The sequence below is a fragment of the Serinus canaria genome, chromosome 6 (assembly GCF_022539315.1).
Source record: "Serinus canaria isolate serCan28SL12 chromosome 6, serCan2020, whole genome shotgun sequence".
Taxonomy (NCBI): domain Eukaryota; kingdom Metazoa; phylum Chordata; class Aves; order Passeriformes; family Fringillidae; genus Serinus; species Serinus canaria.
In genome coordinates this window covers 18,845,886-18,917,974 of record NC_066320.1, presented here as the reverse complement: position 1 = coordinate 18,917,974, position 72,089 = coordinate 18,845,886, and the positions used below count along the sequence as shown (strand labels likewise).

The window sequence follows — 72,089 nt, the reverse complement described above, 5'->3', positions numbered from 1 at the left end:
CACATCCATCAGAAAGGAAACAGGCTCCTGGAGAAAAGTATTAGCAACACAGGTATATTAACTGAGAAAAATACTAGTCTTACAAATCTTTTTATCACTCAAAAAAAAATCACCATTGGAAAATTGTCTTAGCATCTTAGATGCTGCCTTTTCAGTTCCAAAACCTGAAGGTATAAAGCAGATGTAGTCCTTGTAAAAAAACCTTGTAACCTGTGGCATTGTCTCATTCTCTTAGGAAGCCACTTTTTCAGCTGCACTGCAGGTCTGTATTTCCACCACTAATGAGACAGCAGTGAGTAACTGGATTCACTCCTTTACCTTTGCAGTGTCTGACTTCCAGTTATAGTCTATGGGTGGCACAGTGCTTGCAGATTTTATTCTTCAAACACAAGTGTTTAAGTTGGGTTCCTAATAGCTGTGCTCACTTTTGAGAAGCTAGATGTAATTTTGCCATGCAAGATTAAATTAAAATTCGCTGGTGTTTTATATTAACAAAGATCTATCACCCTGGAAGATCAGTGTCTGAACATTTCCTGAGAACATAATTAGAATTTTTATGGGCAATTAGTGAATGTCTTTTTCTGTAGTTAAATATAGCTAAGCAAATCACCACAATTTATATGGTAAATCTGGTATATTAGTGGTAACGTGGTAGATTTTACAGTATTAAATATGCATAAAGCAACAACTCCCATCTCTCTCAGACACTTCTGAGATTTAAAATGAAATGTAATCAAGAATAAAATATTTCTGTGAGGCTAAAATAAAGGAGAGTAAGAATGTGCTAAATCCTCTTGGGAGGTCTCTGCTCCTGTTTCAAGAACCACCTGCACTTCAGCTTGTCCTGGCTGGCATTCCCTTCACCAATTCTTACAGCCCTTCAGTGATGGTGGCTTCCAAATATTTTTTCCTCATTTTAAGAGTCTCCTCAGGTTCTAGCCTGATTAAAACAAAGCTCTTAGCTTCTTGTTTTATTCTGCACAGGCAAGTAGAAACACCTATTTCTTTCTTTTTACAATAACCTGTAATGGCTTGAGAGCAAAGAACAGCTCTCTCCCCTCTCACCACATCCCTTCTCTAGGCTATGTAAAACTTCATTTCATTAAAATCAACATTTTGACTTTCTGTCCTTGTTTGGGAAGAACCTGTTAACAGCTTTGAATTTTCCTTAAAGCAGAAATATCACTCTTGATTAGTCTGGCAAAAGCCTCATGGTGTGGTCTTCAACTTCACCAGTGAAAACTTAGCACAGCTCAGGACCCATTTTTCATTGCTCAACTGGCTCCATCCATCTCATTCAGAAAGGCCTGGGGAATGTACAGCTCATTTCAGTGCTCTAGAGCTGTCTGTGAAGATCATGCCAGCTGGGCAGATTGAATCACTGATGCACTTCACTGACCATTTGTCCTAACAATGGCATTTCCTCCATTAAAACCATTAGTCTTTTCCCTCCTCCCTATATTGCAAGGGTGACAGACAAAGAAATTGGTCTACAATTTACTATATTGTAAAAAGAAATAAATAGGGAAGAATTAAATAAAATTATTTGCCTCAAAGGTGTTATTGGGGAAAACATCTGCTATCTCTCATATTTCAGGTCATTGTAACGTTTTATATGCTTCAATCCTTACTTTCAGGAACAACATGGAACTGGCTGTTGCTACAAACTTAGTGGCAATTAGAGTGTAAGGGCAATTCCCCTTGCTTGCAAAAATAGCTAAACAAAACAAAAACCTTCACACAGCAAAACTCCTGCCCTAAATAGTCCCCTCATCCCTGAATCACACACACAACAGTAGTTAACCATGAAGTCAAATCTGTGAAATTGTTATACCAAAAGCAACTATCTCTTTTTTTTTTTTTTTAAAAAAATGTTCCTTACTGATAATCCCTTTGAGAAAGCAACATTTTAGCAGATGAATTCAGAGTACGCAGCAAGCACCATTACCTGAAATCAGCAGAAGGTCAGGGTGACGGGTTTTTTGTGTGTGTGTTCTTTTGGTTTTGTTTGTTTGTATTTTTTTAAGTGCTTTTCTTCACAAAGCTTCGTCTTTTTTCCTGCCTTTCCACTCACAATTCCCCTCCACTTTTCCTTGCCTGGAGCTAAATCAATATTGAACCATGAGACACATAAATTCTCAAAGCATCCAGCCTTACTTTGGCCTAAAAGTGAATGGAATTTATAGAGATATAACAACCCCCAAATACAAACCCATGCCAACAAAGCAAAAAACCAAACTCCCAGTTCTTGTTCTGAGTTTATAGCTAATTACACACTACAGGTCTATCAGGTGAGGCACCAACAATGTTAGTGTACAGCACAGACATCTTTGACTTGGCTTGGAGCACCACAGCAAATCTACTGACCCTAGGAAAATAGACCTGTCCATAAATTCAGAGTTCAGCCACAGCCATCAGCAGCCACCCCTCTTCTACTCATCAGAAACTCAGGTCACACACTGATAGAGCACAGAAACCCACAGGGCCTGCAGACTTGGATGGGGAGAGTTAAAGGTGACTTTTGTGTTCAGGTGACACAGTTATACATCAAATATTGATACCCTTCAAACTCTCCATCTAGCAAAGGCAAGTAATGGAAGACTTCCTGATATCTTCTGCTCCACTTTTTTCTTTTCTTGGAACAGTCACATTCCTCCATAGCCCAAATCAGCTCATGATCTCTGTGTCTGTAACTATCACTTCAGCAGCTGCACCACCAAAAGCATTTCCCTTTGCTCTGCATTGGGAAGTCAGGAAAAGTTACCTTCCAAACCACACTCTCCAGCCCTAGAGTTTCTTTACCTTTTTATCAGGCTGTAAAATCCTCCTTTTCTTACTGCTGTAATCTTCTGAAAGACCACGGTTTTCTGAATTTCTGGAAAATTCCACTTTCAGAGGTCTGTCATCACCTTTGTTCAGGAAGGACACCAGGCAGGATAAAATCCCAGTGCAAAGGAACTGTCTGCTGGTGCAAAGGCGACCCCAGCAACTGAGATGGGCTGAGTTAGGATCAGTCATAGCTCCAAAGGACAGGAACTAAGAGCCACTTCCAGTGGCAGGAGATGGAAATGATGCTTTAGGGATAGCTACTATTGCTGAAGCAAATTTCCTGCAAGCTTGATGTCATCCTGGGGGTGGTAGGTGAGCATTGCATTGGCAGCACCTGGGAAAATAGGCAGAGCAGGTGCTGCTTGTATGGCACACATGGTAGTTAATTGTTAAATAACAGAATTACATTCCTCCTCTTCCCAATCAAACCTTTATCATGCTGAAGAAAATCAAAAGGAGTGTTTCCCAGGCCCCTGTCTCTGCATCCTAGGTGTACTGGGACCAGTTGCCCAACTTTGTGCATGGAATCATAGTGAAAGCATGAAGTCAAATCAGCAACAGAGAAGCAGCTGAATGCAGTGCAGACCCTGCTGGAGTAACAGCTGTGGTACTGAGCATCTCTACTCAGCTGGAAGAGAGCAAGCAGGCACTACCACTACATCATAAGAATCTACTCCTCTATTTTAAAATCCATGAGCAGCTGAATACTGAAGAACTCAACTCTGATATTCATTTTGGCTAGTAATTAGAAAAAACCCAGTATTTTTTATTTTGGTGAACTGCAAATGTCAATTATTGTATTATTATTCACAAGATCAGTAACATAAATAACATTGCATTTTATTCTATACAGTGAAAAAATATGCTACCTCAAATATAAAATGTCATACAAATGCTACAGGTGTGCATCCTGGGCACGTGCAAGTTAAGGTGTCATGTAGCTACTCATGCATTGTACTATGTATTATTTATTTTGTTTTGACCCAGGAAAAGCAAATGCTACAGCCTCAAGCAGCTGACTGACAGAGAAGGTTGTGCTGGATTTCTCCAATCACGTTTCAGTCATTTTTCAGAAGGGGGGAAAAAAAAGAGGGATGAAAAGTGTTTTTGAGATCACATCCTGCTGGCTGTTTATTAGAACTCTCACCTTTACTCCTACCAGCTCTAGGAGAATGCCCAGGGCAGGGTCATGGTGGCTGTGAAGTCATTCACTCTGCAGTCTTTCTTCTCTCTTGTGGTAGTGAGGGAAAGAGTTACTTTCTGTCAGCATGGCAGTGATGAAGAATCACAGAATCAAAGAGAGATGGTTCTGTCACAGAATCAAAAAGAGAAGTCTGTGAAGTCATTTTATATAGTCAGTCACCTTTCCTGGACTAAAAGCTCCTTAGAGAAGGAAAATTTTACCCCTTAGGACCTATGGTTCAGAGGTGTATACTAATGCCTTCTTCAGCCACTGGTGAACATATTGCAATGCCTTTACAAGGAATAATTAGGCAGAGACATATATTTAGAGTTAATTATCTTGTTAGGGCAGCAAGAGCAGAGTGAATTCCAAATGAAAAATAAATGCCCCCCCTTTCCTTCCATATGGATTATATTAGCCTCTCTGGTGTTTGCTTATTCCTCTTGGGAGCCTTTTCAAAGACTTCTCAGCTCTGAGATTTAATGCCTGGCATTGCTGATGTGCAGAATTAAAAATGTAAAGCATATTTGCTGCCTTCTGTTTTTAGATTGGCAATAGAAAAAATGGCCCTTGACCTGCCCATAAAGCCAGAAGGGCCCAAGGGACACAGCTGCAGGGTGAGCAGAGTGGGGAGAGGAAAGCCCACTGCAGGCAGCCTGGAGGGGCACAAGTCCCCCTGGAGCTACAGGAGCAACTGGAGGAGAGGGAAGTTGTGGCAAAAAGCCCTATCAGATGTTCATTGCTGGCATGGAGATCTGTTGAAGTGTTATTTCAGGAGACAAGAGAAAAGTGGTTTTGTCTGTAGGCCAGGGAAAGGACTGCGTTGCAGCTTTGCTCATATCTGCAGTTGGCCATCAAGTGGTTTGAGGAAAGAGTAAAACCCCATGATTTTCACTGGATGTACAAAACTAAAAATCTTTAATTAAAACAATAAAGAGAATAAAATGAGTGATTTTTTTTTCCACTGTCAGTGGAAAATTATTAACTGCTCTAAGAAGAGTGTTTTTTCCACTTTCAGTGGAACATTATTAACAGCTCTAGTGTTTGCTTTTTGAAGTGGCCTACAGATAGTTTCCAGACATCAGTCTACCTATTTTCCAATTTGTCTTGTTTACAGAATATTTTTTAAACCCTGAAGGCATAACTATTAAATCAGTACTTACAAAAAAGTTTCTCATTACATTTTTGAAGGATTTTCTCAGAAAACAGGGTTACCACATCACCCTTGCATGACTAGAAACCAGAATAAATTCCTAGTATTTTAACTCTATTTTTACACCCTTCTTTTGATAAATAGAGCAGTGTCATTCACAGGTACATAACCTGAGACTTAGGTGCCAGAGGCTTATTTGCCACAGGTTTAAAATAATCTTGGGACAGTGGTGGGATTTTTTCATCTATGGTTTCAATTTTTGTCAGAGCAATTTTCTGCCATTCCTGGTCTGAGTCACAAGTTTGTGAGAACAGAAAGCAACTCCTGAAGTAAATTTACATAAGGGTTCATTTGTGTGCCTTTCTAGAGACAAATCTTCACAGTGCTTTGGGATGTGTTCTTTCTCAGCTGAAGTTCTGCCCTCCCCCCCCCTCCCCCAAGTAACCTTTCATGTTACTATGAATTTGCTGGGTTTGTGACTACCCTGGTGAGGGAGAAGTGTCAGTAGGGCAGTTCCTCTGAAACTCATGCCAGTCCTGCTGGAAGTGACTTTGGCTCCTTATGTTCAAGCACCTTTTGTCCTCCAAAGGGCATTCCTTTTCAACACCATCAGCCCACATGATTTCTTGGACAGTTTGAATTTTCCTTCACATAATGGTGCAAATTAAGTGCCTCTGGCCTTCAGTAAAATTGGGATACGTGTGACTGCCTCTCAAACTGGCAAGAAGCACAAAAGTGAAGAAGGACAGCTCGTGGACTGAAGTCCCTGGATGTTTTCCACCATCCGGCCATAGCTCCTCACTTCCCACACTGCCTGCCAAGCAGAGCCAAGTCAGCTCCAGACACAGGGGGAAGGGGAAGGCTCAGCAACTGAGGGCTGCAGTTCAGTGCTGCTAGAGGAAATATTCCTCTGCTCTAAGGAGATGCTGAAATAGTTGTACTGCCAGCATCTGCTTCCTCTTAGACACCTATTTTACTCCTACATTTGACAGATGGACCAGTGAAGGGGAGATGAGTGCTGAGAGCCTCCTGCTAATTTCACTGATTTGGAAACAAAACTGAGAAATACATGTATTTTTATCTCTCACTTCTTTCAAAGGCCTTCTACTCCTTCATTCAGCAAGGCCAGAGCTACAAATCAAACGTGGATTTTGTTTAGCAAGGAGTGGAGTAGAAGATGGAGGGGTGGCTGATCTAAACCATTTCACCTGTTTTCATGTTTCTGCTGGCCTGAATATTTAAAACACAATTTAAAAATATATTCTTGGTGCAAAGACTCCTTCTGAAGCAGAAGGATCTATTTTTCAATATCCAGCTGAATTTCCAACTCTATTCTGAACATGCAGTAAACAGTTAAGATTTTTCTTGGATAGCTCTCAGTTCTGTAGGTCAGGTGACACAATAGTTCTATTGTGCTTGCCCCTGTTCTTGGGCTTCCTGAAGTTTTTCCTGTCATACACCCTCGATTCCCAAACTTGCTGTGGATCTATTCTCATTCCTGCCCTGCCTGAAATTCACAGGCTGTATGTGCTAGAGTGAGTCAGCAGTAATTGCACTTCATCTGTAGGAAAGAAAGTGGAGAAGGAGTTGGAGGTGATTCAGCAGAACACTTTATTGGCAATATCACTCTGGAAATCACCACACCTGAATCCTCAGGTTGAGGGCTTCACAGTCATAGATCATTGTGTAATAGACAGCCATCCTAAAGGCTTTCTGCAGCAGTGTGAAATTTGCTTTCCCATTATACTTAGACTGCCAATCGAAGCACCATGGCAGGGCAGGGATAGTGCCTAAGTGCTGTGAGCAATTTCCCATTTGTTCTCCATGTCAAACGCTCTCTCGATTCTCACAAATACAGCCCTGGAGCTGGAAGTCATTTGAGTCTGATGAGTCAGAGCACACAGCATTATTCTGGCACAATGGAGGCACTAGCAATTAAACCTTATTCTCCAGTTGTTCTGCCCTTTTAATCACTGCCAGTTCTCATGTATTTCTGGCTTATTGGTTGCTTTGAAGGAGATGGAGGCAGACAGCTGATCAGGTATCACAGAGATGTGCCATACTGATGTCAGTCTAACTGCAGAGTGAAAATCTACAGTCTGATCAAAAATGATTGGATTTTTATAATGAATCCACCATGGGATTATGTTGCCACACTCATTAAAACGAGAGCAAACCAGCACTGCATACCAATATTATAAAAGGAACCAGCAGTTAATTGTGTGATTGGCTTAGTTAATTTTTGTTATAGATACACCAATTACCTGTGTAAACCAAAGTCAAAGTAATTTCTTCCAAAATGTAACTATTTCTATTTTTTTTAACACTGTATGGCTGGGAATAGCTCATTAAGAGGCTGAGGGTGAACCCTCCCTGGACTGGGCTGCACAGAGCAGGCTGTTCTGTGGGACGTGTAAGTCTGCAGGTTCCTCTCCAGCCCTGCCAGCACTCTAACCCTGGGTGTGGTGTTTTCCTTTCTGGTCTCCCTTTCCAACCAGAGCCTAGGAATTACATGATAATTTGTACAAGACAAGTCAATAAAGGATCAACACAAGAACAAGAAACTCCTAGTTTGTGGCTTAAGAAATGCAGTGCTTAGCATATTTTTCCTGTAAGTATTTTGCAGCAATGACATGCTGTCCTTGCAGTGCTTTATAAGGCCAAGGCAAGATTATCTTTCCTTATCTCCTAAATATGTGTAATACCCTGAACAGCATTTGCAGATGCTAATAAAGACAGTGTATTTTATGGATGTTCTAATTTTACAAAACCACGTTTCATTATTTGTTTATTTAATATATTCTCCAAATATTCTCCTTAAGACTGGCAGTATTTTAAACACATCTTAGAACTTAAGTACTGGATGTTTAATGTCAACAGAAGAGACTGTGTGAAGGCCAAGTAGGGAAAGATGTGAGTGGAATGAGAGCACAGTGGCCATGCAGGGGGAGGGTCACATTCAAGAGCAGATGTGAAAGCTGCTAAGCCTATTACTGAATCTTAAACATGCAACTATTTTTCCTTAAATTCCGAACTGAGACTTCTCTTCCTAAGGGGAATAAACACATTTCAGGAATAATTCTGCAAAAGCTACAAGGTTATGGAAACCATTGAAGTTAGCCAATACGAAAGTGTGTGTTAATTCTTGCTCCTCTCAATAACTTACTTCACATTTTACTAAACTGTACTTCAAAATTTTTTCTTAATTCACTGCTGCCAAATACTTTGATGCTTTTGGTTTTCCCTTTTTCTTAAAAGCCTGAATTAAAACCTACCCATCTCCTTTCAAGATTCCCATTTCTGTCAAATAAAAGAAACAGAAAGAGGGATATAAAGATAGCAGAGACACTAAGATTAAATGGAAATAGGATTTTGGTAGCTTGGCTCTGATAGCTCCATCATTTCCTCCCTCTTGACAGGCACTGAACCACAAATGAGTCCTTCTGCAGGCGTGGGGCTACTGAGTTTTTGCTCAGCACTTTTCCTTCCTGCAAGACCCTGACAGCACTGCAGGCACCCAGTGTGTAAGGAGCATCCACAGGCACAGAGCCAGTCAATGCCCTCATCACCAGCTCAGTGTTGGCCCTTCACTGAGACCACATGGAATTCAGATGGCAATAATAATTCAGATGGCAAACTTGCCTTGTGGAGCTCAGGGAGCTCCTGCAGCCACTAATGTCTAAAACTCTTATTTTTGTATTGTCATTAGCTACCTTAACACCAGTACAGGACATCAGGTTTGATTCAATTTCAAATCTGAGAAAACTAATAAATATTTTCAAGAGGCATCTCCTGTTCACAAGCTAATGTTCCCTTTGGATCTAAGTGAAAATGTTTGGAAACAGCATTTTTAGGGTATTGCACTATATGTTATAGTAAAAAAGTTTCCTTGCATGCAATAGAAAAAATTATTATATCTTAACTAACTTATTTAGTCTACTGTTTAAAGTATTAGCCAGACTTGCCTTCCCTATGAATTCTTAAGTATTTTTAAATTGCAATTGGATAAAATGCACAAGCAATTCCTGAAGCTGTCCAGGGGAAATTTATTCCTCCACTTATACACAACAGGAGAAAAATGGTAGAATCCCTCTCCAAATTCATACAGAATTTGCCTTTTCCAGAAAAAAAAAACAGACCAAATTTCTTTATATGGTTTTGCAGATTCCCTATACAGTTCTTAGCTGTGAAAAGTTACATTTTTTCCAAGTATGTATAGATCAATTGAGCACTTAAAAATGGCTAGAAACAGTCAACACTGAAGCATGCATCTGAGCTGTTGATAAATCCCTTGCTTAAATGTAGTCGAGATACCACAAAATATTTTCCCTAATAGGAAATAAAACATAATCATCAATTCTAATTTCAGTGATGCTGATGTAGCAAAACATGTATTCATCAATTCACTTTATCAGAGAGTACCATCAAGACATGACTACCACATTTCCAAGGAGATCCCACAACAGATCACATTTAAACAATGTTTCAGCTTCATTTTCAATGAACAGGATTTTCTTTTTAACTTAAAAATGAGACATGATCTGAAAAGTACATATCCTTACTCAAGCTGTGGATTAATGAGGCCCTGTCTCCAGCTGATGCCTCTGTTATGGACCTCACAAGAGAAAGTGTTTTATGCTCACCTGAAGCTCAGCTTTGCCTACTTTTGGCTAAAGCTCTTCTTTTTTAGAGAGCTGATGGCAAAGGTGAGCACACTCAGTATGTTCTTATAGCCTCATTTACATATTTTTTATATCACGATTCTTTATCTAGGTTATCCCACCTCACCCTTTTTCTGAATAATTGAGCAGTGAGTATACAGCCAAATTGGGTAATGAAGGAAGGAATATCTCAGGAAGAGACTGTACCCTCAGTAGCTTCCCAGGGACCTCCAGGGAGGCTGCAGGGAGCTCAAAGTGCACTAAGTCAGGTTTGCACCTTCTGGTTCTGGCCACAGGGTAAGAAGAGCTCAGCTCAGCGAGGAGCTGCTCTCCTTCATCGTGGCTTTGAGCAGCAGGGTGGAATGCCCTAATATACAAGCTGTTGGTCCAAAGAGCACTTTGGCCTGATTACATTCCTGACTCTCCAGCTTGTCCTCCAGACCTTTCCTGAGGTCAGTCTGACTCAGGGACTTCCATGTGGGACTGCAGGGGCAATGCAGACCAGCAGGCTCTCGGGCACCACAGCCACACAAGTCTTCACAAACAGAGGAGGAAAAGGGGGTGTGTATCTTCTGCCAGGCCACTTCATTGCACAAAGACTATTAAGTCCCAAAAATATGCAGGGTCAGGTTGTGGGTTTAAAAGCATAGATATGAAGAGTAGGAGAAGGACCCACAATTTTAACTTACTGCTGAGTCAGAAGACAGATGTATTTATAGCCTTAAATATCTCAAAAATGAAGGGTATGAGGCCTCTTTGTCTGCCCTCTGGACTCTGTGTACTTTTGGGATCTAGCAGTCATATAACATCTCTCAGAACCTGGAACTAAGTGAACCTTAAAAAAAAATACAAGAGCAATTTAAGAGGTGAGGAGAAATGCTAGAAGTGTCAGTGGTAGGCATCCTATCCTACCCCCAGCCCACCTGCCATGCTCAGTGGGAGGTTTTCCTTGCTGGAGCTGCATTAAAAACACTTTGTCCTGGACCTGATTTCTGTGAGAAGTATTCCACATGCCCATGCCAGAGCTTGGCCCCAAGCTTACATTCCTACTGTCAGAAGGTACTCTTATGCTCAACACAACTTGATTTCAAACCACAGACAGTTTTAAACTAAACCAGGGTAGATTTTGACTAAGTAGAAAGAAGGAATTTTTATGGTGAGAGTTGTGAAACACTGGATCAGGTTCCACGGATGGGGTGGTTGTCACTCTCCCCAGAGATATTAAAGAGATGTGTAGACATGTTGTTCAGGGACATGGTATAGTGGGGGACTAGACAGTGTCATGGTTATGATTGGACTCAATGACGTTAATGGTAATTTCCAACCTAAAGGATTCTGTGATTACTCCTGAAATCCATAGACAGTGAGTTCTGATTGCTCATTATGCTTCCCTCCCCTTCTAAAAAATTCCCCTGCATATACCTCAGCTCAGTCCAAACTCTTCCTTCACTCCTTTAGAGGCTAGAAAACAAACAAACAAACAAAGAATTCCAAAACCAGTGTTTCTTTTAATAAGGGAGAGAGGTCATGTGAAGGCAATATGCTATGCTGTAAGAAACTCATTCTTTCTACAGAAAATGAAGAAAGGACCAGTGAGACAGTAGCACTCAAGAAGTGCTTTTTTACAACCCTGTCCTGGCCTCATTGCTTCCTGAGAAACATCTTTCTGGGTAGGTCTCTGAAGAATTCATTATTCCACCCAGTGACTTCAATTTATTCCATATAAAGCAGTTATATTTGGAAAAGTTGCAGTCAAAACCATATGATGCCATCACTGATTTATGTGCACAGCAGCAACAATGAGTAATAAAGTTAAAAAGCAGGAAGAGAGGTCTAGCAGATGGGCAAAACATAAAAATAAACGTTCCGTTAAAAATACAGATTCAGCAAACCACCAAGCCAGCAGATTCTTGGGAGTTTGGCTTTATTTGGGTTAACTAAGTAAATTTGCTCAGAATGTTGTTACGCTATCACAATATTAAGGCACAGAGCATAGCCAAGGACAGTGGAACATAGGGTATCAGAGGATGAGGATATCGGAGAGAAAAAGCAGAACATACTGTAGCTCAGTTGCACTTTGCCCCCATCACATAAACTTATAAATCCTTCTAAAAGAGCTGCCCTTTCCCACAATCCATGCTACTAAAACTAGATGCAGCAGTGGTATTTGTGTACACAAAGCTACTGCTCCCCACATCAAGCCTTCTCATTTTGTATGAAATTGCTTTTATTTCAGGAAACTAGGCTCAAACTCAGGGAAAAATGTACAATAACGCAAGTGTATAAAATACTGAACCATCTTAATGGGACAGGTAAATTTGGCAAATAAATTCTCATTAACAAGGTTTTGGGTCAACTGGGTTCCTGTTTCCTGCACCAGGATAGGAAATATTAGTTTAATAATACTTTTGTATTGGGGAATGTGGCTTCATTATCACTGGGGAATCCAGTGCCATTGCCTGTAGCAGCTTGGGAGAAGATTCTGAAACTCAACAACTCCCTTATTTCCCATATCCAAGAGCTTTGAACATGCTCACAGATGGCTAACCTCTCCTTTTGATCAGAAAATGACAGTCACAGGCTTTACTCTGTGATAATGAAAGATGATTTTTAAGTGGACAGCTCTGCTGCACAGTCCATTGCAATCAGGAAATGAAATGGAAAGATTATGAGGAGCATGGTTTTCTTGTATACACAGCTTCTGTACAGAACTAACATTTAATTATATCTTTTTATGCTAAAAAGATCTGAAAGTAGCTTCCAACTGCAATTATAACCTGTGGATGGCAGAACATATTTCCAGAGATAATCATCTGTTCTGGGCAGATAATGAGATTTACATGGCCTGAGACCAAGACAGAAGTTTAGAATCACTTTGAGAAATAATTTTTAGCATGATGATTTCTCAACAACTCTAAATCAATCCAGCAGTAGGGCGCATTTGCCCTGCCATCCTCCACTGCCTTTATGTTTCCTGCCTTCTGCTGGGCCTGTGGAATCAGACAGTGACAGGAGCAGGACACTGAGAAACACAGCTGCAAACCAGGCTCTTTCTCAGCTGTGTCCAGCAGCCCAACAGTTTTGGTTACAGCAGTGCTTTTGAGCCATGAACAGTCCCAGCAGTTCTTTGAATGATGCAAATGAATAACTTGTTTTGTGCTGCAGCAGCAGCAGCTCAGGAGGGTGGGAGCTGCAGTGTGCTCACCCCAGCCCTGTGTGGTCCCTGGTGCCCAGAGCTTGCAGCCTGGAGCCCTGTGCCCACCAAGGGTTTCTGGAGGACCTGCCTGCTTGCTGCCAGCTATAATCTCTGGCCCTGAGCAAACTTCCTAACCTGAAAAGTCACAATGAATAGAGTGCTATAAAAAAATATGCCATGAAACTCATATTAGTAGGTTTAACCAGAAACAAAGGCTGAATACTGTACAAATGAGGAAATTTTGGTCGCAAGAGACTGTAGAGCACTTTTCACAAATATGCATTTGTTGGCTATGGCTGCCTCAGTCTATCAACTCAACATTTTCTAAATTAGGAGGGATTTATATAAACAGAGCATGGTCTCTAAGGTGCTGTTTATGCTCTGTCTGCTATAAATATTTATGGTCATTCTAAAATTAGTGATTTTCCTAAAGAGTGCTTTTGTTTAACACAGCTCCTGAAAGTCTCTCTGGTAAATATGCAGTTTTGTTTTTTATGAGAGAAACAGAGGCAACAGAGAAACCCACCAAAAATACTGCTACAAAGGTGGCTAATCAATGGAGGGTCGTTCTCAGCTGAGAACTGCAGACTCTCTGCTGTCTGAGAAGAATTCCCTCCTACACACTTTTCCCCAGGGCACGCAATCCTTTTCCCACGTGCTGTGCGAACCTACCCATGCCCCGCAGGAATATATATATAGGAACAGGGGGCTGGGAGGAAGTGCTGGAGCTGCTGCCTCCTGCAATAGAACACGTGTGATCACACGGAGTGCATCTGCTTACTCAGATCTGGTGTCAGAATGATAATTCATGTCCTCTCTGCAGAAGTAAAAATAAACTGGGTTCAGGCTGAGTTCAACAACCTAAGGTTGCATATTAGCAGTTACCAATCTTCCTGGGAGGTGAGGCATTTTTCAAGTTCCCACTAAGAGGGAAGAAACCAGATAAAAGCCTGGTGCATGGTGCTCACAGTGACGTGACTCATAGTCATTGGTCGTGACTTCAGTGGGCTTTTGTGAGCCATGACTACAGCATCTTTTAGCAGGATTTCCTTGATTCACTGGCTTGTCTATTACTGATCTATAGATCTGTGGAACCTGAGCAAGCTTATAGAATAGACTGTTCCTGTTCGTGTACTGCATTATGAATTGTAAAGTGCAACTGTGGGCAGACTGTCAATTCATTTCTATCTTAATCTCTCTTTTGAATAACAAAGCTGTATTAAAAAGTTGTAACTATCTCATTGCCAGATCTTGCAAGTAAAGTCTGCTCTTAGTATAGAATCACCAAATGAGATTAATAAATTACTGAAAATTATTATGAACTTCCAAACCCCTCACCAAATTCAGTCATCCAAACAGTGTCCCTTCTTCCTCTGCCTCTTTCCATTCTCACTATTCTCCCTTGTTACACAGCTAGGAACATGGATTTCAGAACAAGAGTTAAGCAAGTTTGCTATGGTCCTCCACTTGAACCACTTCAGCAAATCTCAAACACAGAAAAAATTTGAATTCATTTATGACAATTTACCAGGAAGACAGAAAACAGGCAAACTGTAAAGAGGACAATCCACTGCCATAATTCAATCTGCACAAGCTGACAAGATGAATGATTAATGTACTTTTGCAATTGGGAATGAATTTTTCCAAACTCAAAGAAGACAGGCAGTAGATATTGAAAGCGAAAGAAATGGGTTCTACAAAGAGTTTGAGGTCATAGGGAATAATTAACTGAACATTGTATTGCTGTTGATAAATACCTGATAATTGTGGTGAGAAGAAAAGAAGAATGAGTCAGACTCTTCTCTGCAGTGACAAGACTGTGACAGGACCAGAGGCAATGGACAAAACCTGAAACACAGAAAATTCCCCTTAAACATGAGAGAACACTTTTTCACTGGGGTGTAGTGGAACACTGAAACAGTCTACCCAGGGAGATTCTGGAATCACCCTTGAAGATATTCAAAGCTGGACCAGGCAGAGAGCCCTGGACACCAGCCCTGGCTGCAGTTGCTCTGAGCAGGACTTGGACTTGACAGTTTCCAGAGGTCCCTGCCAACATCCACCTCCTGTGATTCTTCAGTACCTACACAGAGATCAGAAATATGAGAATAGAAAGACCAGAAACATATCCGTGGGACAAGAGTCAAGAAATAGGAGCTGATAATAAATGCTTGAAGTAAATTGCGAAGTTTTGACCATTTGATTTGCTGGAGCAATTTGCTAAGGACTATTCTGGACATTCCAACCATACCAATTTTAAAATTAGATTTTATTCTAAATGTAGTGATGGGACAAGGAGGGATGGCTTTAAACAGGAAGAGGGTCTTTTAGTTAATGATTTATTCTATATAAAGTATATTCTTATACTTCATAAAACACATTCCTGAATGGGACCTATGTTCTGGTGAATTTATGTATCTTGGTGCATCTTTCAGGTCATGATTTTCTTTACATTCTTTTGGTCTCAGAAAATGGAAAACATGCAGAATATATTCTTTTGCATAGCATTGTCACCAGGTAGAAAAAACCTACCGTGAGAAGACCAGTGGATATGCTTTTTGAACTCCATAAATGTATTTTTAAAGAAATAAAAACATTTTTGAAAAAGAAAATATAGCAAAAGAAAGCCCTATATAAACAATATTTCTCTCTGGATTGCCCTGCTGGATTGATCTTTGCAGGGAGAAAGTATTGGTGTATCTCTTAGGCTGAGATTTTAAAAAGTTTTTAAGAAAAACATCTCTCAAGGTACAGTTGTAACCGTGATGCTCAACTTTGGTAATACTTGTAAATTTGCGGAAGATGTGCCTACTTCCTTCTGACTACAGAAGATGGTCAGGATGATGGGCACAGAACTGGAGCTCACAAAGACCTTTTGTATTCCAAGCTAGCTCAGAATATGGGAGCATGTGCACCTGAGCAGCACAATTTCTAGATCACTGTGTCACTGGGACAGCTGCCTGTGCATGCAGTGTGTGGCACATGAACAGAGTGCCTGAAGAGCCTGCCTCAGTTCAAACATTTATCTTGTAGACAGCTCCCTGGTTGGGTCTGTGCAGCCTCTTTTTCCAGCTACAGTGTGCTGGAAATGTTCAGGTTACAGCACCCATTTTGCTGCATGTCCAGCTTCTGTGAAAAGCAGAAAATCCTTCCCATCCTTCCCTTTGACTCTGGCAATTTTCAGAAGTGAAGGTGGTGCAGCTTGTCAGCATCTTCTGCAGAATGACTGGGTAGTGACAGCCTGGGCTCCACACTGGCTTGAGAAAGACCAAGAGAGAGCTGGGGGCTGTTTTTCACAGCCTTCTGTCAGGCAGCCAGACCAAATCCCTTCCGACACAAAGAGGGCATTTTTAGAATAACTAATGTTCAGACAGTGACAATCTAGACAAAGTGATGTGTTCCAGAAAATTGATGCTCAGGAAGGAAGATTGGAGATATCAGGGAAAGAGGATTCTCAGCTTTACAGAGCCATATTAAATATGTGCTAAATCTTTTCAAAACCTAAAGAAGTAAAAGTAAGTTGGCTAAAACCACCAAGTATGTTTGACCTTTCTTTCCCATAAGCAAAATCTTAGAGTTGAGCTGAGGCCTCCTTCATATGAAAAGAAGAGACCTTGCTCCCTCTGATATGTTACTCCTTTCTAGATATGGGGAAGATGCCATTTGTAATCTATGTGATTCCAGCCTTTCACCCTAATCAAGAGACCTGCCCACGAGATGGGACTGCATGGCAGATCCACCTCCCCACAGAAAGCAAAGCTGTGCATTGCCAATGCCTTGGAGCCCTGTGGAACAGACCTCTGCATCTGCAGTAACCAGGGCTCAGAAATGCCCAAGGCATCTCACCAGCCTTTCCCTCTACCCTTCAACTCAACTTTGTTTAACAGAAAACCAAAGATGTCATGGTCACACAAAGAGAAATATGAAGAATGTTTCTCACAGTTACAATAGCAGGGAGTCCCAGATCCCTCCCCTCCCCACCCCCAGACTCCCCAGCCCCCAAGCAGAAGTGTCTGGAGAGGCTGCAGCAGCCCTGACGCAAGAGTGCAGAAAGGGCACAGCTCGCTCTCTCACGTGAGCAAATTTCTAAATACCCACTGTGAGTAAATTAAATACCAACATTATTTGCTGGGACTGGTGCTTTGTTTAAGTAATTAATCCACAGAGTTCATTTTGTAAAAGAAGTGCAAACAAGCACTGCCATTTCTTTTTTAATCTGAATCTGATGATGGGCAGAGTCTGTACCAGTTTCCTGGGCTGCTGAACAGTGGGTCACCTGCCCAGCACAGAGTTAAAAGAGTACCTCACAACTTGTACAAAATGATTGTTGTTGGTGTTCTTCTAAAATTTTTCGTTCCGTCAAGGAGAGGAGAGGAGTGGAGAGGAGATGAAAAACAATTGCTAACTTATAAGGTTTGCTTTTTTATTTTTAAATGCACCAGCATCTTATCATTAATCCATTAAAGATGAAACCATTCAAATTTTGTACTAAAAAGTTGCATTTATGTTCTAGGGGAGATGAAATTTTTGATCAGCTTCCATGTATTTACTAATGAGCAGATGTCTAAAAATATGTATTTACCAATCAGAGGTTACCCAAGTTTAATAGATCACACAGAAACTGTAATGTCTGTTAAAATTTAACAGTCTTCTTCTAACTTGTGTGGCTGCAGACTCTGAAGCCATGGCCAGAATCAAGTAGGAGCTCTCTGGGACTCACCTGATTTGGGCACAGTTAGAGGGTAACCTTTGAAGGACTGCCAATACAAATGATCCTTCCTGATAACATCTGCCTTGAGCATGATGAAATGGCTCTTGGATCCAATTCACTAAAAAATTCTGTCCTCTGAGCACCTTTCAAGTTAAAAAAAACTCCACAAAAATGATCAATAAAAATCCCATGGAATTTCAATGAAAAGTTTACTCTAATGATAGGTCTAGATTAGACCTAAAATAGGATTGCCAAAGCACTTTTCCTGTTTTACTAAATAAAAATATTTACTCTATAAGGATGCTAATTAATAAATGTCTGATGGGCTGATTTGGAGACTTCGTGATGGGACAGAACCATCAACAGTAGAGTTGATGGTTTAGTTTGCAGGTGCTGCTGAAATCAGACCACTGCCTCAGCTCTCCTAGGATGAGTTTAGAGCAAAGAAGGCTGTTTGCCAAAGCAGTTAGTTTTGCTGGCTGGAGCTGGGGTGTAGAGGCACTGGTATCTCATTCCCTTTTCTCCCACATTCTCCAATCCAGTAGTACAATTTCTTAGTATGCAGCTTATGCTGAAAGTGCCACAGAGCCCAGATGTGGACAACTACATCTATGCAATAGAGAATTTTAGTCCACACACCTTCCAAAGTCTCTTTTAGGCAGTACTTTGACAAATGGGAACCTGAATGTGCCCTGTACATACCTTGCTTTGCATCTGGGAAGAAGAGGGGAAACACTAGGTACATCTTTTTGGTCCATTATTCTTATTGTTTCTTCCAATATGCAGATTTAAGAAGGTTTTGTCTGGAAGCTCAGTAAAACCATTTATCTTCAATTGTGGCAGGATTTCCTAGAGTTCTGAAGTCTGATCCTCCTGCTTCAGGAAAAGGAGCAAGGTCAGGCACTTGGCAGTTCTCCTGTGTGCCCTGCGTGCTTACTCCCCATCCCCATCCTGACCTACTTTGGATAACCCTGAGGCACGTCACCACTGCCTTGGGCTTTGTTTTTTCAAAATCACCACCTCAGATTGTCCTTCAAAAAATGACCCCCCTGACAGTGCCAGTATTTTAAGATGTTACTATTTAATGGCAGTATTTTAAGAGGTTACTTGTTGCCACTGTGAATGTCAGTATTCACCCCATCTATACTTTGACACAGATCTCTCCTGCTATCCTATTAGCAAAGTATTATCACATTTAAATCCAATTATCATTAATTCAAAAGACAGTCAGCAGTGCAAGCTCTTCTATGGTTTTAGAGGCTGGAAATAAGTGTCACTAGTTCAAGTTTATGTTTATTTTTTTATAATTAGATGCTGACTTTATTCCCAGGACTGAGAGCATAAACTCCTATAGCTCAGCCCAGGGTCCCTAGGCATCACCAAAATGTTACAGGGATCTCTGAAGCCCTCTAGCAAATTTCAGACTCTCTAAGAGATGCCATGGAGTAAACTTCCAGCAGAATGAAGAACCTCTGCCTTCAGCAAAATTAACAGCTACCACCAAATTGTGTTAACACATACATAGTGCTTCAATTCCACCTGCCTGGTTAAAAGCACATGTAAACTTGGATTTTAGGACATGACATTCAAAAGGCTGATGTAGGCATGTAAGTAGGTGGTAATAAAGCTGTAAGCTTTTGTTGTGACCTCTGCAACAGAAAGCAGAGACGATTGGTCTGGTTATGGGAAAAATACAACTCCAGACAAAATCTTGTGCCATATATGAACTGCAGGAAATAGTTCTTAAATGTGAGAACCTTCTTTTTCTTAATATATTTTAGACTATATTCTCCCACTAATATCTTCCATTAACACACAGGACAACTCTGCTGCAGCACAATAAACCATTTCTTGTCTCTGTGCTTTTTGTATTTCAATGTCCTTTCCTGGATTCTGCTCTCAGCTAAAAGAGATGGGTTGTTTTTGCACTTAGCAAACAAAAATGCAAGTACTCTGAAGTTTAATAAACTAAATTCATGTCATGAACTAGAGGCCTTCTCTTCCTCTCCTGCCTTCTCAAGCAAGCTTTTCAACTGGCCTCTAACAAGTGTTTAAACTTCTTTAAAAGCAAGACAGTCAAAAAATTAAATCAAAGTGGCTTTCACTCTCTCTTCATACCTACTAGCTATTACATATAGAAATACCCTGGGACTAATTTTCTCACAGGAAGTCCTATTGTCATTTCAGTCCCCTAAGAATATTTAAAGTTTTTTCAGTCTAAGAACAGTAAAGAAAACCCCAGAAACAGATCTTGTTTAGGAAAAATATTTGTATGTTGCTTAAAACATTCATAGCAAGTGTAGGTAAAGAAACAATCCTCCCAGCTGATATATTAAAATTATTTTGCTATGAGCCATGAGGCAAGGTGCTAGAGTTTTCCACAAAGCTAGTATGTGGACCAGTAGATTCATTTTCTGGATAGAGAAAACACAAACTCCCCTGCAGACAGCTGGAGTGCTGCCTGGTGTTGCAGAACAACCTTGCCCATGTGATGCAGCCCCACAGCTCTCCTCCACTGACACTGGAACCAAAACCAACTCTGTGTAGTTACACTAAGTTAAATCACACTAAATATAACTTTTCTATTATGTTTAAGCAATGAACATTCATATCCCAGAGCTACACAGCTGTGATATGAACTCAGACACAGAGAGGATCCACACCACCACAAACACACACACAGAGTGATACTGCTCTGGTTCTGGCTCTATTAAACCCTCCTTAGGGAATTCTGTGACTACAAAGAGGGAATTTCATGGTGGCAGTGTTCCTAGGAGTTGTGCTGGGGTCACAGCAAGTGGTGAGCCAAACTGTACATACCTGACCACACCTCACCAGGTGAAGGACTGTTGTGGTAAGGAAGTGGTGGCAGGCAAAAGGCAACTTGGTAAAAAGGAACAAGAGCAGGCACCTTGTTTTGACCCAGGAATCACAGAAGTTGAGGCTGGCTGCAAGTTTGTGGTATTATTATGCTGTCTCTCACAGACTCAGAATCACACCCTATTTGCCCTCTGCATGAAGAACCAAAACAGTCCTGAAATTATGTTGGTTGTAGCAAAAACCATCATATATAGGGACATAGGCTGCACTTTCTTACTCTGCCAATGCAATGCTAATAGTCCTGGAGACTATTGTCCTGGGGAAAACTTTCTTTGAAAATATGAACACCCTTCTGCTTAAACATGGCAAAGATTTTGGTAAATAATGATTCCGTGCATAAATGAAGTCTGATGTTTTAATAATGCTTTTAAATAAGATGAATATGGATCAATCTTGGGGGAAGGTGATCAAGAACATATTTCTTGTGAGTGAAAGTGGGCTGCTCTAATACTTGTCAGCATAATTCTTTATTGATGCTATCAGCTTTCAACAACTGACCAGAAGTCGTGGGTTTAGCACCCCTCAAGCATAAAAGCATCAGTGCCACACTCTTTCAAGAAATTGCAAAGGATGCCCAGAAACAGAGAGTTTGTTTCTTAGGCTGTGATGACATTATTGGGAGTGGGCTGAGCTAGATACAGAGAAACATGAAACAACCATATAAAGGCAAAGAAAGTCTGTTGCAATCACTGGCTGAGTTAAATCTGTATTTGTAAGAAGCATGTCAACTCAGCCAACAGAAGCTGGCAGCTATGTGTGTGCAGCTAGTTTTTCCAAAGGAAGGCCAAAGCAAAACTAGACTGTTTATTCTGGCATCAAGACAGTCTCACCCCAGCTGAAATCTCAGCCATGTTTGTTCTAAGTTCAGCATTATCTTCATTCTACTCAGTGTATTGTTATTCATTTCAGATACACAGACATTCTTGAAACAAATAGTAATCTGCATCCAGAAGTAATGTTTTTGGGGAAGGTTAGTTCTGGTGAGGTCACCTGACCAGTCAGCAAGCAAAAAGGCAGCCACAGTCTGCTGTCCTTCAGTGTCAGGAGCTTTTGTACGACCCTGCACTGCTCTCACTTTTTTATATGGAAAAACTGAAGCATAGGGAGATCATCTGGTGCACTGTAGGGTCAATAATTACCAATATTGTTGCACCCTCATTTGAGAAAATTGACAACATACCATAATTCCCAGGTAAAGGCTATTGGTTTTCAAACCAGAGCAGTAACAAAGCACACCAATACTTGCAAAAATCATGTCACACACAAACCACACAGCTCAGGGAATGAGCTGGCTGTACTAAACCCAAAAAGCAAAATAATCACATTTACCTTATCAGAGAGAGGTCTGTGGCTGCCTCCAGTTAGGCAGGCATTATGTGAAGGAGTTGTCTGGGATCTGCAATGAAATGGAAACAGCATCACTGGAGCTTTGGAAAGAGCTGTGGAGAGTGAGTGGAACATGGCTGTGGTTGGGCTGAGTTTCTGGGAAAGGGACAGAGCAAAAGGGACCCCCAATGCTCTACTGAAGGTGGGTGGGTGCTGCTGTGTGCAGGCTTCAGGTGGTGGAGGTGACACCTGCCCCAGGGGCTGTGGATCTGCTCACCAGACAAACGGGCTGGGCAGGCCTGTGGGATGCTGGTGACTCTGCCTAAACCTGGGTGAGCATCAGCTGTGGTCACACCAGGATCAGCTTGGTGCCCCCAGGCTTGACCAGGACTGCTCCTGCACCTCCTGGCTGGCAGGAAGGGATAGGGTGGAGCCAGCAGGCTCTGCCCAGAGCCAGGCTCCATGGCCAATGTGCCTTGTCTGCTCCCCATGCCCCGCAGGGCTGTACCTGGGTGCCAGCCACTGCCTGCCCTGGATCAAACAAAAGTTCTGATACAGGGCCAGCTGCTCTGCACAGAAGCCCTTTCCATATCTCTGGAGCTTCAGGCCAGTTCCTTCATCACAAAACCCCCTTCATTTTCCATCAAATCACTTACACTTACTCTCCAAGGTGTATGACTGTCTGTAAGAAGAAAAAAAAAGAACAGGAAAAATATCAAAAGAAACCTAAAAATTGCAATTACTTCATGGAAAAAGCTCACAGAATACAAAAATGAAGCCTGAATTTTGTAGAAAGAGTCCCACAGAAATTATAATGTGAAGTCTAAAGAATTTTATCAAGAATTATTACTTGTTCTTTTCATCTAAACTTGTATTCAAGCTAGAGATTTCTGCAGCAAGCCTTAAAAGTCCACTTACAAAGCAGTACATTATCATTTGGACTTTACATAATGATTTCCAGAGAAATAATTTCTTCTGCAAATCAGCAATTTCATTTTTGAATGAGAGTTCACCTTGAACATTCATTATTGTTGTTCTAAGTGAACAGCTTTACAAAACATTCTTTTGGTACCTTGCAAATGCACTTCAGTGAAGTACTGCAGGATAGGAAAGATAATAACTTTGGATCTTTATATGGCCACCCATTAAAGACACCTGCAATGGGAATCAATGTTGCCATCTAAGTTCCCACAGACATATTTATGCCTCATAGCAGGAAATTAGTTACATTCAGAGCTAGATTTGTATCTTTATTCATAAAATGCCAGCTGTGATGAAAGTATTAGGGACATTAGTAACCAACTGCCAGTCCCAGTGTATCAGTGGATGTAACAGCCTACTAACTATTCCTAGGTGGGAATTTAATGGCCTGCTAGGTTCACATAACCACATAGAGTGTCTAGCTGCTGGAAAGAAGGACTTTGGTACCTCAGTGGTTCACAAGAGACTCATCTCCCAGAGAAGGCAGACACACAAAATGTATCAGAGTCTGAGTTTAAAATATGATATAATTTTGTAAATTGTATTATCCAGACTTATCATGCATGTATCAGCTTTGAATTTAATCTCAGCATTAGCTGACTATTCCCCAGAGATGTACCTTGCCAAGAAGATGTACTTTCATCACTTTCCTATTTGATTTTTATAATACTAATCCTGAGGCAAGCTTGAAAAAGCAGAACAGTGATTAAATCCCCATCTGGTTTTGCAGAAAGTTTGTGGAGGTTGGAAAAGGGCTTAAGAAAGGATAATTTACAACAGATACATAGCTTTCAGATCAGATTTAGCAACATGACCAGCCTTATGGAAACAGGACAGGCCTTGCTACTGAAATCCTTGCAGATTTATTGCTGTATTCATGACCTTACAATTGGCATGAGATGCTGCCTCTTGCCATCAGCTGCTCAAGATGCTGATGCTCTGCCCTCAGCAGTAAACTGCCACCAGAGGGGTGAGCAGGCTCCTATGCTATGCTGTGGCTCATGTGGCAGATGAACCATTTCCATTTGGTAGTTTTGGTGGGGCTTTTTGTTTGTTTGTTTGGTTTTTCAGTTTTTGCTTGTTTGTTTGCTTTGTTTTGTTTCCTGGCACCTGACAGATGAGTTGGCATTTGTAATCTTCTGAATCCTGTGAGCACTTGCTGTCTTACTGATCTGGTAACAACACAGGAGTTGGGAATGTGTGGGGGAAGAAAGGGGTACTTTACCTTGCCTGCCATTTGCCTTTTCATCTGCCTGCTCATGTTCAAAAGTCTGACTACAGCAGAAAGAACTGTGTGAGGAGTGGGCTCAGCCAAATACAGTTTGCTCTTGGAGGTTCAGAGGCAGCTGCTGTCACAGACAAGGCCTAGTGCAAACCTAAATTCACAAAGTCAGAAATTTTTGGTAAAGAGAACATAAACTCTGGTTTCCTTTCCTTCATTCCCCATCTCTTTGCAAGCTGCTTTGCCCACCTTTAAGAGAAGTGTCTGTGATGAGACATGACAGTGAGAGTATTGGAAAGGTGCTCAAGAATAGTCTGAAGCTTGCCTGTGATTTTTGCTTGCCTGAAGCATGCCTGTGATTGCCAAGTCATGCTAACACAGTAACCCAGAGCCTTGTCACTGAGAGGGCAGGCTGGTAGCTTTGGCACAAGAAGATTTTCCTTCAGTTGCAAATCCAGTCCAGCTCACAAACAGGCTTTGTCTCCATCCTGGAGAAGCAATGTTGGGTCCCTCCCCTGTGGACTGTTACCAGAAGACTTGAAAGAGCATAAACAAGGGAAAATATCTCCTTCTCAAAATCAGCAATTTCACCCTTGAAGAAGAGAGAGCTCACCTTTAACGAAGCTAAAATAAATAAAGGTAAATTAAACTATAGTTCCATTTGAACAGCTTTGTGAAACTGTAGGACTGGGACTGAAGGCAGAGCCCTCTGTCAGGAGGAAGCCCCTGCTGATGAACCAGAGCACTGGTGGGGCCAGAGCCCACAAACCCAGCTTTAGAGAGCGAGTGCCAGACGCCAGGTTACTCTAAGCAGTCTGATGTCCACAATGCACAAATCCCATGCACAAATCCCAGCATTAGGTGAAAGCTCTACTGTGCTTCAAGAATGCATTATTGCATTTAAAAGGTAGAGGTAATTAGGTGGTGAACTGGAATTAAGACTGTGTATGTTCCTGCAGAGGAAATACTTTCATGGTTTTTAAGAACAGATTTTTTTTTTTTTTTTTTTACATCCTAAAGTGTGAGCACTCTTTTGGGCAAACACTCCATCACACTGAAGTGAGGATTTATGTGGAGATTAAGCCTCAGGGGCAGATTTCTGCCTAGTGTGAACTTGCATCTTTAGGATGGAGGACAGCTCTGCTTGTTTTTGAATATTTCTGCTAATACTCTGAATCACAGCTCTTGGTGCTGACAATATACATGACTCCAGCAAGCTCTCCACATGAACTCCATGCCAACCTATCAACAGCATTTCTTGCCTTGGACTGACTCAAAGTTCTTCAACATCTTTAGAGGAGAACTGGCAAACCTCATCTTCTGTTGAAACAGAGGGAAAAACAGCAACAGATCAAGTGAGTAGGGGACAAACACCCAACTATTTCAGAATAAATAAAAAAACAGTTAGAATGGAAGAGTAGTCTTTTTTGTTGTTGTTTTAGAAGTATTTCCAAAATGTGACTGTGATGAAGTTAAAGGTCATGAGTTATACAAACCCATGTTGAGACACCAACACAAACACCTACCTGCAGAAACTGCAAAGGGTAAACATTCTGGGCAATGATTTATTTTATTCATTCACCCTCCTAATTCCAAACTAAACATTCAAAAATGGTCAACGGTTTTGCAAGAGTGTTTGTCAAGAAGGCACTGCCTGCAGATCAGTGCCAGGTCTGTACCCCCTGCAGCAGCCACATCCTCAGGGCAACTGCACCCCGTGATGCAGAGTCCTGGAAAGGAATGGATGGTCAAACTCACCTCAGGCACAACTTCATCTAGACCAGGGGAGTTATACTGGAATGTGAGTAGGCACAGTTAAGCCCAAACATGGAATTTGAGCAGCTAATTTATGATACTATTAATTCTCAAATGAACAGGATGCATGTAAAAATGTATGCTGCATAAATACTCATGGGAAGCAGACACAAAAGTGCTCATGCTGTTTTTCTTTTTTCTTCATAGTATATTCAGAGCCACGGTGTTCCTGCAGCTGATTATGGTCTCTCCCACAGATTGGAGAGTTACAAGCCAATTTCAATCTACTTTCCTTGTCTTAACAAAAATCAGTTCACTAAAAAATTAGAGGTTCCTTGAGAAATATACATAGTATTCAGTGCAATAGTACTTCAAGGCAGAGGGGAAAACCTACAGGAATGCTATGTACCTGAAAACAAACACCTCCTCAATTAAAACTGAAAGTATTTGTGTTTCAAGGATTTGTAAGAAGTGACTTAATAATAAGGCAATTCAGGAATATGCAGAGGGAATAACAGCTTTCTGTGGTTTGGGTGTGCTCTATGCTTTATGTAAACATTCACAAAACATCCAAGTTTGATAAAGGGGAGAAGTGTTAGAAAATAAAGACTGAAATATGCCTTTTCATTGTGCAGACTGCAATTCTATTCAAACAGCACAAAGTTATGATTTCCATAAATAAGGAAAGAATCATGAAGTTGTTAAGTTTCGGGAACATATTTTGTAAACCACTGAGTATATAAATAGTTGTATTAAAGTCTTTGCCAATCAAGTTGTCAAACTGAAATTCCTACAGTCAAAACTGGAGTTCTATAATGACAGCATTTTTACAAGCTGGCAAGTATGGGATTCATCCAAAGCCTTCTGAAATCAGTGAACATTTTCATGGGTTTGAATAAGTACTTTAACAGGATATGCTCCATAATGCAAATGACACAGCATTCTCAACACCTCTCTCTGCAGAACTGCTCAAAGCTTTATAATAAAAATGGATTATTTTCAGCTTAGAATTTTTCAGCATATTAAAAATTCAAAGTCTCATTGAAGCTCCAAATGCATATTTTCCAAAATAGTATTTTTCAAAGCTTTCTGTATTTCATTTACCCAGATGAAAAAGACCCCAGCTAGTGAGTAGAACAGAGAACCAAAAGTCATGAAATCCACGTTGGGTTTAAATCTAAACATGATTTTTTGCAAGAGAGTTCAGTGATGGAGTTTCAAAGTGCCATAGGCATGCTCTCCTCTAGCACTTGAAATGCAAAGATTTTTCTACTAACAAAATCTGCAAAAAACAATTAAACTTCTTTTTTCAATTATCTGCAACTCAGTAGAGAGTTTTGCAGAGGAAATGGCCTAGAAAGCATTCATAAATTTTCACTGGTTGGTATGGTTCTTGCAAATAACCATTAAAAATCACATATACAAATTGCCCCATATGTTATAGAAGTGGAAATTTTAGGTTGCTTTAAATCTTGCTTGTTCACACAGAATTACTATGCAGTGTGGGATGTGGACTTGAATATTAAATGGTAACAGGAAGAACTGGTGATAAGGCCTCATTCTCTCACACAAGAAAGCAAACTGGCATGAGGAAATAAATCCCACACCTGATGTGAAGGGCGAATGAGAGTGGGATGCAGAGGTTCCCTGCCTGCTCCACTTGGTGGCTATTGAGCTCACAGCCTGACCCAACACCAGAGCTCCCCAGAGAGAAGGCAATTACTCCAGAGAAAAGAATCCTTTCAGTGCTTCAGAATCCAGGCTTGTTCAGTGGTTTCTGAAGGCCTGAAGGCTAAATGCAGCCCAGAGATTGTAGTGCTGATATAAGGATAAAAACATGCAATTTTCAGAGTTCGATAATAAAAAAAGAAGTTAGTTTTCTATAATAACTGGACAATTTTCCAGGATGGCTTTCACAGTATTCTCTGTATTTTCGGCTGATAAAGTATTCCTGGCTTGTTATTTTTGCACATTGCTCAGGAAAATTGCACACTGAGACATGAAGAAGAATGGTAATTCAGTTTTTAGACTTACCAGACTTCCCAGAATACTTTCCCATTCGTCCATGGTTCCCACCTGGCTTGTGAGTAGGAGTGAGGGTTTCAGGCATGATTCCTGAGCATGATTAATATTTGGTTCAGCTAACAAATCACAAGATTTACAGGAAACAAAGATTATTATCAAATCACACAATCATAGAATGGCTTTGGTTGAAAAGGACCTTAAAAATCATCTAGTTCCAAACTCCTTGAGATGGGCAGGGACCTTCCACTAGACCAGGTTACTCATAGCCCCATTTAGCCCAGTCTTGGACATCTCCAGGGATGGGGAGCCCACAACTTCTCTGGGCATTCCATACCAGTATCCCACCACCTTCACAGTGAAGAATTTCTCCACAGTATCTAACCTAACCTTCCCTCCCTCAGCTTAAGGCCAATTCCTCTTGTCCTGTAACCTCATACCTTTGTCAAAGGTCCCTCTCCAGCTGCCTTGTAGCCCCTCAGGTACTTTAAGGTCCTGCTGGCATCCTATCTTCTCCAGGCTGAACTGCCCCAACTCTCTCAGCCTGTCTTCATGGGAAAGGTGCTCCAGACTTGAGATCAACTTAGTGGCCCTTCTCTGGACTTACTACAGCAGATCAATGTCCTTCTTGTGTTGAGACCCTCACACCTGGACAAAGTACTCCAGGTGGGGTCCCAAGATAAATCAAAATAAAAGTGCAGTGGGGACTCTTTTATTTTCCTGAGGTGAGGAAGTAGAAGACCATGATTCCCACTGAAGCAGAAACGAAGCTTTTATTCCACTTGGAGATGTTTAACAAGACCAACTACAGAAGTTGAAAGCTCACACAGCACTCGTGACGGTGGGAGAACCCTGTTCTCTGTGAGTGACTCAGTGTGCTCACCTGGAGGAGGAGAGGACCAGCCTCCATCTGCCTGATTCAAACCACAGATTTAGGAACTCAAGGGTTGTCAACAACAAAAATCCAAGTCCTGCCTTCAGAATGCCAATTCCACCCCTCATTGATAAATGCTCTGACCACCTGAGTGTTGAATGGGACAGATGGAAAAGCATGACACCTTCCTCACTTTGTAAATCAAATATTTCTCCCCACAAAGTTAATCAGTTGAAATTAGCCATTAAATTTATCAGCAATTGTGGATCAAATGAAAACCTCTAGGAGGGTGTGAATGCACAAGCAATAATTACTATAGGTTTGAATAGCTGCAAGTATGAAAAAGCCTGTAGCTGTGCTTTATGGATGCTCTATTTATAAAATGTAATTTCTGACGTACATTGTGTATCTATCTGCTTTTATCTTACTGCAAAAATCAGACACCTTTGCTATAAAAGTAAGTCACTGGTGAAATAAGCATTTACACAACTGGCTAGTTGTAATGTGGAAGGTCAGGAGCAGTTACAAAGTAGAACATTGCCCTAGAGTTACCCCGGTGTTTTATTTCCTTCAGCCAAAGCCAGCCTGTGCTCTGCTTATGGCCAGTCTGGGAACCCCACCAATTAATCCACTGAAACAAGATCCAAATCCAAAAAACCTGCCCTTACCTACATAAAAATGAACAAATCTTTTCTCTTTATATGCAAGTTGCCAATATGTGGTTTGGTTTTTTCTGTGGTTCTGTCTTCACATTCTGCCTATGCTAAAATAGTGAGGGAGATGGGGAAGGCTGTTACCCAGTTTTACAAGTTTTAATGGACATATAATGCCCAGCATGTTAAGATAATAGTAGACTACTTTATTTAACTGCTTTGGACTGGTAATATTCAATAATTGTGATGAAACTCTGATCTTAACAATAAATGTCTACAATCTTTTTATATCACTGCTTTTAGGTTTGATAAGCTATCTGAAAAATTCTTTGCTATTACCACTAAAAAGCTCTAAGGTAGTGTTTGGTGCAGATGTTTTGCCTTTTAATCTGCAATAACTGAGACAAATGAAGCAATGATATCAATGTTGCACATTTCCAAAACTGTCTTGATTTCAAAAACTCAAGAAAAGTCACCAACCAGCTGGTTGATAACTTGGTAGTAGTACCTGATCCATCCAAAACACAAGCATCTCCTGCTTCCCGGTTTTCTCCTTTGACCTGAAAAGAAACTGAACTGGGTTAAAATTGAGTGAATAACAGTGATACCTATACGAACCTACTTAGGGAAGAATGCTAATGGCAGAAATTTAGCACTCCAGGGTTTTGCATTTAGCTCTGTGGTCACATACTACAAAGCATGAGCAAATGAAACCTAAAAAAGGCTAATAGATAGATGGAGGGGGTTTTTTAACAATTATTTTCTTTAAAATAAATGGCTATTATTTGACCTACTAATCCTATCAATTTGGTAACAAGCCTACATTTCAAATTTATTTGCTCACCTCCACTTATCAATTCCTAGCAAAACCCGTTTGAAAAAGATTGAGAAATCATGAATGGAATAGAGAGCCAAGATACCTAGGGAGCTTCAGCTGTGATCTAGCCTTCATTGAGTGAGTGACACAAACAAGTGGCAATGACTTCTGAGTGAAAACTGGGAAGCATTCAGAGCTGAAGGGAAGGGCTGAAGCTGGCTTGCTGCACTGCCAAACCCTGCTGCAGCCTCTCTGCTGGCTCAGCAAACTAGGTCTCCCACCAGCATTGATCAGGCTGGCTTAAAAACGGGTCCCTCTAGACAGACTTGAGACAGATACTGGTAAACTCTTCAGCTTTCTACATATTGTTGAAAAGGCTGGGATGTCATATGGTCCTGGCTTCTTTCTCACCTCCTAAGTGGGTCTCATTTGCTCAATTCTGACATTCAAAGCAGGAGAAACCCACTCCTAATAGAAATGAGGTAAGCATGGGCTATGACAAGGTCAGTAGAGAAAACAAGGAAACATCCCCAAGGCTATTCAAATAATAAGCTAGTGGCAACAAAAAGGAAGAGCAGATTGAGTTATAACAACTGATCTGAAGCTTGTAGTGTTATCCCTCAGGGATTTTTGTTCCAAGATATCTTCAGTGTGTAGCGTCTGTCTAGCTCCTCAAAAATGAGAGAACAGCACAGCAATTCTCTCCACTTCCCTCTGCCACCACCTTGAACCCATTGTTTTTCATCTGCCTTTTTTTTTCTTCTTAAGAGGCAGAGACACATTTATAAGTTGCACCCTAGAGACAAAAGTCATTATCCTTTTGCAGCAGCTTCATCTGTGTATTCTTCCTCAATATTAGAATCACTTTGAGTTATGAAGATGTGCTGCAAATAGAGGATTGACATTGCATCTAGCTAGGATAAGGACAGACAAGCTAAATAACTCATGAGTGCAAGTGACAACTCTGTTCTAAAATGCCTGTTAAATTCCCCTAAGTTACCCAGTGTTTTGAGAAAATACAAAGTAAAATCCAATACCTAGTGAAGAAAAAACAACAACCTAGAAAAAATGGTCCCAAATAGCCAACAGGATTATTTTTAATCCAAGAAAATTCAAAGTGAAAGCCTCTTTTTCTTTATCATTCTACAATTACATATCTACTCTATTATGAATGACAGTAGATCTTGAACATGGTGAAAGGGAGCAGAACTATAGAAAGAATGCAGATTGTTGCTATAAGTAATGACAGGAGAAATTAATCAAGGATTGGTTGTACTGCGTGAAAGTAGCAATTTCATCTTCCCAGTACACCTACAAGTATGAAAATGCTAACTGAATGTATGATTAAGCATAGCAGCTGTGCTTATGTCACATAGAATTAATAAGCCCTACTAATAAAACCAGCAACAAATAAATTGAGAAGAAATTCAAGGGCAAAAGATAATGTGAGACTACCTTTGCACCATAAAATAGAAAAGCCTTGATGCATCAAGGTGCCCTGAAGAGGGAAGAGAAACACAGAAAGGTCATTTTTCCTTTTGATCAATGACGTGAAAAATGATGCAAGCAATTACACCTTCAGATCCCCTCCTGCAGTGTACCCACTGCCAACAGTCACAGATGAAAACCATACTCAACTACAGCTACCACATGAGGACGTAAGCAAAGACATAAAAAAATTCCAGTACTATCACTTTCCCATAAAAACCTATTCCTAACACATCTCCCATGTTTTTGTTACATGCCTACAGCAGTTTACACAAAAACAACCAGGGAATGAGGAAGAGAAGACACAGCTGTTGGTGTTGCATCAACACCTCTGATTATAAGATGGTGTTTTATGTTTAAAATCCAGTATAGGAAAATAAAACAGTTTCTAAACTTATTACATTGAGATTTTAGTTCTGTACCTGAGAGTTCTTGTCCAACATTATAGACTGCTGACTTCCCTTTTTGAAATGAAGAATTAATGGGTATTTAATTGTCATAAGAAATACATGAAAACACCCCCTGTAAGGGTTTGAAACCCATCACCAGTAGAAACTGGACCAGCATGCGCTGGGAGATGATCAATAGGAAGAAAGCAAACATCCCCCTGGTAATTCAAACACAGCTTGGTTGTAACACCCCAGGAGATTTCAGCCTCTATCAGGCAACTAACAAAGCAATTAAATTTTAACAAAAACAATTATTAACTTGGAATCCTTTTCACATATTTGCCGTAATGTCCAGTAGCACAAGCTACTGAAAAGAGAGTTTTCACCTTCCAGAATGTGCCATTTGATGTAACAGCTCAATGCATTTCAACCAATGAGCAGAAATATGACATTGAATAGATTCTGGATCCTAAAGCAAAGCCTCCCAAACCAAAATGCAATGAGCTTGTTTATATGCAACAGGAGCAAATGCCTGTTATTACTTCAAAATTTTCAGTTTGAATGAATACTGACTGCTTTCAATGTTTGGGAAAGCTTTTCTTTCACAATAAAAATTGCCAGAAATGTTGGAATTTCAAAAGAAAAATGATGAACACTTTATTGATATTACTACAACCAGACAATGCAATAAGCAGTACACAGAGGTACATGTAGGAAAATGTGTACTTTACTCAAATTTTAGCTTTAACTAACCCAGTTATTGAATTAAAGAAAATATTTTCAGCTCTTAAGCTCTCTAAGATATTCTAGCCTAGAAAAATTTAACCAAATCAGCTAAGGAAATAAAATTAGATTTCTCCAACTAAAAAGCAATTCCATCAAAATACTAAGGATGTAAATTTCTTCTATTTGCTACTCTGCTCATCTCTATTTTACACAGGCCACATTTATCTGCTATGGTTAAATAAATTTTCTATTAATAAAGGATAAAGAATTTATACGCATTTAATATAAAAAACATGTCTTGTCAGGATGTTCAAGTATCTGAGCAAGATACTTTCCATCTTGGAATCCAGAAAGAGCTGGGAAAAGACCCCTCTTTAAAGTAGTTGAGCAAGATGACAAAATTAAGTGCCTTCCCTGCTCAGTGTGGCACATTACCACTAATCAAGGCCAACTACTAAAAGCCCCAAGCAGTACACAGTCTTTGGAAATCAGGAATGTGAGGTTCATAAATTCACCAGAAGATCATCAAAATCAAGATCCACATATTTGAGTTTAAACCCCATGGCTTTCAAAAATGACTGTGGGTTAGCTACTTTATATCCAGCTGGATTGATTTTTCCAGAGGACAAAACACAGTTCTTGACTTTCACAGTATTGCTACCGACACTAAACAAATAGCAAAAGAAATTCATGTTCTAGCTCTCTGCTAGAGCAGAGATTGAATGTACACTGAGAAAACTCACCCTTGAAAAGATGTTTGAATTACATAATGTAGCTACAAATAGTTCTGTTCTGGTAATGCCAGTGGAGGCTGGATTGTTATTATCCAAAGTATGGCAACAGCCAGAGATCCTGGTGAGAAGATAACTAATGACTCTCTGAGAACAGATTCATCTCTCCTGGTTAATAGAAATCATGTTATAGAGTTAAAGCAGCAAATAAACAAGAAGACCTTAAATTAAACCTGAGCATCATATATCTACAGAATCTAGAATGACTCTTATGGGAAGAAAATACTGCATGAAAAAGTAAAAGCCTCACTCACTACAGGTACCAAATCATTAAATTGATGCCAAAAAGAAAAATAGAAAATGAAGCCTTGCTGTAGTAGAACACAAAACACACAAGGCATTCATTGATATATCCTTTCATTAAGCATAAAAGTATTACTTAACTCTATTATTAACTCTAGTACTGCATAAGATTCCAGAACTGAACTTAGCATGCCCAACTTATCTGAACTTCTCTCACCTTTCCAGAGTCTAGTGAGCAACTGCATCACCAGATCATCAGAAAAAAAATCTCTCCATCTTCCATGACCTGTTGTGTTTTACATAAAGGCACTGGGGTTCAAAGAGTTCAGTAAGAATTTAATTAACAATTTGAAAGGTGCAGATCACTGGGGGCCATTTTTACTCATTAATTTAACAATAAAACCTACTTCAGTATTAATTAGAACATCTCTAACACAAGAGACACAGCTGTGGCAGTCCAGGCCACTTCATTATTTTCTTATACACATGAATATTTAAAAGTGCAAGGAACTTTAACAACACATAGCCCAGCACACACCCTCAAAAAAACCCAACCAACCAACAAAAACAAACAAACAAACAAACAACCCCCCCTAAAACCCAAACAACCCCCCCCAAAACAAAAACGAAAAATAACCCACAAAAACCCCCCAAAAGTAAAGCAAAACAAAACAACACCCTGCAAAAAAACCCCAAAAAAGACTTAAAAATTACTTGACCCAAACAAATTAATTGGAAGAACACCAGGGGCTCTTGGAGAAAAAAATTATTATTGTCTGACAGTCAGGACATGAAACCAGAGGCTTTGAGGGACCTTTCAGATATTTTCATTATTTTAAAGGAGCTCTCACGGAATATTAAATACCACAGCTATGAAGATTAACAATGGGCATAACATTTGCTCCTGGAGCAAGCCAATATCAACACCAACTGCTACTACAGGGAAGGAATCTCACCACTTTTGGCCAAAAAATCAAAAGGAAATACAGCATTTCAATTTTAAGCCCCAGTGCCAGCCTTCTGATCCCTAGCTGAAACAGGCCAAGGCAAGCCAGGCTTTCTAACCTCTTTCCAAATATCAGTCTTGAGGCTATTGACTGGTCAGAGATCAGGTATAACCAATCTCCTGTCTGAGGTTTTGGCAGAGTCTTTCATTGGTCCCAAAACCACATTAGGAACTCTTACTGAAAAGAGAGGACAATTTCAAAACCCAGCACTAGATCCAAGAAGCTGCTTCTCCTTTCCCCATATTTGTTTGCCATAAGTCAATTTATATTTGCTGACTTTGCAAATTTGAGATTTATTGTGATATAAATTTTTAAGACATTACCTTTTTCTTCATTATGTGCATTTATTATATCTGCTGTTAGCTAAGAGGAAAGTCTGACCTCTAATTAAATTGCTTCAATCTTCATCTTTGCTGCCATCTGTAGGTACAAAGGTAACAGTTCTGTGACCAGGACCTGTGTCCGTGGGAAAGCACAATGTTCTTGTTACCTGTCCGTCCTGACTGTGTTCAAATTAGGCAGAAAAACATACAACAGCTTTTGGCTTTGCACCTCCAAGTAATCTTGCAACTGAGGTAGTTAAAAAAAAAAAGGAAAATTAAGTTAGAATCACCATCATACAATGGTTTGGGTTGGAAGGGGTCTTAGAGATCACATAGTTTCAACCCTCCCAGCCATTCACCAGATCAGGATCCTCAGGGCTCCATTCAGCCTGGCCTTGAATACTTCCAGGGATGGGGCATCCACAACTTCTCTGAACAACCTATTCCAGAGCCTCACCATCCTCTGAATAAAGAACTTCATTCTAACATCTCATCTAAACCTGCCCTCTTTCAGTTTAAAACCATTTCCCCTTGTCCTGCTGCTATCTCCCCAGATAAAAAGTCCCTCTCCTTTTCACAACCCCCCTTCAGGTACTGGAAGGCTGGAACTGCACGTCCCGAAAGCCTTGTCTTCTCCAACCCAGTTGTTGGATCCATGATGAGGATCCATGCTACTTTACAGCATTATTACATCATGGGATGCACCAGAACACCTGTAATTTTGACTGTAAATATGAAATTTAAGTCTTGATGTATGTCTGGTTTTTGGAACTTAGTTTCTTCTCAGTGAGCCATGCAATGTTTTAGCAGAACTGTTATGGTAAAGAAAACTTCTCAAGAGAAAAATAAACCAAAAGCAGAGAGGTTGATCATAATTTTATATCCATTATGACCAATTTTAGACATCTGAAATTATACAAGTGAGGTCAGCATTTGAAATATTTGATTTAATGACTGGACAATTTTGATACATAAAAATAGATACTTAGTATTGAACAAGTTAATACAAACAAGATTTCTTTTGTACAGTACAAAACAATGATGGAGATAAAAAAAGATTTGCTGGGTTACAGGGCAAGACACAAGAACAACAAAACACCATTGAATAAATTTTTTAAAATTATCAGAGGCTTATTTCATAAATACAGTGTAATGCTTTCATTTAACAAATACAAAATTTACTATTTAATTTATCAACATCAGGAAATATATAAAATGTCTTTGAATGACAATCTGATTTAAAAACCGATGCAAGTACAATAGCATTTTTAGAATTCTGAGGTAATATTACACATTATCTCAAAAAAAGCTTCAATAAATAAAACTGAACAGAAGGCAAAGTGCAATTCAGTGAAAAGGAGAAAAGATAAAGCTTTTATTTTAACAATAGTAGATAAATAGTTATTAAAAGCAGGTTTAAGCCTTAAAAAAATATTTTGGCTAATTTGCCATGTTTTCAAATAAACTGTATAGCTATTTATTCATAAGCCAACCTTTCATGAATCCAATTCTACAAAGAGAGGAAAGGCAGTAGGTCTTTGTTTCCAGGTTTCCTACTTACATCCACATTCAGGTGTTAGAAATTCAACATTGCTTGCAGCTATCTAGTTCATTCAGTGCAACAGTGAAAGCTTAATTTTTTTTCTCAACATCTGAAATCCTGCAAGTTAAAATTCATTTTAAAGTCTCCATTTGAGAGATACAATGAAAAACTGCAGAATTTTCCAGTGCTGCTTTTAGCAGGCTTGATGCTAACCTAGCACAGTTCCAGGCTAAAGCCAATGGAAATTTTATTACTGGTTTCAATGACAGCACTATGAATACAGTGTCAAATATTCTAAAATTTCCTAATATTTATCTCTGCCTTAATAAAACAGTAAAATCACCAGTAATTTTTTTAGGAGAAATAAAAAAATAAAATTTACACTTAGCTATTGAAGAATATCCAGAACAGCTTTGAAAGCATGAATTAGATTAATGTGATAATCCTTCGTTAAATCTGTTGATTGTATGGAAATAATACAGAGAAAGAAAGAAGACTAATATAGTATTTGAGTACAGACACTACAAGATAGATATGCATCCATGCCCCAGCAGATGTCAATGGGGAAAGCTGACAAATTAGATGCCAAAGTGTCTCAAATGATCTGGGCCTTATTCAGCTGAAAAAAAAATATCTACAGAATACACAGTAGCTGTTCATATTTAAAACTACTATACTGCATGCTGACAAAGTCTTTCCATTTAATGAATAAAACCCAGAGTTATAATTATTTCAGTATTGTAGAACCATTTTTTCCCCAGCTGCTAATTTACTAATTCAGAGCAGACATACCAAGAATTCTTTTCACAGAGTTTGTGCAGTGAAAAACACAAAACATTTTTAAATGCTGGTCTCCAAGTTAATGAAAGTTGCAACATTCTTCAGAAATGTTATTGTGTTCACTTTTGTCACAGCTTATTTAAGACTTTCAACAAAGTTGCTGCAAAAAAATGATACCATAGTATACTATATCAGTTTTCCACGGCTTGTGGATATAATTCTCTTCCTAAAGCATTTCACCAGATGTGGAATTAAAAAAAAAAATCTAGTTTTGTTTACTATAATGCTACAATAGATCTGGCTAGTTTGCTGTTAAGAATGAACATACAAATTCCTTAATACTTGTAGCTTGAACTTGAATCCCCTCAAGCTGAAAAAATACCTTTTAACACTCTTGTACAGTCAAGTGTAAAAGCTGAATATACAACATCTAAAACCTCATTTCATAAAAAATAATCTTTTAGCAGTAAATGGCACTATCAAAACCCTATTTCTTCACAGGCAGTTATTTACATACTTCTTAGACAGCTGGTTTCACCAAGCAGGAAAACCAGAATAATAAAACTAAATACATTTTATAAATACTAAAATTCCTATTTGCCTTTGTGGAAAAAAAAAAAAAAGGCTACATGCCGATGCTATATTTTTTCTGCCACTGGGATTAACCAATAGAGATATAGTCTGTATATTTTCTCCCAATGGGATACCTTGATGTAAAGGAATTATGATTAATAATAAAGTGCTATAAAGAAAAACCTAACACTTGGAAATTGTCTTAGTTGTTTTGTTCAAACAGATGAGCTTTTTGTACAAAGAAAGCTACTTCTGTGACAAAGCAAGCAGCAAATGTATTGCCATTCAGGAAAAAAACCCATACACTTCATATTTAATTAAAAAAAATTATCTAAATGCGATAAAACTGGCACAGTATCAAGAGACATAACAATGAAAAGCTTAAAGGCACAATCAGAAGAGAGTGAATGCTACATAAATATGCTGTTCTTGGAGTATTTTATCTTATTCCAGACCAAAGCCCTCTGCATTTGAAATTCCGATTATTAACTTTTGCCTCAGTTCCTTCTTGTTCTTGTAAGGAGGGAGACAAAGCTGGTTGAAGCAGGTATGTGCCACAGGTAACCTAAAATAATTTAAAAAACACCCAGCAAAACACATTTAAGAATAATGTCATAGAACCAGAACACTGCCAATTGCCCATACATTTTCAGATAACATTTCTTAAGTAAGAAATCCTATAAAAGGAATAATTATCCCAATCTTGGTTCAAGTTCTGTTGAATGCAAGTAACACCACTGCTGGTCAAAAGTACTTCAGATGAAATTGTTTGCCTGCAACCCCCTCCTCCCACTTCCCTTTTTTTTTTTTTCCCAAGCTGGAAACATCTACTTCCAGATTCTGGAAACTCCAGTACCACATGACCTCTCTAAACACAAAATGTGGGTACAGTAAGAATCCACAGCATGGAAAAGGAAGGTGGGTCCTGCAGTAGGTACAGACACACCTAGAAGAAGCACAGTTCTGTGTCTGTGATGATACAGAACTCAGGGTTCAGCCTGGTAAAACAGGTCCTTACAGACTTCAATGGGGAGCTGTGAAGAATTGACTGAAATGCTGGAAAAACTACAGTTCACAAATTCTGGTCTCAGTTATACCAACACTTCCAGCTCCAAGTTTTTTCTGAGAGAGGGCCTGAATATATGTATTGCAGATATGGCTAAGGAATGCCCGAAACACTGGAAACTTTGTTTCTCACTAGAATGGATTAATCTGATGAGCCACAGGTAATAAAAAGCTCAGGAACTTCTTGCCATTTAAACTGTCAAGTGACACGGAGGCCACACCTGAGGATATATACCTGTCCTACAGCTGATAACTTGGGGGGTAGACAGGAGAAAGGCAATGAGCTGCAGCTCAACCTGCCATCTGGAAAACACACTGAAAAATGTACTACAGTTAGACACACATATTTTATTATGTGACTCAAAAGCCCTCTAGGTCTCTTTTAATTTCATCCCTCAGTCTTTCGAATGGCAACAACTTGGCCTTTGATCATTGGCAAACATGCTCAAAAGGGGATGGAACCCCCCAGGTCTGGAAGCCCTAGTTACTTTTCCCCTCCCTGCCCTTCAAATGATCAGCGAAGATCAGCTAATTGGACTGGAGTCATGGCTTCAGAACTTGGAAAGTTGAGAAGCTTTTATTAAAATTGCCAATTTTTATTGCTATTACATTCTTTGATCCTATTGTGTGAGCAATATGATGATGGTGTCTACATTTATCCCTGTGCAGGCAGTCTGACAGCAACAATTATCTTGCAAAACATGGACCTAGAGCAGTTTAAAATGCGGACTACTTCGAAACACATCTTCTCATTTTTAAGAAAAAGAACAATTTAAACAAGGAACATAAAGAGTGATTCAATGTTGACTGATTTTTCTTCATTTTTCATCTGATCCTCTTGTTCCTTTCATGTTACTGGAACCAGTTATTACCTCATTGAGAAAAGCATTAGAAATATCATGGTAATGAGATAAATTAAATTTAAAACAACCTCAAAATTTATTATGCTTATGCCTTTAGATCAGCTCTTCACAGAAAACCCAGCAGAATTCAGACTTTGAAAAATACAGTTCCATTTAAATATTTTGATTACTCTAATTGTTTGAGAAATCTAGGTAAAGCCATTAATTATTGCTTCACAAAGCGCTTCAGAGCTGCAAGTTTTTCTATACAGCTTTCAAATTATTTAAACTGACTTTTCCTAGTCTTAGGAATTAAAAAAATACTAATTGGCTTGCTATAAATAATGCCATCAAACTCAAAAAATTCAGAAAAATTCATGGTAGTTCAAGGTGTATTTTCATTAGGTCAACTGTCATGTTAGGAATGATAAAAATAATTTATTTGAATTGAAAACATGTAAATAATCCCTATAAATAATTACCAGCCTCAAATGTAAACAGTGACTGGAAAAACAATTTCCTTGTTTTCAAAATTTATGCAATCAATAAATGGGTATAACATTTTGAAGGCAAATTAAAGGAGTCCATGCAGTTTTTTCCTTGCACAATCACTTGCTCTTCTGTAAAAAGACATTCAAGAACAATAAGGGCTCTCTGGAAAAAAATTAATGAAAAAAATTTAAAAAATCCAAAAAAATACTTACCAATTAGTGGATGTTTCACTCCTTGAAATCTTGAAATTCAGATCAGCCATTCCTCCCACAGGAACTCTATCACTTCCTGTGGCAAAATGCAGCAGCTTCTTTTGAAGATCCAGAGAAAATCCAAGTACTACATCCCAAAAGTATCTATGCTCAGGGCAGAGGGAGAAGAAAAAGTTGCAAGATGCAACATCATAAAAAAATAGTATGAATATGATAATAAAACTACAAGTACTACATGATGAATATCACTTACTGAGAGTTTAATTCATATAATCTATAGGACATCAGCAGTACTCCAATATACAAGGTTAAATTCCCAAGGAATTGACAAGTAAAACATTCTATGAATTTTGGAATGATGTCTTGCCAAATGATGCCCCAGCCCACTTATCTATACAAATAGAAATGCCTTCTACTCACTGATATAAATGTCCTTGGTGTCAAAGAGAATTGAGTAAAAGAAGTATTTTTAAAAGATACTGAGATTTCAAATGCAGGATTTGGAGCTTTTCTTTTCAAACTATTCCACTTCAATGTGGTCACAATCTTTTAAGGACATTCAGTAAACACATATCCATTAAGATTCTAATTTTTCCTACTTATGACAATTTCATAGTGTCTTTGTCTTATTTAGAAATAGGATTCTAAAACTTCACTCATTCTCAGGTTATCCTTGAAGAGATTACTGCTGTAAGACTAACATTTCATGACATTTTAAACTCATTAATTAGAATAAAAATCCAGGCCTACCGTATAGTCAGATCAGTTTTTTGGTAGCCCTCATATTGGGTACTTCTCTGCAAAGCAGACATGTCCAGTTCAGGACTGCCACAGACAAGAATTTCAACCTCCTCTGGACGAAGTAGCTGCCAAACATCAAGGACAAAATATTTAATATTTTTTAAAAAATGAGAAATGATGCTACTAGAATAATTTTTTATTTTGTCATTACAGAAAAATTAACAGAATATCATTCAACATAAGTCTCTAACTAATACATACTGATTTTAGAAAAATTAATTGCTCAGCACTTTGAAGTATCTCTTACTGCCATATATAGTAGAAAGTTAATTACAAGATAACACAATATTTCAGCATATTATGTTCCTAATTTCTTCATCATTCTTACATTTATTACACTGACTTGCCTATGATGTGATCAGACTACAAATGGGTCAGGAAGAAAACTAAGTTTGTACATATGGAAATCTGAGGGAGGGTCTTGATGTCAATTTTGATTTCAACTTCCATTTCCTTTGCACTGACTATTCCAGCATGGGCAGCTGAGCAGCAGAGGCTGACAGAACTTGACTCTCAGTGGTACACACTGCTGTGCAAAGCAAATACTAACTATAAGCCATGTTTAATATCCATTAAACTTACACCTGCAGAACCACTAATTCATTTACTACAACATCATCAAGTTGCATGGAAGTATGCCGTGGCATTTCAATGGATTATCATGGTCCTTCCAAAACCTTCCTTGTGTTTGGGCACACCTCACTTTGCTGCAAGGTGTCACAGCTCAACAATTTCACTGGAATTTAGAAAATCCCTGACAAATTGAAACTTTCCCTTCTTTGTCAGTGCAGAAGGGATGCTGTAAATTAAAAGTCATTTCAACAGCCAAACAGGACTGAAAATAGAAGAATGCTTAATCTCAATCTCCCCGAGTGTTCTTCCTGCAAAAAGCAATATATGTTTTCAGAGGAGTCACTCAGGAGCACTCAGACACAGTTGTTCTGCAGTTCCTAAATGTATAGGAATACATAGAAACCTTGTAAACATTCACTGGAGAGCCTGTGATGTGTCTGTGAATACACAGTGATAAACCTGTCTTCTGAACCTTTATTTATTGCTTTTCAATGAAACACTACAGAGAATAGTTGATTATCTGATTAATTTCTTCTACTTATGTTGGATTAATCAAGCTTATTGATCAGTCAAGATTCTTTCCAAATCTTAAAATCATCCAATGCAATTTAATTAAGATAACTCACTGTCAAATACTTGAAACAGAAGTGAACAGTTATGTTTCACTTATTCTTACCAGTAATGCATATGAAGCACAGACACTATGAAATCCATAATAGAAAGCAGCAAATTGTTTGTAGATCGATCTATTGAGAAGAAAATCAACATAGAGCTGCACATATTCTAAAAAAAAAAAATTATTTTGTTACATTACAATAATTTTAATCAATAACTTATTCTGCCCTCTAAAACTGTAGTGAATATGAAAAATGAATGCATTTAGTTTTAGATACCATCTGGTATGCCTACCATTAAATTGGTAGGCATACCAGAAAGAACTACAGCCATTTCATTTTCACACTGTGTTTATGAAAGCATAGGTTAATAGAAAGGAGAAAAAGGACAGACTTAAATCTGCAAAGTATATGTGGTTAATATGTGTCAAATTACCTTTCCTATTCCGATTTGTGACTGGAATTTTATCTCCATTTGGCTTTAAGTTGTAAGATTTTATAACACCAAATTCTTCCTGAAAAACCTACAGAAAAAGAGGAGTCACGGTCAGCACTGGAAAATAAATTAATATACTTACAAATGGCAAAGCTCATATTGTGTCATGTATTCCCTCCCTCTCTTCAGCACATGCTGTAATTCTGAGTATTGTGAGGTTTTTACAAGTTAAATATTACAGTTTTCAACAAATTGCTCAGAAAATTAGTATTCCAAGAACAAAACTTGACCCTGTTACATAGTGGCATGTCAAACTGACCTGCAGGCTCTGGAGCCGTAGAGCTTTTCATACAAAAGAATAGCACAGGAGCAGAAAATGCAATTAAGAAGGTATTTGCTCTGCTGTAGCTCACCTAGGAACTAAGTACCACCAATATGAAATTTCATTAACTAGTATGTGTGTTCTGAGACAATGAGTAACTGAAAAAGACTTTCCTGACTGAAATAGCAGTTACAACACACAAGTCAGGCAAAACTGTAAAAGCCTGAACAGGCTATTGCGCTAAAGTGAGATTTCTTGGACAAAGTACATAAAATAACCAAGTAAACTTTGACTATCTTCTGGGTTAGACAGAGAAGCAAAGAGCTGGAAATGCACCAGCAGCTGGCCAAGTGACCCTGGTGGTGAGCACTGGGATCACCTACACTGTCAGGAACAACAGCCTGGAGTGTCACCACAGAGCCAAGCTGAACACGCAGCGGCACCGGGCAGCGCGGCTCCTGGAGCCAGCTCCAATCCCGTGCAGTTGCATTCCAAACAGTCAGCAATCACACTGCAATAACCACTCCACTGCCATTCCAACATTGGGAAAAATCACTGAGCGAGTTGAGAAACTCTGCTTAGAGTTGTGCATGTAATGACCTGAAAGGTGGAATAAAAATCCTCTTCAACATTGCCTTCATAGGACAGAAGTTCACTTAGTCCATGTGCCAATTCCTACAATATGAGTAAAAAACACTTTAGTAAATCTACAAAACTAAGTGAGGCACTTTGCAAGGATATGTCAGAAGCATTGTTTTAAACAGAAAGTATCTTGGAAGAAACTGTATTTTTACAATGCATGCTATGCTAGACAACACTGGTATCTTATGTTTCCATCAGAAGAAGATGTTATCAGCCTGTGCTGAAAAAAAAGCTCTTTTCAAACAGTTTATAACTCAAGCATTAAATATGAGTAAATCAGGTTTTCTATCAGTAACTTTGCCTCTTAGAAAATGTAATACTTACAGGCATAATCTGAAACAGGTCATCTAATGTGACACCACAGATGCCTACAAGTGTGTTATGATCACAGGGAACAATGGGAGGACTCAATAATTTCTTGTAACAGCAAGGTGGGAAACGAATATCCAAAGTGATACTGTTATAGACAGCAAGTCCCATAAGCTATATACGTCAAAAGTTAAGGGCAAATCTGACACATCCTTATTATAGATAGTATTTTTGTAGCTTGGAAAAAATATTTTAAGATTCATGCTCAACAAACAGAAGAAATGTAAATTATTTCATTATTTCTGGATTGACAATTTTAAATACAGTTTTTCATTACAATTAAGTAGTGGTTAGCATGGTCAAACGATGCATATTGACAGAATGCTTGAGAATCTTCTTCATAATATTCTATACAAGCATTTCTACAATAAATTTTTCCAAAGTACTGTTATGAAAAAGAGAAAGATAAATATGTATTTTCTAGTGAGAGATCAATAAAGCAATGTTTCTTTTAAGTAAATCTAAAAGCATTAAGACATACCTGCACTGGTACAACAGCTCATCCATCAGCACATTTAAATGCATCCCATGAAACAAATTTGAAACTATCCCAATTCAGCTTCTCACAAGAATAGAACAGATCTGTTAGAAAAGACCTACAACACCATCTGATCCAACTGCAATCAGTTAATGGACACTATTACATCATCTCAGTGGAGTTATAAGCATATACTAACTATCATAAATCCTTTGTCTGAGATCTTCCTTTATAAGCACAACAGAAAACCTAGAAAATAAACTAGTCCTCAAAATAGCATGTGGCTTCCATTTTGTAATAAAAAAAGGCAAAAAGCTACATATTGCTCAATGGATTTGAATGAACTGTTAAAGGACACAGGCACATTGATGTTTACTGAAAGAAACTCCAAAAAATTTCAACTTGCACAGAAAAGAAGTTGCATGCTTAACATTGACTTAATATTTTCTGACGGAAAAATGTACCATGTACCCACACACACCATTTTCTTCCTATATTTAGTTCCCTTGCTTGAACAATATTAAAAAAATACAATTAAAATGAACATAGGGGTATACACAACCTTTGAAGGAGCTTGAGCCAGTGCCTTATTTCATCCCCACACCAGCTCATCAAGTGTCGTTCAGAACGTTCTAGCAGACATGAAAGGATACAGCTCCAACCAGTCGGAATTCTGAGTAGTTGTCACATTTAAAGCTGCTGAACCAATGGCACTGCGAGTCCTTGTGGTAGGTGAACATGCCTGCAGAATGGCAATGTAACCCTTAAAAAGGCACTGAGCTTTGTAAGAACTCATACAAAGCTTCTCCTTTCTTACCCATGCACCCCTGGAATGCTTCTGGGGGTGCCCACATCCCCATGCTTCTTCTCAGGACCCTGTTCCCACCCATGGCAGGAGCCTGCAGGCAGATGCTTGGGAAGGAGCAGCAAGGGCAGTGCCAAGCCTGAAGGAGGCTCAAGCCCACCAGCCCTGCTTGGTGCTGGTGCAACACGTTCTTCAGGGCCTCCAGTTGTGGATATTTTGCATATTCCCTAAGCAATCTGCTTTTTCATTGCACTCCAGCATTGGTACTGCCATAAATATTAAATGTCTAACCAAAAATTTTGTTACTGCAATGTAAACTCACTTCCTCCTCTCTTTCTAGGTCAATAGCAGACGACAATCCTGAAAAATGCTGGCAAGAATCCCATGATACAAATACCATAAGTTTACCTTCTTAAAATAGAAAGCTGTAAATGGTTTATGATATACACACACTACCAGCAAAGGGATATGTTTCATATTTTCTGTCCAAAAATTATACCAGAAAATATTAAAAGCCCCAAACCACACGTACCTTAAAAAAGCCACTCATGGGTCTAAATGACAAGCTAGATCCTACTGAAATCATGAGTATAGATGAGTTTGACTGCTATTTGCATCAGATACAGAACATTCTGTTTTAAAGAGTGACAGAAAGTAAAAACCAACATAATGAAAGCAGAAACAGCTCTAAAATGCCTAGGAAGTATTGCTCAGAGAAGTAAGAAACACTCCACATCAGTGAGCTCTAATGCAGAAGTAAACTGGATAAAATGTGATGGCCTTTTTTAATTTGTTGGGATTGAATGGGCCAAGCTTATTATTGTTGCCATGGTGTGTACAAACCAAAGCACTCACTAGTTCTAAGCACATCTCATATGCAATAGCTCACTGTATCTCTGTTTGAAAATGAATGTGGTGAAAAATAATATTTAATTTAAAAAAATAAATAACCCGAAGTCCTTTTGATTTAAAAAAAAAAAAAAGGAATGAAAATCCAACTTTTCTCAGGGACATCTAGTTCTTATGATAAATCACAGGCAAAAAGCTGCCTTCACATTTTTCCCCCCACTCTCCTGAACAATTTATCTTTTCAACTCCAGCTCAAAAAGGTGCTTATCACAAAAGGTTTAGACACTGCCATAGACTTTGCCAGAAGCAGCAGAACAGCTGCATGTCAGGCAGAGCAAAGCTCCCATGCTAAAAGATCACAAGGATGTTGAACAAAATAGGTTTCGAATCCCATTTGTAAATTGTCCACACCAATAAAAAGAAAGCATTGCAAAACACACAGGCAGACAGACAGCTGACTTAAGAGTTTTTAAATTCCAGGAGTTAAACCTGAAGAATCAGTTAACCTGGAAAGGGTAATAACAGTGATATTTTCCCTTTCAAGCTTCTGACATGTTAGTTGCATCTTAAACATTAAATACAGTAGAGGATACAGTCCCTTTCCAAGGGACAAGATTATTTCTGAACTCTTCCCACACTTGGCTGATAGTCGAAACAATGAAAGAATTTGCACTTTAAAGTAAGGAAGCCTGCCAGAGATAGTGAAAAAATAAATTACTCTGACTGTTTCCAAACTCATCAATTACCAAGCTCTGCTGACAGCTTTTTTACTAACGAAACTGTCAGACTTACAGAATGCTTTCTGCAGGATAAATTGTTTCCAATTAAAGTTGCTATCAGCAATGTCATGTCTTCACACAGACCCCGTTTTACTAGAAAAAGGGCTACAGGCAAATAATCTCTGCAGATATGACGACACTTATGACTTAAAATTCTGTACCTTTAGAAGTAGTCCTAATAACAATAAAAGACCATGATCTTAAGGGATATGAACACTTCCAGGCAAAGAGAGACAAGCTCAGTGACTATCAGGTGTTATGCTCAAGTCCCTGGAAATCAATCTAAAAGCCATCCTGGCAACACCTTGATGCACTAAGTCATCAGTAATGTATCCATTAGAGGAAAGCTCATTAGAGTGGTGAATAAAACACACCCAGATCCATCTACATCACTATAAAACGAGTGGATAGAACTGCTTGGTTATGACTGCTCATTCATGTCTTACCATCTCCTGTTTAACCAAAAGGCCTGACTTTTTTTCCCCTTGGGCAAGAAATGGCCTTATAGGCTCACAGATCCTGGTAACAGCAGACTCAGGCTCTATAATTCAGGCTCACACTTGCTATACTGTCTCTGCTCCTGACTAAAGGACCTTTATTTTCTGAGATTACCCAGATCCCTTTAAAAATACGGACTACACAGATACCACAAACAGAACGTATGACGACAAAGATTGAAGTAAAAACTAACCTTTACCTATCCTAGTCACAGAAATAGTACTAGAATGTGCAGGCACTCTCAGTGTAACTATTAGCACCAAAAAAAATCCCCACTGATACATGGGAGACAAGGTTGGCAGTTTGCCAAAACTGAGCACAGTAACAGAACCCAACTGTAGCTGCTGACAAAACTCAGAAAAACTCCCTCCCTAAACTAGCAATATGAAGACAACTGAGGGCAGAAAGAGAAAATGCAGCATGTGAAGAAATAGGGAAGGATGGTAAATGATAAATCAATACATTTGGCCTTATCTCCACTTGAATATTTGCTAAACCATTGAGCTGTTTTAGGCTGAGATAACTTCCTTCATAGCTAATAGCTAAGCTATTAGAAAGTTTATGTTTTCTATTTGTGCTGAAAAGAGTTTATAATGCAAAGACTTTTCCATTATTGCTGAGCAGTGCTTATACAGAATCTGAACAAATTCTAACAATCTACTGAGGAACTATGAGGACTCACCATAATCTGGGTGAAAAATCTGCCTAATCAAAAGCAGAAACCATTCCTTTGTCAGGCCACCCATATCAAGACCAGCTTCTCCGACAAATGTGACTTTCAACTTCTTTTTCAGATCTGCCTTCTTCCTTGCTAGCTATTGTGAAATAGGTAAGGCAGAAGAAAAAGGACATTTAACATATTATCACTACCACTAGCCATAGAGAACATGCCTCAGCCTCTGCTCTACTGCTCTCGCTTCGCTGAAACCATTAATTTGCATAATTTTCTACTAATAGGTCAAAACTGTATTAAAACAATGACAAAGACAATTATGACTAGTTGACATCATCAACTACTTTGCACATGGTGTCACTCCCTGGGCTTGAAAAGAAGTTAGGTAATGTACAAACAGGCTTAAAAAGCCATTGGATATAATGAATTGAGTTTGTCTGGAATATTTCAGACCTACATAATTTTTTACCTTATACAGAAGATGTGCTACCAAGAGGAAATGACAAATTAAAAAAGTACTTAGACATAATTTGGAAATATTTAGAAACAGGGAAGCAAGCCAACACTTTCAATATTTGGACACCATTCGGTTCTGTGTAAGATGCCTGCCAGCAAGTATCAGCTGCTTTTTAGAACTGTTTTTTAGACAATGGTAACAAGCACTTTTCATTGCTTTGTTCTAAGAGATATCATTTCATGCAGGTACACAAAAAATCTGCAAGGAATTAGATTACAGCCTTTTACAATTAACAGTGATCTTTCAGACTGAGTAAGCTTCCTTTAAACCATTAATTACTGTCCAGCTCCAGAGAGAGTGTTTAAACCAGCTGAGAATATGCATGTGCTAAAATAATCTCCATGTTGTTAGTTGCTCAAGTAAATTCTTATTACATAAATTTTATAACTATAGGTATTTGTGTTATTTGAAACAAGCTGTTTATTAGCTGAAGTGGTTTTCCTTTGCAAATTTTTTAACTTGAAATACAAGTAAGACATCTTCACTCTCCACCTGCCATTCCCCATAAATTTGAAAATATGAACATAATACATTTGAACTCATCTGAGATGGGTAGAAGAAAACACTGGAAATAAACAGGAGAACATTTTGACTATAAAAACTTTTGAATTTACTCTTGGTTATTTTACCGTGATTAAAATAATGACAATGCCTGAGAGAAAGCAATATTTCTTTTGTCTTAGGAGAAAAGGCCAAAAATAGACAGGTTTTAGTATAGGAAGGTAAAGTTTAAACTTACATTTTATGACATGAGTAATCAGAATTTGTTTGATGCGGTTTTCACTACCTGGACTTATTTTTCAGTATCATCAGGCTGTTCTCAGTGTTGAGAAAGAGAGGGAAACTAAATTTCACTAAATAATGTTAATTAGCAAGGTTCAATCGATACTGAAGAATTGCCTACTTTAATGGACACATCTGTTTCATTTATAAAAAAGGAAAAATTACATTGAAGAATGTGAGGAATTAGTGAAAAGAATTAAAAAATATAAAGCCCAAAATTATTCTTATAGGATAGAGAAGGAAAATAATAAAAATATTCAAAGAACTAGAACAGAACAACCTCACCAATGATTAGTCACATACTATTCATGCTGCTATCATGGAATCAAGTCCTACAGAAATCGGTAATTGTGCACTGTATTTTTAACAGAAGAATTACAAATACAAATACAGACCATGTGCAAGCATGTATGTTTGTGATGAGTTTAGCTACAGAGCAGTATGAGCACAGGAAATGAATTTCAAAATGTCTCACCCAATCTGTTCTGCAGCACTACAATTTTGCCAGCAATTAAATTATCTTTATTTAGTATTATGTAGGTATATTCCCGATCTCTTAGTGCAAAAGATTTAAACATGACTTACCAAATTGAAATCTAACAATAGCTACAGCAACACACAATTTAATTTTATGTTTTTGTTACCTCATCAAGTGAATCACTAACAAGGTGTGTCCTCCTCACTTTCACATTTAGGAATAACATATTCATGTCGGGCTTCTGTCTGCGAGAGACTTTATCCACAAGGCTTTGCTATTTGAATGAAAAAGAAACATCACACATGCAGTATCTTCAGTTGAAAAAGGTGCCACACTTGTTAACTGTAAAAAAGTCTCTGTGTTTTGTATTGAAGACATTTCCCTGACACTGTAACTGCTTCAGGCTCTTCCAGGAGATGGAGAGAAATTTCTTTCCTACTGAAAATACCTTCTACATTACATTTGAACTAACATCTTGGGAGGTTCAACAAGAAGGTGGCACTTCCCAAATGGTTAAAAATATACCCATAAGATTCTGGAAACTGGCTTATGCTTTAATTAGTTATTCAGGAGGTGTATCCTGCAAGATAGGAATGAATAGGTGGTGGTGCTGCCATACACGGAACTGAGGAAAAGAGTATCACCTACCACCTGTAGAAAACTACTACTGAGGGAGGCAGACAATGCCTCTTTCCACACAGAAGAGACTGCTCAGAAGCAGTACCTCTTCCATGACCTGAAAGGATGCAGTTGAATCTTGGTCTTCCATGACAACACACCTCCACAGAATAAAATGCAGAATAGTTCAAAATTATAGTAGAATTTTTCTTCCTTAATCATTGTGTTAATTTAACATGCTAGCAGGTTATGCTGGTTTCTCAAAAGAGGAAGAAAAGTAAGTCAATACTAGAAGTTACTCTCTAAAACACTGCCCTCTATAAGGATCCTGAAACCAAGTACACAAAAAGAAAAAATTACTCAGAACCCAGCATGGACATCTGTAGACTATTCATAGTAAAATGGTTTAAGTTCTTTTTCAGGGTAGTCAGAAATACTAGAAGTTGTAACAACAGGTGTAATATCAGTCTAACAAATACTCATAAAGAACCAATGGATGAGACAAACATTTATCATTCAGGGACTTACCCGCGCAATACTTATCATTTGTTGTTCTGAGTCCCTTTGAATAATAACTTTTTTTGCTGCTATAGAAATAATAAATGGGTATTGACAGAAAGAAAACCTAACAAGAGAAAAGAAAATTAAATATTTTCTTTCTAGCATACTATTTTCATTTTAAGAATATAGGAGTGAATTATCATTCAGTAAGTAATTCCTCCACAATAATTTGCAAATAGCTGCTGTTTTTTTCACTTTGTATATAGTGATACTTGACTCAATAGAACAAACTGTTATTTGAAAATACTGCTAGAAACTGAAATTAGTAATACTTATCTTTTCTCATTTGAGATTTTTGTGGTTTGTTTTGTTGGTTTTTTTTCCTTCTCAAGAAGAATATCAGGTATCAGACAGAAGAGTAGCCTGAAATACCTGATTCAGTGGAGCAAAATATGATCTCCAAGTTTTCCCCAACTGCTGCCAAAGGCAAGGGAAATGCCTATGAATGTACTGGAGGCTAAAATATGTCTGTAGTAAGACACAGTCAGAAGTCTATGCCAATAATTAATAAACTTACTTTATTATCATCCATGTTTTACAAATTTCCTCTAGTTTGCAAAGGCAGAATGAAATTCATTTCAGACAATCTCACATCCATGCAGTAGCCAATAAGTATTAGCTATAATATGTTTTTACAATAAAATAACACAGTATTTAACGTAGATCTATACAGACCGATATAAATGGTGTGCATACCATACATACACTATATATCCACTACATTTAATAGATATACACAGCATAGATACAATGCTTTGAAGTACTACTCAACAAGAAACAACCAGTAATTTCTCTTACCTGTGAGAATTCCCATAGCATTGCCAGTTATGATATTCTTCCATAAGATCAATATGATCAAGTGTAGAATTATAGAAATCCGTATATGAAATAATAGGAGGGCTAATCAGACTATTTGCAGCATCTGCAAAAAAACCACAAAAATCTTTCAATATAATGCCTAGCTTCAGCACATCTCATTTCTTGGCATCATGAGAAGCAGTGATCTCAAAAACTTTGAGCCAAGTCTAAAATAATACAAAAAATTTCTTACTTAGTAGAGAACTTAGCTCAGTCTTAGCTACAGAACTATAGCTACAACATAACACTATACAACATCACATTAATTGCTGTAGCAAACAATAAATATCCCTAGTTCAGCCCATTTCTGATAAGGGAACCTCAGTTTGACTCTGGCTTCCTTACTGACACACACTAAATTAAGGTTTTATGGATAAAGGGTGCTATGTTCGTCTGAAACTGATGAAAAAGCAGTTTGATAAATGAAAGTGTTTAAGAAATCCACATAATTTCAAGCAGCTATGACTAGAAAATCTACATTTTTTCCACTATACCATCTAGACCTGCACAAAAATTAAGTACTTGACCAAAGGAAGAAAGCCAATTCACATTTAACCTATCTTATGATATAATGGCATTCATAAAACATTAAACAGCTTGTAAGTTTTCTCCATTTACACTTCAGCATAATAAAATTTTGGTCAGTCAGACACAAAGTTTACTCTTTTGATTGACTAAACAGCTCTTTCCCACAATTAAAGAACAAGCAACCCTTTCACAGACGACTATAAACACATTTTTGGTTTAGGTACAGGTGTGCTAATGTGCCTAACTCTGGACAGGCAGGACAGTGCAGAATATAAAAACATATACATGCCCACAAAGTTTAAGAAAAACACCTACTAAATAAAGCCAGGACTTTTGTTGCTGATGGAATCCACCAAGTACATTTCACCATAGGTGGAAACTCTTCAGGTTTTGCAGGAAACAGCCGCAAAGAAATAAATTGCAGTAACCTGTCCACCACCTGCTTGAACCTCTTCTGTGAAATCCTAAAACAAACATGCTGCACTTACTCTCATGTGATCACTGTCTACACTAGTTTGTTATTAAATTTCAATGCTTTTAAAAAATCTTCCTCATTAAAATTTTTAAATTCAATTTTAATTGCTTAAATTATTTTTTAAAAATGTTTTTGTCCTGTACATAAAAACAAAATTCTAAATGTAAAGTTTGAAAAAGCATGCTTTTAAATATTGACACATGGTAATTCTCTTCAGTGCACCCCTAACCATGCTCTTTAAGTCTGTGGAAAAATAAAAACAACAGCAATAGAATAATTATCTGTTCTTGACTTCTATTGAACAAAACAAAAATCCTTATCAATCTCACTCCACACTCTGAACACTGAGGAATTCTGATTTATTTTGAGATACGTGGTCCTTTTAAATAAAAAGTGGTATATGCTTCATATGCTTGTGCCACGTGCACATTTTAAATTACATGCTGCACACTTCCATAATAGCACAACAATACACATACATGTGTAGACATGTGAAAATAGCCTTTTCTAAACAAGAGCTCTCCTAATTTAACGCTTTTCATTTCTAATCCATGCTTTAAGACTAAAACCATTGATATGTCTACTGCATCCTTAACTAAAACTGGAAACCTCATTTGTAAATGCAGCTCCAATGAAGTAATATTTTACCACAATTTTAAGCAAATCTGGACATAGCTTGCTATGGGGGAGGGAAATTGAACTACCACCCTTGCAGAGAAGAAAATCCTTAGCTTAGATTTTCTAGGAGAATTGGAAATTGCAAATATGGCCAAACTTTGCTTTTACCTCAAACAGAACTTCTTGCTCAGCCAGTACATGGAAGGCAATCTGCACACAAACTCAGGAGCTGCTCTTTGGGGCAGTTACCCCCATAAGACTTTTTTAGTGAGGTGCTATTAGAGTTATTTCAATTAATTACAAATCTAATGCCCTAACCACACTCTCCCACCACCTCTATTGCACTAGGAAGTCAAGCCTCTAGCTCCATTGTGGTTTCTGTATATTCCAGCAACATATAATATCTTTTGCAATTTATGTGAGATTAAACTTTATTTAAACAAAGATCATAAAGACATTTGTTTTAATAATACCATGTAAACATATAACTAAAAATTTACACACAAGTTATTTTGCATATGATATCAAAAATAACCTGATAAGTAATTTTGTGATTAAAGCTTTTTTGCAGAAGTATATTAATTTTTATACATTATGTACATTGTGCATCTATAAATCAGTATCACTTAGTGGACTATGTCCACATGTATTTGAAAGCAACAAAACCAATCTCTTTAGTCAATTAAATTAACTTTCATATAATTTATAAAACAGTCAACATCAATGGAAATACAGAACAATTGTAATCCTAGAAAAGGAATTTGTAATGTGGGGTTTTGGTTTTTTTTTTTTTTACTTTTTAGACCAGTGCACTAGGAAATGATGGTCAGCTTCTGTTAAGGCTGCTATCTGTCTTAGCAAGTGAGCATAGATGACATAAGTAGAAGTGTTACTAAATTGAGGATTCTGAAAAAGATTAAAAAAAGTGTTAGGTTAATAAACTGCATAAAGGGAAAAAAGTCATTAGGATCTTTTCTTATGTTTGTTGTTGCCAGTACAATTACACAAGAAAGTAGTTCACCGAACAGCTGTGACAGTGGTAAAACTATGGAAGAAAACAATGCACAACTTCTAGCCAAATAAAAAATACATAACTTTTGTATTGTAGAAGTATGATTTTTTTACCCCAAAAGAAAACCCACAGGTAGCCCAAAGGCAGTACTTAAAATTCTGGATTATTCTTTACATTGTAACACAAACGACACTCCTCTAAGTGATGTGGTTTTCCTTTCAGTAATACAAATTCTTATACTTCCCATCTATCCCATATCAATCCAAACTAATTTTCCCTCTATTCCATGTGTTCACATATTCCCTCATTTTAGCAGGAGACATTCTTTTTAATTCATAGCTAGTACGTACCACCCCAGAGAAGAAAACGATTTTATCAATAAATTAAATTGCCATTTGATATTCCCAAATAACAGCAGAAATGGCTCCTTGTGTGCAGAGGTGTTAGGTATACTAGCAAAACATAAAGGGGAAATCTGCTACAAATGCAAGCCAACTATAGCAGCAAAGGCAAGAGTGACCACAGGCAGAAATCAGACATTGTAACCAGTCAGATAGACTGGAAAAAGTCAGCCAGACAGACTGGATAAAATGCAGCACTGGAGAAAGTGCATATATTGAAGCTTTCAGAGTTACAGTATCCTACTACAGCAAATCTGGGAATAAGGACAACATCAGAACAAATAAATAGGTAAAATATTCTTCCAACCCAGAAAATAAAAGCAAACAATTACTTGTCTATTAGTGCATCATTTTAGTCTATGCAACCTTTCCCCATCAACTCTCTTCCATTAGGCTCCCATACCCATCATGCATTACACTTTTTCCATATTTTAACATATTATTACAACAGGAAATTGGATGTGAAGTATCCCATCTATACAAACTATCTTGTTTGCACAGTATACTGGTTTATAGATTGTTAAGTTGACACATACTTACATAAAAATACTGTATTTTCTTACCTGTAAAAGTATACAATATGCTCTAAGATCATCCTTTGTTCGTGGCCTATGAATGAATGAAATTATAAACAGAACCATATGGATCCATAATTTACAGACATTAGGAGTCATGAAATCACGGATGATTTTATTTTGCTTTGCTAATATGTATAGAATACCATATTAAAGAATCTTCACTGCTCTCAAAAACTGAAAAGGTTATTTACAGATTCTGACAATTCTCTAAAAGTAGCAGGCCATTTATTATCTGTCTTTTTAAAACATGACAGAAGGCAAAAAAAGGTCAGAACTGAAGAGTCAGAGGTGTTCCAAAGAGGGAATTCAGCAGTATTGTCTATCTCAAGTGACACCATAAAGGAGTTTATTTGCTCTTCTTTGATATTTCCTGCAAGAATTCTCCATACACTTCTACTACTGCAGCCTCTGTATTCCATGTTTATCAAGGCTTTTACAAATACATGCAGCAACAGCACAAAAAGCAGTGTAGGTTGGAGAAAGGGGTAGCCAAGACCTGGGTCACCTGTGAGCTACAACAAGCCACTGTCTCTTGCTATACCTTTTAATAAATTACACTATGCATTCTCACTTCTATTACTTCATGCCAAGAAGCTGTAATCTCCAAAAACCCTCCTGCTTTTTGGCTATCCCCCTTCTGCATCTTGTACTGCTCTTTCTGTGGTGCTGCCACAAAACAGTATTGTGAATCAAACTGTGGATCAGGGAATTGTCCTAGTTGCTGTTGGGGGATAGACAATAAAAATAAGTTTTAACCTAGTTAAATTCTTAAATTCATCTCACAATTAAGAAGTCCAAAGAAATGCCCTGGCAACAAGCAGCTGAGATTCAGTGACGGAATGCATGGCTGGGTATGGATCTGTCTCTCAGAGGTTTAAGGCCAGCTTACAGAGTTCAAGATGCATTTCAGCAGGTTTGTCAAAAAGAATTAAGTTCCTATGTATCAAATAAGTTGCATCACATTTTCTTTCTTAAAACAATAAAGATAAAACATGTAGCAGATTTAAGTGCTGCTGCAGCACTGATGCAAACATTTATTATAATTACCCTGTCCATTCTTGCAGTAGACCATTAATTATTCCTTTTAGGACTGACTTCTGAACATCTTGAGGCTACGAAGAAAGGAGAGGAAAAATAATATCTGAAGTAATAACACACATTCAATACAAAGTATTCTACAAATAAGCAAATTTGCTATGCTTGTATTTCAAGACAGTTAAGAAATCTTTTGTGTTATGATGCTGAGCTCCTAAATATCTTCCTCACAAACATACTAGGTGAGTGTGGGGTTGTGCCAATGGTGCCTTTCAACACTTATACCTTGCAAATATAATTTCTAAACTACTCCTGTCCTTTGTATACTAGGCAGAGGACCTACATTTTACTATTCCCATCCTCACATTTTCTTTGTTTCTCACCATGTAGTCCCATCACAGCCATGTAATATCTCTTAAGATATGCAGTCTTTAAGAACTACCACAATATAAACTATGCTTTACTAGAAGGAAAATTTTCCTCCTCTTTTACTAGAGCAGCTGTTAGGATTCTGTGACAATTCTCATGGGATCATCTGAAGTATGTTTTGAGAGATTCTTCAGAAATCATGCCTATCTGGGAAAAACTTTTTATATAAATGGTATAAAACATGAATTCTTTTTCTCTACTTACAGTATTTAATAAGGCATCATAGACAACATTCACAAATTTTGCATCGATTCCAGAGTCCTCAATGGTATTAAATGGAGAATTGGTATCTTTCTGAAAGTTAGATAATACCATTTTGAATATTTTATAGCTATCTTTGAAAATGCAAGTTTAACAGCAAGCTTAGGAAAACATGTTCAGAAATAAGTATTTCCTTTATCAAAAACGTAAGAATATAAGTTTCCTTAATTTGTATGCTAAAGACAGAGCAAAACAATAGTAATCTGCACATATTCATGTTGTCATTCTATTTTCAAAATATAAGAGGGTTTCAAATAATGAATTACATTGAAGTTTCATCTTTGTTTGTGATCCATTACCAGACAAAGGCAAGAAAATTTTAAGCACTCAATATTTATTAAATAACTAAAGGTCACAGGTTATTTCATCTGGGCTCAGATCCTACCATCCATATTAAATATCATAAGCACATTTTCCTCTATAATAGGCAGGAAATAATAATTTAGCATTCAGAAAGACAAATATAACAGCTCCCTAGGAAAACCAAGCATGCCATGGTAACATATGAACAGCTGTAACAGAGCCCATACCACATCTCTTTTTAGAGGTAGGGAATTTCTGTTTCCAGATTTGCCTGGGCCTCTGCATTAGCATACATGTCTTAAAATTGTAATTTGTGTAGAAAGCACCTACACAGTCACAGTGTCACAAACTAACTACATATTGGAATTTTAAAGCTTCACAAACTTGAAATAAAATTGCTTAACTGGAATCAATAAATCAATGCAATAACAGATTGTCTACAAAAGGTAGGTGACATCATGACAAAATTATGTGAGTGGCCTTACATACCTGGCTGAAAACCTTTAACAGATATTTTTGGAAACATTTTGAAGATACAAAGCACTGTAATTACTAAATAGTATTAGGAATTATTTTCTACCTTAAATGCAGCATTTATCTCCAAGAAAGAATCAAAAGTTGTAGAATAAAAATTATGTACAGCTTTCCAATCTCCCGATGCCTTCGACTTTTCCATATCATCCCTAGAGAAAATATATTCAAATACTGGTAATGGTTTGATCTTGCCAGCCACTTAGACTTTAAAATGCACTGTAACTTTAAGCTTTTCTCACTAAGCACACTTAGAAGACAGACGAGTATAATATCTGTATCTTTCTAACCTCTTCCTTGTCATTTAAAGATCATGGTATTATAAGAGAACAAAAGCAAGTTTGTGTTTGATACACCTGAGCAATGTCTTTTATTCAAAATGTTAATTCACAATGTCACAGTTCAGTGTGTTAGGACAAATAATTAGCAGAACAGAATTAAGCTGCAGCTACACTGACATGATAAAGTTTCTCAGAGTATGATGGCTCTAAAACTACTCAAATTCATTAGAATTTCTTAAATTTTCTTTCTTTTAAAATATTTCAAACAGAACCTAATCTTAGGCACAGGTGGTCAGTCTTGGACACAGGTGGTCAATGGTGACAGTCAACGTGGCTTCACTAAGGGCAAATTGTGCCTGACAAATTTGGTGGCCTTCTACAATAGGGTTACAGCACTGGTGGATGATGGAAGAATGATGTCATCTACCTGGACTTGTGCAAGGCCTTCCTCTGGAAGCTGCCCCCTCTCACTTTGCTGCAGGCTGTGCAAGAAATCCTCAGCATGGGGAAATCCAAAGCCAGCTCAGTGCAGGGAGCAGCTGCCAGATCCAACTGAGAAGGACCTAGCCCTGCCTGGAGGATGGCAACCATGGGAGAGGGGAAATGGAGACATGGTGGGGGCTCACAGCTGGGGATTCAAATGGACAGGAAAAGGGCTAATGGCTTTAACCCGCAGGAGGGCTGATTTAGATCAGATATAAGGAAGAAGTTTTTACAAACACTGCCACAGGTTGTCTTGAGGCAATAGTCAATAGATACAAAAAAATCTGAATATGGCAAAAAATCCAGCTCTTTGGATCACCTGAATACCAGGAAAGGATCACCTCTTTGCAAATTTCCCTTTATATTTCTTTTTCTTTCCCACCAAATACACATCGAATAATCAAAAAATGTTCCTTTTCGTCCCTGGAAGCACAGAATTTCAAACACGGAAGAGAGAAATAATTGCCAGTATAACCAAAACACCTAAGACTGTATGGGCTTTGCCAGCCTACAATAAGCCATACATATTCTTTTCCAAAACTAAACATTCACTGCATTTCTAATTCTGAAGTATATGTTTTGCCATTTTCTGTGTTGTACAACATTTCAGCCTAGAAAAAATATTTTGATGGTTTTCACAGTAACAGAGTTATCAATCCCACCATCATAACCAGACTAATTCCTTGCCAGTTCTACTGAAAATGTTTCCTCATTTGAAATTAACAAAATCAAATGTATGAATTGGGTCAAAATGAAAAGAATTCCAAAGAGAGGAAGAAAACACATTTTTAGGAACACCAGTATAACTTACTGAAAATCTTTCACAGTTTTGGTTCGAATTGGAAGGGAAGGCTCAGGAGGAATTGGTGCTTTCAGTTCTTGGGGTAATGCATCCATCGACAAGCGTTGCTTTTGCCGTACATCCAGGCAAAGAGGTGGATGGTCCCTCCCTTGAAAGAAAGGTAAAGAAGAGCAAATACAATGCATCTAACACAAATAAATTGGTACTAGGAAAAAAAGGAAACACCAAGTGTTTAATTCCAATTCTTTAAAAAGTATTTTCTTACAATGTGCACATGCAGACACAATGGAAAATTTGGCTAACTAACAAAAATAGCAGTGTTGCCAATTATTGTATTTCCAATATAGATTTTAAATTTTCAATTTACAAACTGCAACACTGGTGCTCCTTACAGCTAAGAAAAATCTCATGCATGACCATACCAAAGTCCAACTACCGTATAAGGACAAGACTTCAGTCCATTTTTCTACACTGTGATATAGAATTTTAGCTACAGATGACTGTGGAACATCTACAGCTTCCATAAAGAATCTCTCCAAAAAATTAACTGGGAAAGGCAATTTTTTCTGTCTTACACAGAATTAGTGGTGAAACAGAAGCATCTTTGAATGCTTCTTTTGAATACATTTGGCTACCTATTCTGGTACAATTGGCAGTGCTTTGCCAAGGTCTTTCTATTCTACTCCTTCCTTTCTATTTGATCTGAGAATATTTGATCAGATTAGCATGGCAAAACTTGGCAACAGCTACAGTGAGAGGAGAGATGAAGCTGCCTCTGTGTCCAACACAGCTCCAAAACACACCCACGACAGGCCAAAGCTGAGCCCAGCAGTGACACCGGTAGCACCCCTGTGACAATATATTTAAAACTGCACAGCAGCTGAGAGAGAGGAGGGATCAAAAAAAAAGGAAGGAAAAAAAAAGAAAGAAATTAGAAACTACCCTACAGACACCCACATGAGTGGAAAAGAAAGAGAAGGAAGGAGAAGGTGAGCCAGGGTCTGGAGCAGAGATTCCCTTGCAGCCAGTGGAGAGCCCATGCCAGATCAGGCTGCTGGCAGAACTGGAGAGAAGTTGAGAACAAGGGAAGGTGCAGTAAGCAGGGAAGGGGAAGGCGTTTTGAGTTTTGTTTCTGTTTAGTTTAACTGGCAATAAATTAATATCCTCAAGTCTGTTCTGCCAATGATGAAAATCGGAAAGTGTACTCCCAGTCTTTATCTCAATCCATGAGCTTTTCCATCTTGTTTTCTCTCCATGTCCTGTTGAGGAGGGGAAGGCACCAGAGCAGCTTGGTGGGTGTCTGGCAGTCAGCCAAGGTAAGCCCACCCAAAACATGAAAAAAAATTTCCACTGCATTTCTAACACTCATTTTGACAGTGTCTTCACAAACATCCTCAAACACTCTTACAGTCTGATTTATGCTGCTCATTTTTAAAAGCATTTACATGAATTATGACATATGTTTGGGATAAAAGAAACTATATAAAATAAAAGTGTCCTCAAAAGTCATACATATTTAATGAAAATCCTCTATGAATTGTATAAGACCCCTCTAAGCCTTTTTGAAGATATGGTTTTTTTAATTAACTAAACATCAAAGTAGTATCACTACACTGCTGCCTACTCCATTTATCACAGCAGGGAAACAGATGCTAAAAAAGTCCCATGAATCCAAAAGCAGATTTTTTTCTCTCATGCTCATGACAGAGTCATTGTCTGTGTGACTTAACTCAGCCACCATTCATGAGATAACAGATCAGAGCTGCCCTCAATCCCCTGAGGATGGCATCAATTACTGATATGGAACCTTGTCCATTCTCACAAATGGAATTTTAACTATTTTAAGACAGGAGTAGTAATTGAAAAAAACAAACATACAGATAATAAATTAATCCAAGCCAAGGTGCCAAACAATCCAACCATGCATATGTTCTGCTATTGAACACCATTCTCTGAAAGCAGGATGGACTAATTTTAAAGAATCTAAGAATTTGTCTTATTTTTATACTCTGAGAATAACAAGTTTTTTTGATTTAGTTTTCATTCTGTCTTTTCAATTTTAAATGGATTAAACATTGAGCTATAACCAGCTGAACACACTGAAATGAGGAAAATATTCTTTCTGCATCTGTAGAAGAGACATCTGCTGGCAGACACCGCTTCTCAATTCAGTAAATTGAGGCTGCAGGTGCTAAGCTGGTAACTCGCATCCTGTCAGCAATGCAATTTTCTTTGAAATATATGCAGTTTAGTTTACATATACTGAAATTGATTTTTAATAGTATCTTTAACACATATGGTCAACTTCAGTGTGTTTTGTCATCATTCAAGTTTATTTGTACACAGACTTATTTGCTCTTCTGCCAGTAAAGAATACTAATTAAGATCCATCACTTGAGTTTCATAGAGCAGAAAAGGGAAATTTTAGGTATTGAGTTGATAAACAGCAATAACACAATATTGCAAGACAAGAAAAAACAGTAATTTCTGGCTTCTTGCCCAGTTACATCAAGTAAAGATTCAGCTGTGCATGACTGCTTAAGGAATGATCAAAAACTTTGAAGAAAATCTCCTTGATACAAAGCAGAAAGTTTTGCAGTACAGTTAATAGGACTAATAAAAGATTATTTTAGTAAGAATCTAATGCTGCAAGTTATAAACCACCTTTTTCTGTACAATTTTGAAACTGACCATACTTGTCAACAGTTTTGTTTCAAAGTTACACTACTGAGATGTCTCAGTGCAGTCTCTTTCTTGCCCCAAATTCACTGAGTGCTATAAAGACTTAGTGAACCACAGCACAATAAGCCTGAAGGGGACTATCTCAGAGACAAGATCAATACAAACCTGACAAATGTTTGTACAGTCTTTTATGAAAAGTCCCAAATTACTGAATTCCTAGCCCAAAAGCCTAATAAAAATTCCAGGTCTAACCACAACATCATCTCATCTAGGCTTCATTATTCTAGTCTACTTAACAAAGAGCTACGCTTTCTATCTTTTCATCAAGTATTGTTACCTCATCACAGCACAACAACCTTCCTTCTCACTTATAAAGCTATTCAGAACTTACTAATTGTTTCCTGTGCATTTTACTTTTTGCCATCACTGCCTTCATCTTCACTGAAAAACACCATCTCTCAGCAACTGTCTGCCTTATAAAAGTCTTATGCTTGCCTCAATTCCCACCATCCTTCAGATGGCAATAAAATAACTATCTCCAAAGTTCTGACAATTTCTAGAGACACTGCCTGATTGCAGCTAGACAAAGAATATCTGCAGATAAACTGCTGAATCAGTGCCTTTCTTTAAAATTTCAGATAGTTATTCCATCCTCCAGATCTATTTGTTTTTCTTATCCAACTTGTCTCTATGACACAACCTCCACTGAGGACGGGCTATCATATGTCTCACAACAGAGCACAATGTAATGAAATCTAGATTTCCAGATTTTATGGCACTACCAAAATACAAATACTGGCAGAAAATTGAGCACCTTCTAAATTTGGTAACTAAGTAACGGGTCTTTTTTTCTCTTACCATTTCTGATGTTGGGTATAACAAGTTGCGTAGGCGAATTTCTGTTTCCGATGCCTTCTTTCTTTTGGTTGATAGTTGTGATGAAATTGCTGAAAGTGGAAAACTGATTTTTGGCTCCTTCCTCCAACCCCTGTAATTAAGATGACAGTATGCTCTAAAGGGCCAATACATTACTGCTATAGTAATCTTCCTAGTGAGGTTTTTACACAGAATTCTTAAATATCTTTTAAATCAGACTAGTAGTAACTGAATAAAACATAAATAATGATTCTGCAATTTTGTTTCAAATTGATTCAGGAGAGGTACCATAAAATTCCTTTCAATCACATTAAAAAACTTAAGTATTAATTTGCAGGATATGAAGATAACCTTGGATTTCTGTGAGGAAAACACAATACAATTAGGATGCTGTCAATAATATTCTAACTTTCAGCATCCTAATGTCTACTTTTGTACTTCTCACTACATCCAGCTCAGTTTAAACAGAAGAAAGTGTCACATATTCCTTTTTCCAAACAGCCCTAATATATTCAAGTAGTTTAGACAAATTTCCCAAGACTTACAATATGGGGAAAAAAAATTCTAACCTCTAAAAACATTCAATACTGACTACCTGGGTAAAACTCCCTAATGATTCAAAATGGTCAGCATCTGCTGCCACTGAAGAAAGGCTTACCAACAAAATCTGGCTAACAAAGTGGTAGAAGACTGCCTGCTTGAGCACCTGTACATGCTGTCACCAAGGAGCCTGCACAAGTCTCTGCTAGGAAGTGTTGAGCACTAATGTGTTTTAACAGCAAAGAGAAGTGAAATCACATACCAGACTTCCAAAGGATTGTGCAATTAGTGTGTTGGCTAATCAGCACTGGGCCCTATTAGATATATTACTACAGAATTTGCAAAGCATAGGTGGGGCTAAGAGGCTTGCCCAAGATGACAGAAATCTCATGATGAATATTTTAATTTTCATCTCAATTTCAAGTCATCAACTGATATCAGGAGAAGGTAGATCAACTCAAACAAATATATATACACTTCCTGCACATCATGATTTTCAACCTCATGCTAACCTAAAGACTAATTTACCTGATATCTGGTATCTGTGCTCTCAGTTAGAAAAATGTTTCCACAAAACCCAAAACTTTAATTCTGCAAATGAGAATATACGTTCTCATGTAATATCCTATCAAAATTTCTGAACCAGTACATTTCCCTTTTCCCTTAACAGAAATACATTTCAACTAAGACATGCAGCCAGAGTACTAAGAAAAGCATTTCACTTCCACCACAACATCCTGAAAAAACACCAGAAGGGTAATAATACAGCCCATAAACCTACCACACCACAGTGTACACAAGCTGGTACTCTGCCAGAAATTTTAAATAACCGTGGCACATCCAGCTATTTTTCCATGGCTCATAACTCACTAAATTGTAAATCTGAGCAATCATCAGGACTTTTGGCTTTAAAACTATCAGACTTCAATTTCTAAAATATGTATTTTTACCAAATTTCAATTTCTAGTTCTAAATTCCTTATATGCAACAAATATTCCAAAATAAAATGTAATTTCCAGTGTAATTTTCAGATTAACATTTCTTTTTAGTCTATAACTTCTGAAATATCATTAAGATGATTTTTAAAAATTATCTGGCACATGACTGGAGTAAAACAGACCCTGGACAAACATCAGTGACTGAAAAAGAACTTTTAAACAATTCCAGATCTGAGGTTAATCTGCTCTGTCACAAAATGTGTGCTCCAGGCAGAAAAGCTCTGAAGCACAGACTAGTCTAATTATGATTGATAAGGAATAGATAGCAGAGATAATTGAAAAAAGGAGTTTTTGTTAAATAAATTATTGTGACAAGCTTTTTGACTGACTTAGCTTTCTAGGTTTTACTCCAGCCATGTCACTGAAATACTACAGGTGAACAGTTTCTTAAAAACTTTCTCCTTACTGCCATCTCTTTCAGCAGTAATCATAAAATCTGCATCCCCTCTTTAACTCCATCATTCTTTTTCAAGTACAGTTCCAACAATATTAGACAAACACATGGAAAAAGGCTTTATTGGGAGGCCCTGGAGAGAAATTAATGAGAAACTCTGACAAACCCCTGAGGGAGTAATCTAGGGAAAGTGCACAGCACCATGTCATATTTAAAAATTTTGTAGGAGGCCACTGAGCTTTCAGAGCCTAAGACTCTTACAAGTACTGCCACCAGAAAACTCAACATCCACCATTCCCCTCCCACCCACCAAAAGGAATGAATATGCTAGGAGGGAGTAAGAGGACCAAAGTAATCTTTAGTCCTGTTTTAAGATCATATTAATAACCCACAACCCTGCTGGCTTCTTAGTGGAAGTTTTCCAAAGCACTAAGCCCTCTGTAAGACTGGAGAGTTACTTGCATCATACTTTATAAAACTGTATCTTTCATTATTGAAGTTAAATGGTGAAAACAAGTCAAAATGTTTCAAAGAGCACATACAGACTGCTTTCTCAGAAGAGACAAAAAATCCTCTAGAGGAGCTTCTGGAAAATCCTGTTTAGCCCTAACATTGCTTACTCAAGACCCTTATGTATATGGCAAGCAAAGACTAGTGAGGACAAAAAGATTTTCTTCCCTGTACAAGATGTGGAGGACACTCAGATTTCCCAAAGGCATCTGACAGTGCAACAGGCTGCACTAGAAGCAGGATTTTCCTTCCACTCGTAGCTTGAAAGGTGCAACTTTGGACTGTTTCTCCTTTACAGAAGTCTCTAATTGTTCCTGTTTATTAGGGAGCAAATTACTTAGCTTTCCACAAGTTTCTTTTCAGAATCTGAATGCTGACACCCAAACTATCTTTGGTGATGGTCCACGACATCTCTCCACAAAACTATCTCCACCCCCCTGTAACATGCTACTGAACCCCAATAAGGCTCTTGGTAAATTCAAACCCTGCCCTGCACCTGACACACAACCACACCCAGCCAGGTCAGACTCCTCTGCAGGTCCACTCAGCTTCTGCCTGTGGCCAACGCTTCAGAGGTATATGACAGATGTCCAGCTACAAAGAAGTTCTCCTGATTCTTTAGGGAAGCTGGAATTCTACATGGCCATCCAGGGGCACACATTTTTCATTAGCTGAGCTAAGCCTGACACATTTTGGGCCAGCACTTGTATCTTTATTCTAAGGGACTGGCTTTTACCCTTCAAAATCTAAGGTGGAGATTTCAAAGGTAGAAAAAACTCCTGGCCACTCGTCCATTACAGATTTTTCCCACCAAATCAGTATTTGAATCACAAGAATAAACATATTCTTGCACATCCTGACAGATTTACAAAGCTGAAAGTCTTTCAGAAGATTGGAACGTTTAGGCAGAACACAAAATTGGCAGAATTGCTTCAAGGAGTTTGCATACAATTACTCAGTTTAACATCAAAATTATTTCCTGACATATATGTGCAATCTTTTAAATTCAAATTATGAATTTAAATAAATGATAATTTAAATTATAATTTCTAATAAGTCCAATGCCTATGAGAACTGCTGAACTAAAATCTCCTAAGTGTATTGCTACAGGATTAGTAACATTTTTGTTCTGTTGTTGGACTGAAGTAACTTACCACAAATTCTAATGTTAAGCTCTGTAATATATCCAACTCATGTCAGGAAAATTTGATGTTCTGTAGTATTGTATGGACAGCATAAAGAAAAGAACAACTCTGGTATAATTAAAACCTGAAAAAAGGTTTCTGAAAGGAAGTTATTCTGGCAAATATCCTTCCCCCATTTTTTTCTCTGCATGAATTCATTCATCATTTCATCAAAATGTTCTGTGATCTTTGCTTCAACACAAAAGAACGGGAAAGATTTTTAAAGAAAAAGTTAAAAATACATAAGTATTCCCCAGCTACCTCTCTCGCCATTAAGTGTATTAGAGCTGCAACTCGCCACCCCCGAGAACCCTTAATGAACATTCACAATGCTGCTGCAAACCCTCAGTCATGACTAACCCGACAGAGCAGACCGTTGTAAAATGTTAACTATAAGTGGATGGAGAATTTATAGCTTCATTATGTCATTGCTTACAGATGCACTTGTTATTTTTAAGAAACTTGAATGAAAGCCTCTCACCGGAAAGGAACATGAAAGAAAATGAAGACGATGATTCCCCCTTCCCTTTCTCCTCCCAAATGAAGCGGCAAACACAGCAAACGAACACGGAGCGGCACAGGCGGGCCCGCGGGCGCCTGCCCGGGCGCCGACGGGACTTACCCCGGCAGCCGCGGTGGACGCTGACGGGATGGGCGGCAATTTCTCTCCCTCCTTTTCCTTTTCCTTCTCATTCTCCTTTTCCTTTTCCTTCTCCATCTCCTTCTCTCCTTCTCCCTCTTCTTCCTCCTCTTCGCCAGCCTCCTCGGCTGACGGGGCCGCGGCGCTGTCCTGGCTGCTCAGCTCCGCTCCCGGCGGATGCCCCTCGCCGGGGCCGGGGGGCAGCTCGGCGGCAGCCGGCGGGCTCTGCAGCGACATGGTCCCGCTCTCGGCAGCCTCTCAGCGCCGTCGGCACCCGCGACCCCGCGCCCTCCTCTTCTCCTCCCTCCGAGGAGCCCCCACGGGCACCCTCAGCTCCGCCGCTCCACTCGGCCGCCGCGGCACTGCAGCAGCCGTGCTGCTCCCGGGCGCCCAGACACCCCCGCACGGCGGGGCGGAGCGCAGCGCAGCGCAGCCCGGCCGCCCCCGCCTCGGCCCCGGCGAGCAGGGGGAGTGCGGGACGCGGCGCAGCGGAGGCGCCGCCGGAGCTGCTGCCCGGGAGCGCCCTCGGCCGCCGCGCCACCTACAGACCGCGGGCAGCAGGAGGGGCGGCCGCCGCCGCCGCCATGCTACTCATGGGCGGCTCGTGGAAACGCGCCTGGCGGCCGGGGCGCGGCGCGGGGGAAGCGGAGGACACGGCGGCGGAAACTCCGCGGCGCAGGAACCGGCGCGGGGCTGCGGCTGGCCCCGGCGCAGCCGCCCTGGCAAGGAAGCCGGGCCGGGTGTGGGGCACTGACGGGACCCGGGAGTAGCGACGAGGAAATAGACGAGTCATAAACAAACATAAACATAAGTATATAAAATATATATAAATATATAAAAGATATATATATATATACAGTTGGGTGAAGGGCCCTCGGGGCGGATACCGCTAGGCACGGCCTCCGTCACGGCAGGTGGTGCCGGGTGCTGCTCTGCCGCCACAGGCCGTGCTGGCAGTGGGCACCTCTCACACCGCCCTGGGGCCGTGCCGGCACTGGCACCTCTCACACCCCCCTGGGGCCGTGCTGGCAGTGGGCACCTCTCACACCGCCCTGGGGCCGTGCTGGTAGTGGGCACCTCTCATACCGCCCTGGGGCCGTGCCGGCAGTGGCTTCTCTCACACCCCGCTGAGGCCGTACCGGCAGTGGGCGCCTCACACCCCGCAGAGGCCGTGCTGGCAGTGGCTTCTCTCACACTGTCCTGGGGTCGTGCCGGCAGGGGCACCTCTCACACGGGGCTGTCGCCCCACGGCACGTTCTTCGCCGCTTCGGGTTACGCTCCAACGAAAAAATACACAAATCGTCGAATCTTTAAAGTTGAAAAAGCTCTTCGAGATGATCAAGTCCAACCTTCGACCAAATAACGCCGTGCCCACTATGCCATATCGTGGAGTCGAAGCCTTATTGCGAAGGACTGCACCGTATCATGAGGAACGAACGTGTAACCAATGTGTGAGCGCAATGTCTGATGGCAAAGCCAGAGCGGTGCCAGGGCTGTGCAGCGGTGGGTCCTGGCCCTCCCTTCGGGCAGGGCTCGGGTAGCCGGAGGCTGTCCCGCTGTCAGAGCCTCGGGGCAGCTCCCTGGCTGTGCTGGAGCCTTGCTGTAGGTGTGTGAAGAAATGCCATCTGTAGAAGAGCTGCTGTGTTGAACTGGTTGCAAGACAACATCTAGACCAGATGTCACACGTACTGGCTTGGTACTGACCTGCCACTTGGCTTTGTATGTGAAGTTGCAGGAGCCCTGCTGGTAGAGAGGGGGACAAAGTTTTGTACACCAACCTACATCCAGTCTAAGCTCTTCAGACTGCTAGCTGCCAGACAAAACAAGTTTCCTTTGGACCACTCTAATTTTCTGTCTGAAGAAGAGTTTTTCTCCCAGCTTCAGGAACACAGTGTGAATAGCATTACAGACCACGTGAAACAAATCTTCAAAATTGTTTTTCAGGTGGAGGAAAACCATGTGATGGTTTTTCTGAGCATTGGCACTACATAAGTAGCTCCTGCAGGAGCTGTAGGAAATATTTCTGTACGAGTCATAAAAGCAATGGCACAATAGGTACTGCAGTGTTAATCTTACACATTGAAAAAGGCTTTTCCTTTCTGAAGGAACTGGCAGACCTGGAGATTTTTAGGTTTCATTAAGAAATGACTTTGTCTCCTTACCAAGTTAAATATGAGATCTGGTTTTCCAAGAACTTAATTCTCCTCACTGTGTTTACTTCCCAGTAGCTTTCAGCAGTTTGCATGAATAAGCGGCCTGTTGCACTTAAAACAAAGCCCCCCAAACACTCACTCATCTTTTTCCTTTCCATTCAAAGAAACAACATAATGATAGTAATTTCAACAGCTTCCGTACAAGCAGCTTTGCACCCAGTGGCAGTCCCCAGCTAGAAATAAATGGCACAACTGCTGTGGAGCTGTGCCAGCTTAAAACATGGAAGGATTTGCTCCATTGAGCCTACAAAGAAAGTGAAATAAAGAAAAAAAATATATGTAGAAAGGCAAGTATAGAAACAAATTAATATTTTTTTTCAGTTCTGTTGAGCTATAAAGGCCTGATTTTTGACAGTGTCAATAACACTGAAATAGTTTTCTACCAAGATTATCTCACAAGAAAGCTAATCCAAGATCAAAGACATCAACTTCTATTGTCTATGCTTTCCTGTGCTGTTTGAAGCTCAAGTGCTCTATTGAATTACCTTATTCAGGTGAATAATTTGACTCATGACAATTATGAAAATAGGCCCAAAAATTTATACCTATTTTAGTAAGAGAGCGAAATAACCATATGCTGAACTAGCAAACACATTTTCTTACTGTTAACTAATGTGCCATACATCTGGTGCCCACAGTTTGAAACCAAAAGTATTTCCATATCATTCATAAATCCACAAGGGAGTCAAAGATATAACCACAGCTGGGAAAGACACATCTAAATAGGCTTTCAGTTTTCTAGCATGGATGGATGCTAGCTGGGAGCAGCTAGCTATGTGATGAGGTGATGCATGTAGACCCTGCAGTAATTTGTTGGCAAAGTGATGAACTGGGGTAGTGGGCAATGGAACAGTAAGAAAACATGATAAAGACATTCTAGCAGTTAGATTTGTGGGATATACCACACACACAATTTTCAAAACTAAATAGAAGTCTGTAACTGCCATTCTACAGACTTCATGAATTTGTTGGCCAGGTGGCCTCAGAGCCTTGACAAAGGGCCAAACACACTCAATGCCTGTATTTCAAAGGACACTTTCCTTGATTTTTTACATCTCTTGTAAGCTGCTTTAAAATCTTGTATCACATGATGCCAGCTACTTCACTGAATTTTTTGGTGAAAGGGCCCAAGGTAAAGTTCAACTGAAACTGTTGCTCATGCCCAAGTACACGTTGGCTGTGTCTACAGTTCTTTCTGTTCCTGGAGGAGTTTGCAGTCCCACTCGACCCCATGCTGGCACACCATGCTGCTGGCTCAGATAAACATATGCACACTGCAGTAATCACCCCTCAATAGCTGTGGGGGGACACAGGCAGCATGTGACCCTGAACAGATTTTCTTGTACTTCTGGAAGAACAGTCCTCCCTTAGCAGGATGTTGGCCTTTTAAACTGGAATAAGACCTTCTTGACACCTTATTTAAAAATACTTCATAAATATATCTCTTCTATCCAATGAGTTTGAGTTGTCAGGAAGGGGGAAAAGCCACTGGCACTTCTCTGTGCAATGACGTGGCCAGGCACAGAATGCCACTAGGAATGACAGATGGAACCAGACCAAATGCTAGCATTTGTTCACAAATGATTACTAAATGCTTACAAGTAATAGATACACTCACAGAGACTGGCATTTGGGAATGAGACACAAATATGAAAAATAAAAAGACCTAAATTCCCAAAAATTGCCAATACTGATTGGATCTCACTTTTTTTCTCTGCAGTCAGAAGTCAAATTCAGCTATAGCCAAAATAGCCTCTATAGGTTTAACTCAGGAACATTAGGGCTACAGGGCTGCTACAGGATTTTTCTTCTTCCTCAAATGGTTTTCTAGTGTTTGCCATCAAATGGTGTCAAACATCTCTGTGCAAACTGGTATTTCAGGAATTGAAATGACACGTGTCCTTCAGAAAAGGTAGGCTGAATT

General features: G+C 39.0%; 1 protein-coding gene across 2 annotated transcripts; it reads right to left on the bottom strand.

Moving 5' to 3' along the window:
• Nucleotides 1-36,156: 36,156 nt before the first annotated feature.
• HECTD2 (HECT domain E3 ubiquitin protein ligase 2) lies at nucleotides 36,157-68,348 on the bottom strand. Of its 2 annotated transcripts, XM_009087300.4 has the most exons (21): nucleotides 67,935-68,348; nucleotides 63,669-63,798; nucleotides 60,138-60,276; nucleotides 58,612-58,714; nucleotides 57,672-57,761; nucleotides 57,051-57,115; nucleotides 55,989-56,034; nucleotides 54,809-54,918; nucleotides 53,235-53,383; nucleotides 52,332-52,455; nucleotides 51,501-51,597; nucleotides 50,521-50,628; nucleotides 48,586-48,718; nucleotides 45,626-45,714; nucleotides 44,450-44,608; nucleotides 44,084-44,158; nucleotides 43,162-43,249; nucleotides 42,788-42,894; nucleotides 41,488-41,603; nucleotides 40,738-40,881; nucleotides 36,157-38,691 (listed from the first exon to the last, which is right to left on the bottom strand). In XM_009087300.4, the coding sequence occupies exons 1-21, from the start codon at nucleotides 68,187-68,189 to the stop codon at nucleotides 38,571-38,573; spliced, it is 2,448 nt and encodes an 815-aa protein (XP_009085548.2). In that variant the 5' UTR covers nucleotides 68,190-68,348; the 3' UTR covers nucleotides 36,157-38,570. The 2 variants fall into 2 exon arrangements, with proteins under 2 accessions (XP_009085548.2, XP_030096847.1); XM_030240987.2 differs by lacking the exon at nucleotides 36,157-38,691 and having other exon boundaries at nucleotides 40,742-40,881; nucleotides 42,788-42,857.
• Nucleotides 68,349-72,089: the final 3,741 nt, after the last annotated feature.

What these genes read in the sequence shown, in the direction of transcription:
- HECTD2 (XM_009087300.4), bottom strand. Translation starts at nt 68,189, where the DNA reads ATGTCGCTGCAGAGCCCGCCGGCTGCCGCCGAGCTGCCCCCCGGCCCC. An exon ending in AGATAAATGCTGCATTTAAG is followed by an intron (nt 57,762 to 58,611) that starts GTAGAAAATAAT and finishes TCTAACTTTCAG; the next exon opens with AAAGATACCAATTCTCCATT. An exon ending in CTACTGCAAGAATGGACAGG is followed by an intron (nt 56,035 to 57,050) that starts GTAATTATAATA and finishes ATTCATTCATAG; the next exon opens with GCCACGAACAAAGGATGATC.